This window comes from Ruditapes philippinarum, unplaced genomic scaffold (assembly GCF_026571515.1).
Source record: "Ruditapes philippinarum isolate M1 unplaced genomic scaffold, ASM2657151v2 ctg6443_1_1_1_1, whole genome shotgun sequence".
NCBI classification, from domain to species: domain Eukaryota; kingdom Metazoa; phylum Mollusca; class Bivalvia; order Venerida; family Veneridae; genus Ruditapes; species Ruditapes philippinarum.
Window position 1 is genome coordinate 1,668 of NW_026863992.1, and position 72,089 is coordinate 73,756.

The 72,089-nt window shown below is 31.4% G+C and overlaps 2 protein-coding genes and 1 long non-coding RNA gene across 3 annotated transcripts; all 3 read right to left on the bottom strand.

The window, feature by feature from the left end:
* Positions 1–952: 952 nt before the first annotated feature.
* LOC132724032 (uncharacterized) lies at positions 953–33,328 on the bottom strand. The gene is made up of 6 exons (XM_060708842.1): positions 33,324–33,328; positions 32,737–32,840; positions 32,082–32,198; positions 30,832–31,002; positions 2,887–3,405; positions 953–2,034 (listed from the first exon to the last, which is right to left on the bottom strand). Exons 1-6 carry the CDS (start codon positions 33,326–33,328, stop codon positions 953–955), a joined length of 1,998 nt encoding a protein of 665 aa, XP_060564825.1.
* Positions 33,329–46,015: 12,687 nt separating this feature from the next.
* Positions 46,016–60,582, bottom strand: LOC132724033 (uncharacterized). Its single transcript, XR_009624837.1, has 5 exons — positions 60,531–60,582; positions 52,230–52,404; positions 47,735–50,067; positions 47,178–47,399; positions 46,016–46,098 (listed from the first exon to the last, which is right to left on the bottom strand). It is a non-coding gene; the product is annotated as an uncharacterized LOC132724033 (long non-coding RNA).
* A 61-nt stretch (positions 60,583–60,643) lies between these two features.
* Positions 60,644–70,500, bottom strand: LOC132724031 (uncharacterized). Its single transcript, XM_060708841.1, has 10 exons — positions 70,424–70,500; positions 69,989–70,030; positions 69,647–69,726; positions 67,823–67,929; positions 64,697–64,788; positions 63,814–63,977; positions 62,700–62,777; positions 61,895–62,057; positions 61,446–61,763; positions 60,644–60,750 (listed from the first exon to the last, which is right to left on the bottom strand). Exons 1-10 carry the CDS (start codon positions 70,431–70,433, stop codon positions 60,644–60,646), a joined length of 1,161 nt encoding a protein of 386 aa, XP_060564824.1. The 5' UTR covers positions 70,434–70,500.
* Between the last annotated feature and the right edge of the window lie 1,589 nt (positions 70,501–72,089).

Genomic DNA, 72,089 nt, shown 5'->3' on the forward strand with positions numbered 1-72,089 from the left:
TACATGTACCATATCTTCTTTTGTTTGGTATAATTAATTTTCGTTATTTGTAGAAATTGTATTTAATCTAAATGATGATTAATAACTGTTTCACTGCAACATATCGGCAGTTTTTGTTAATATTAATTTAGACTTGATACCTGTTTGCTATAAGAGAAATTAATTTGACCCTGTTTTTAAAATTTAACAGTAAAAATGTTATTTCTGAACGGAGAAACAGTCAGTATCTGAAGGGTCTTTACCAACTGCTGTTACAGGCCACAATATCTTGCTCGAGTCTCTGTCGAATTTCCACCGAGAACTAGATATTCCCGTTTGTAACGACAGTCGGTGTTTGATTCATTTTCTTGCATATTGCAAATCAATGATATTTCGAAAAGAAATTGTGAAAACTAATATTTCCATTTAGCACTTTTTTTTTCTAACTTTGTGTGTTTGTTTGATTGGGTTTTACGTCACACCGATACCGTATAGGTCATATGGCGACTGGTGGATTAAAACATCAGTGTATTATTTCAGGCACAAACGGGCACCTAAGTTGATAAACCGACGTTCCGTAAGCTAGCTTCCTCCCATGAAAGAATCCAAAGTCCCTCTCGGGATCGCCCTACAGCAGTAGGGGGCAAGTGGTTTAAGTCAACCCTTTAACCCACTAATCCACTTTTTTTTTTTATGTAGCAAAGTATGAATTTAAAATTTAATATCAGCACAATCACGTAATTTGCTAAGAATACAATTATTGAAAAAGGGCTTGGAAAATTACTTTTCATAAAAACACGCGGGTTTGTTTACATGGGGTGATGAAGTTTTTTCTAGCCCCTTTGTAAACAAAAATTTTAAATTTTTTTATATCAGCAAATGCTTTATGCTAAAAAGCAATTGTTTGATAAAGGGCCGGGGAAAATGACTTCATATAAAAACGCAGGGGGGTACAGGGGTTTATGCAGTTTTTCTAGCACCGTGTAAAAAATAAAATTTTTCTATTGTAAAGAGATGTTAAAAAAAAATCAGCAACTGCTATCATGATGAGGTAAACACCCATCAGGAAATCTGCAACTGCTAGGTTGGTTACAAATATGCCATATCCTATTTTTAGCCTTTCACGATCGTACACGAGACGGTAGATAATTGACGATAAGTTCCCTAGCAACGAAGCTACCCCAACTATCCAAAGGACAGCTTGAAGTACACAGTTTTTCATAAGGTCTTCACATGAAGAAAATTCATTCTTTAATGGTTTGCAATCTTCTTCACGAACATAATAAGGCCGGATACAGCAGAATTTAAATGCAGGTGTATGAAGCTCCCGAAGTGATCTTACGCCGTTAAACATATATTCTCCAAATTTTATAACTTTATTGCCTTCAAAGTTAATTTTATGAACTTGCGTATTGTTGAAGACATAATTTTCAATTTCCTCAATTTTGTTGTAAGAAATATCGATACTGTCCAACTGCAACCCAGAGAATGTAAGTGAACTAATCCTTTTCAGGTTTGTGCCGGAAATTTTTAAGCTTCTTACTGCTTTCAAACCTTTAAAAGCAGTCGATGAAATCATTGTTAATTCTTTATTTCTATCCAGATTCATATAGGTTAGAAAGCCAAGCTTGCTAAATACCATATCAGGTAATCGCTCTATTCTATTGTTGCTAAGATCTAACGATAACAAATTGTTTAAGTCAAAGAAAGCCCTTTCATCAATATAATGAATACTACATGATGACATATTAAGTCGTAACATGTAAGGAAAATTTAAATTTTGTTTATGTATTTTGTTAACTTGTGGATTTATACTTAGATCAAGACTTCTAGCCTGTACAGTCAATGATGAAATATCAGATATTGATATATTGACTGCCTTACAATTAATAACATCACCCGTACAATTACATTTCTCTGGACATATAGAATTACAAAGTCGTTCATCATCGCCATTTCTGCAATGTATGAAATCATCACATACTTGTTCAAATGGTATACATTGCTTACTAGACAAACATCTGTACTTCCCAGCGCATGGTACAATTGTAGCCTCTGAAACAGACATATTAAGAAAGTATACTTTTACACATGAGTTTTAAAACAAATCGTCATCAAAGGCTACATTATTGCTGATAGAATGATTATATAAAAGATTATTGGTTTTCCTTAGTTGCTAAATTTATGATATGGCCAGGTATCCCGATGTAATCATTTGATAAAGCTAAATATGAAATATAAAATGAAAGTGGGCGGAGTCAAAACTCATCGTACTTCTTTGGTCATTTTGTTTGAAAAATCTGATTGATAAAATAACTTTTTTTTGTTGAATTTTGTTTCGAAAACTATCTAGAATGATAGAAAATGGTTTTAAAAATAGATAAAATTTGAAAAAATTAAATTAATTCTGTCTAAACCCTGTACAAAGGTTTTTTTGTGACGTCACAAATATAAAACCCCAAAAAGCCATGCACAAAAAGCCAAACAAGACCCCTATTTCAAAACCGAAATTATAAAATTATATTTTTTTCCCTAAATATTTATTTTTTTTTGCAAAATAAAATGAAAAAAAAAACACACCATTTTTTTGTGTACTGAAAAGCGCACGTTATGAATACCTTAATCAATATATTACTGCGCGCTGTACAATTGCAGTTGCGTAGCAAGCAAGGGGATTCGTAACCATTTTTCATTGATAATGACATTAAATAAAATGTGGTATATGTATATATTTTCACTCATGCTCGACTCGTGAAAGTATATTCCATATTTCACTCCAACGATAAAATAACCTCTTAATCTTTAAAATCAACGGAAAAAACACCTTTCAAAATCTAAAAAGTTGTAATATTTATATGATTTAACTAATATATTTAGGCAAACGAGTCAATCTGACAATGCTGTTACCTGTACATATTTCTGGAAATCGTCTGAATCCAATCGAAAATAGAGAACTCCATTTACTGATGTGTATATCCTTTACAAATTTGTATCTGTTATCTTTATAAAGTGAAGAACTGAAATCTTTTATCAACCGATAGATTGAAAACGATGGCTCTGAAATATTGGACAATGCTAAGCTAGCGACAACTGATGATTCAATACTGTTTTCCAGTACAATAACCGCTCTTTTTTCTGGCTTGGAAAACTGCAGTGTTTTAAGAAAGTCTCTTGCCATTGTTTTAAACTTGCATCCAGTTTCCTTAGTTTTCTGTTCTCTGGTAACACGTTCTATGTTTATTTCCAATAACCTGTAATCTATGTCAAACTTCATTTCTCTATGCAGAATCTTAAAATAAAACAATCTTACGATGTTATTGCCACTGCTTGTGAAAAATTGTTTAGCTAAATGCGTTGCTGCTTCACTGATCTCAGAGTCATCATTTTCCACAAATAAGATTACTTCTCTATCCGAGTCTCCACAAGCTGAAATTAAAATTAAAATCAAAATACAGAATACACTGTATTTAGGTCAAACAAAATATTTTTACAGTTTTTCCCCTCAGTCTGTTTAAATATCAACAAAAACTCTGAGATAGTTACCAATACACTTGAACTAAATAATTTGCTAATTTTTTCCTATACTGTGTACGACGAATTTGAGAACAGAGTCAGATCTATTTTTTTACAATCAGTATTAATATCTAAGCCACAACTGATCGATTAATGCACAATGTTTAAATTGATCATAAAATTGAAGGACCTTTAATTCTATCTAATTCAACTCCGATATTAACTTGTCCACAGTAGATTTCATTAAACAGAAATTAAAATTAAACCAAAAACTTTAAAATGTTTAAAATTTGATATGCATATAGTAAACAATATTATTTTATGCTTTTCAGTGGATTACTGATTTATCCGTGAAAATTAAATTTGATAATTTCACAGTGAAAATTATCAAAATATAATTTCACTTTTTTCAATGACGAAACTACTTTTTTAAGATTTTCCCTATGAAGTACCTCAATTTTATTTTTGCTGACAATTCTGACAATGTTCGGCTGTTTAAAGAAAAAGCAAAGCTGAAATTGATACATAACTTAAATGTTAGAAGTAATAAAAAGAAGAAAACTTACTTCTACTCATTCAAATTCCAATCACCAAATTTCGTCTCTAATTTTTTTTATTTCATTTTTACAGTCTGAAAAATACATTCCTTCCCCATGAAAAACTGCTCTTGATGACATTTGGGCATATTAAAGTATCCTACGAGCAATAACTGCCATATGCTTTATGAAAAATTAAAAAGCATTGACAGCCTTCACTCGAAGAATAAGTAAAACATCCCAGCGTTCTTGAGCAAGCTTCCAAGTTTTCCATTTTCCTAGCTCCTTTTCTGAATGTTTTCACATCTGTAAACACTTATTTTTTGTCTGTTACAATCCTCAATCAAGTTTTCTTTCTTTTAAAAAGGTGTATGACTAACAAATCCAAATTATATCCCTCTGAATCTTACACAATTATTTTCCTCCCATGAAATACACAACTTTAAAAAAATGGCTGCCGTTTACATTTTACAAAGCCAGGTCTAATATAAATTCGCAGTAAGTAACAGAAATATAGATGGATGGTTCGACTTTTCTCCTACAAGAATTGTTTGTTTTTATTATTAAAACAAGCGATCATTCATATTTTTTTTAATAAAACGAATAAATATCACCGTCATTTAACGTTGACTGGCGGACTTATTTTTCAGCTCAAGACTTTTTGTTTTTAATGAGAAATTCCGACTAAATGGGGCTCTCAATGGGGGAAACAGATGTTAATAATAACGTTAAAATCATGGAAATTTCGTTTTAACTTGTTTTTAAGCATAAAATAAAAAGAAAATTTGTCTATTTGTTGTGTAAGATGTAATTTTATTTCATCTCGTGAACTTTAAAAACAGTATTCTCACTCGTGGCTACGCCACTCGTGAGAATACTGTTTTTAAAGCCCACTTGATGAAATAAAATTTCATCTTACACACAAACAAACAAATATCCTCTATATATTGATACTAGATTACATATTCTATTTATTTCTGAAGGCATTTGAAATAAACACAGATTCACGAAAAATCGTGTCAATTGTTACACCCCGGCCGGACGATTCATTACAAACTTCACTTTTTGTACTTCTGACCTATTTTTGCTGCCAAAATACGACCCTTACTACAAGCTTTGAAATTTTCTATTTCTTGTTTTAATAGATCCAAGTGTTTTAATGCGTAAATATACCGTGTCAACATTATATAACATACGTGTACATGATGTATGCAGTTGTGTGTAGTAAATCGTGCGATTTGTCCTGACTTAATTATTTATTAAGTTGTTGCCCTCTGCATATATATCAATACAATCAAAACAAGCCAAAAAATTGGTTTTAATCACTTCATATTGTAGACCTGAAAATTTAGGTTTGTTGTTTTCTCTCTTTTCGCAAATATAATGAATCCTTTAACAATCTCTGAGAAGGGAAGGCAAAATGGCTGCTAATTGCGAAACGACTTAGCATATTAAATATAGAGCAGAAGTAAAAAATTTTGGTTTTTTTTAAAGTAAATAGTCAGAAGAATGATTTGCTGATTGTTGAGGTTATTGGTCGGAAACTGTTATGATATCAAAAGTCCTTGTTTTACATACAAGATGAATAAGATCTTGACCTTTGGATGCCATGACCCTAATCAATTAGGTTAATGAACTAGCCAGAACAATGCACCTGTACAATTTGAGGACGAAAGGTCCACCGGTTGTTGAGTTATCGACCGATAACCGTACTTATAGACTAGATGAATGTGATCGCGATCTTTGATCAATTGAATCTAAAATAACAAGTTCTTCTGACTTCAAAGACCAATGTGCCTTAGAAAATTGAGATAAAATGATCCAAAAGCTCTGTGGCTATTGGGTGGAAAATGGATGAGAGTTGAAAAAGGATAGCCAAAGCTTGACCAGAACGCCCCGTACCCAATAATCAAAAACGGATCAGAAATCTGCTGCCAAAATCATAGTATATCTTAACTTCAAAGACCATCATTAATATTAATAGCATTAACGATACAATTAAAACAAATATCAAATAAAATATATTAACTCAACAAGTACATTTTCATTTTTAAATAGACAACAGAAAGAAAACACCTAGCTCACAAAACAATCGGGGCTTACAGTTGATTCGGATATAATGTTGGCTTCAAAACTATAAATTATTATAAATCTGAAGATGTTTGAAAATCACAGAAATTATGTCATAGGAATGTTTGATGGAAAGACCTAGCATCAACAGTTAGATCCTTTCAGAGATATCCATTGGTACTTTATCAAACAGGGCATTTAGTGAATATAGCGGTTTGTCTGACTTCTTTGATGGCACTTTCTGTGCTGTGGTATTTCTCACTTAATTGTGAAGGAGCCTAAGCGTCTTCAGTTAGGGTAAAAATTATTGATAAAATTGCAAAGTTGGTAAGTAAAAAGGCTTGTATAAGATATGATCTTTAGGAAAACTATATGATTTTAAAAATAATTTCGACTGGGAAAAGACCTTTTTACATACATCTGTTGAATAAAGTAAAAATTAAGGCTGTGAAAGATAAAACGTTCCATTTGAAGACAAAAAAGCCTAAAATATGTAAATGGTTAAATAATATTCAATCTGTAAGTATTATAGAATCAATGTGTTTTCCTTTAACCTTATTTTGACAAGCATAACAAGTGTTTTTTATAAAACATAATACACTAGTGGTGTTGTAGTTTGTTCATCAAATGCTGTAAACCATTTGCAAAAAACAATAGGAATGTCTGTGATTCGTCGGCAGTAAATCTATCTATAGTGTCTGCCTGATTACGCATAGCATAAAGAAACAAACAAAAAAACCCCAAGAAATTATAGAGATGATAATGGCTCTCCCTGCTTCATACTAAATGATGTCGAAATAATAAGATAAACAGCCACTTTCTTTGACACATGAGTTTACTTGCTCATACAAGACCCTAAGAAAATATTTTTTTGATGATGCACCATAAGCCATACACTTTTTCTTTATACGGGTTCAAACGCCTTTTAAAATTGTCAATAACCATTTACCTATTTACATTTTATCTATTCACAACCAACATAATATCCACTTAGACGTTAAAACAAATACCTACCAAAACGTGGGCATTTCTAAAACAAATGGCATTCGTGAACGTGTACATGCTAGCGAAAGTTTATCTAAAAGATTAAAACCATTATTTAAAAGAACATGTGTGTTGAAGTAAAACCTCTATAGAAATACCTCTCTAAATAAACAACATAATTAGGTCATGTATAGATGTATCAACAATACTTTAAGTCACATCCTGATAAATCGTTAAACACAGTTGTTAAAGCACTTAATAGGATGAAAAATTCCCCAAACATTTTTGCTGTCTTAACTCAGTCGAGAAAAAAGCACTTCAACTTCTTCAATTTCAAAAATGATTAAAAAATGCATTTATATAAATTTTGACAACACTGGAGCTACTAAGTAGTTCGGATCATTCGACGTTTTCGTCATGTGTCTAATAAAACAAAACAGAAATCAGAAAGATGAAAATGAAGTACTTAAAAGCACGTTACGGTTGAAATTTCTATACTTGATCTATTGCCAAATAATGAAAGAATAAAATGGAATTTTGTCCGACCCTTTCACATAAGCTAAAATATGGGCTGATATTATTTCTGCGTCCTGACCTAAACGATCGATTGCTTGGGTCTCATGTTTTGCCCACCACCACATGTATTACCCGCCAAGCAAAAAAAATCTAGAACTAGCATGTTAAAATAGCTATAGAAAACACACCTTTTTAAGCGGGTACGCGGGGTGGAATTAAATAACGGGGGACGCGGGGCAAAATTGAATAGATAACTTAAATAAATAAAACTTTGTCCAGTGATCCCGTTAATTAACGTGTTTTTTGCTACGCACCCCAACAATGACAAATAGCTAATTTTCTCGACTGTTCGCGTGGCGGGTCGCGCGGGCGAAGTTTTATTTACATGTTATAATTATGAATACATGTTTACTAACACTATCGCTACGGTAAATAGAGGTGTATTCCAACGTAATTGAAAAATATCTGAATTTTTAAAATGATATAATTGAATGATATAATTAACTTAACTACTTTTTAACTCAATGTTTCACAATTTAGAATACAAAGTACTTTAGATCCAAACATAATAAAGTACATTGTCAGCATTTACCTGCAACGTAGGAGTTTAATAAAGTCATGTAGTAATAAAAACGATATAACTCTTGTGTAACACTTATATTATGTGATGTAATTTGGGTTGTATACATACGGAATATTATGTTGTACTAGCTTTCTGGGGCTTTGTATTTTGCTACAAGCAGCGATGGAAAATTGATATCTCGCAAGACCGACGTGCGAGTAGAAATACAAACATAAATGGCCGGATGCACAACGTGCAAACCCTGAATTAAGATGTGATGGGGCGGCGGCGGTCGGTTAAGGCCGCGGAGGTCGGGGACAAAACTTCGAACATGTCATCAGCACTTCTTATCAGAGCTCTGATTTGTATACAGTACATACCACAGGTCGTCAATCGTGCGAGTCCCATTTGGTTGTCGCTCAATTGGTTCCGTTTTATTCGACTAGTTAAATTTGTTCAACAATAAATGGCAAGTGTAGGAAAAATTTTTGTAAATATTTCCCGGGAGCAACTATTCATCACAGCTTGATATTTAGTAAACAGGCATTCCCATTAGTCCCATATACATAATACGGAAATTTGATTTCAGTCCTTGCAAGCCACACTCCTGTTGCCGACTTAAGTGAAATTAGACACAATGTTAATGGTAGGAGATTTTCGTAACAATTTTCATAGTAACTACGTATCAAAGCCTTTTGATATTTGGTATACAGCATCAACACAAGATCCAATACAATAGGATTCGATTTCAGGTCTGTCGCTTATCCACTTCCTGTTTGCCGACTTAGTTAAATGTTTGACATAAATGGTTAATGGTTGGAAATGTTCATAATAGTTTTCTCAGCAACTAGTTATCACAGCCTTTTGATATTTGGTATACAGCATCAACCTATAGTCCCATAGCGTGGGATAAGATTTCAGGTCTGCAGCTCATCCACTAGTTGTTTGCCGACTAAGTTAAATTTATGGCTTTAATGGTCAATGGTAGGACATTTTCGTAACAGTTTACGCAGCAACTACTAACTACAGTCTTTTGATATTTGGTATACACCATAAACACATGGTCCCATACTGTGGGATTTTAGTTCAGGTCTGTATCTCATTCACTTCCTTATTGCCGACTTAATTAAATTTTGACATAATTAATGATCAATAGTAGTAACTGTTTTCTCAGCAACATCTTACCACAGCGTCTTGCTATGTGGTTCACAGCATTGACATGTGGTCCCATATTGTATGATTTTATTTCAGGTCGGATGCTCATTCACTTCCGGTTTACCGACTTAGTTAAATTTCAACATGTATGGTCAGTGGTAGAAACATTTAAATAGCCCATGGTATTTGTGTATACCATATGCAACCACGGGCCGCCGGCCTTCTGTCGGAACCCATATACTTTTATTATAACCTTTCGTTTATCAGAAAATGAAATTCAATACAATGAACTGACAGATGAATACGTAATTCTGCGAAAAACGACCCACACATCAAATTTGGCCCTCAAAAATGCAAAGAACAAAGCACGAGATCGGAAAACCAACGTCAAAAATAGTCCGTCACTTTCATAATATCATATGGTACCGTATTTGTCACTAACATAATACGGAAACTTCCATCCGTTGAATCGTATTTGCGCTTCAATTATGGTTTGTATTTTACGGAAAAAAATTATAGGTATGTAATAAAAACATAGAGTTAGTGAGCGTTACATTTTAGGCACGTACATGAAAAATTACACATTATAACTGCAAACCAATCTTATTATGGTTATGTGATAAATAGAATATTAATTGTAAAAAATTTATTGAACTACTTGAATAAAAATTTCTTTTCTCGCCAGAGGCTCGCATATGTAGATTTTATTTAACAAGTTCAATGAATTTAGTATTAAATCTACACTCTTTCAATATCCTCTGTGTATTAATTTATCATATCAATGAAATAATTTAAAAATTACGATTCAGATTTGATCTACATTTTATGTCCTCTAAAATTAAAAAAAAAACAAACGAAAATATCATCAGACAAAGTCTAAACGAAATTATTTATATCATTGCAAAACAATGATGTTTCAGTAGGTACGACAATGGGCTAGTGTGTAGGTGAACAATTGACAATCTATGTAGACAAAGGGCTAGATAATGTGTAGATATCGGAACTAAATACTGTAAGGTATAAATGGATAACTGTAGATATCGACAAGGGATAATAGTAGATATGACAAAATTGATGATATGTGGGTCTCACAATGATAGTCTATTGTGACAATTGCTTACTTTAAGGTTGGCATGAACTAATGAGATATAAAAATTGGGATAATCTGTAGGGGGTATGGGCAAGGGGATAATCCATAGGTATTGCAATAGCCTAATATGTAGGGGATGGCAATGGCTGCAACAGTACTGTAGCTGATATTTGTATTCAACATAGGGATATAAAGAATTATAAGGATATAAAGAGAGTAATAGGGGAGGCTATAGAGGGATAATATTAGCGCATATAGGGAGGCGAGATATGCATGATTAACTCAGAGTATAGAACGTCCGGAGAGTAGCGTTATTAGAAGGGCAACTAGGAGGCAGTATAGGGGGGGCATGTAGGGGAAAAGGGGAGAAGGAAAAGTAAATCAAGCACAATAAGGGAAAGGGGACTCTAAATAGTATGAGAGGAGAGAGACCAGCATGTCCAGCAGGATAGGAAAAGGTAAAAAAGAAAAGGGAAGTAAGTAAAAAAAGTAAATCAAATATAGCTAGGGAGGGAGTGGATAATCAAGAGGGGGTATAGAATAGGAGAATAATAAGTAGGGGGGAAGAGAGGGGGTGGATAAATGAAGGTAAGAGGAATAGGGAGTAAACACTAGAGGGGGATAAATCTAGTTTAATATATAGGTTAAAAATATATATAAAAGGAAAGGTCGAATCTAAGCAAGGATAAATATAGGGGTAGGGAGAGAGGGAAATAGGGATAAGGGATAGAAGAAAAGAGAGGAATATAGGGGGGGTATATTAATAAAAATAAGGAGATTAAGGCGTAAGGTATAAAATAGAAATAAGGGGAAATAAGATAAAACAGAAATAAGAAGGGTATAGGGAGGGGGGGGAAAATAGAAGGGGAGGAAAGGGGGCGATAGGATACAAATAAAGGAAATACAAAACATAGAGGGAGAAATATATTATAGGGAAGAAAAAGAGAATATAAAGAAGAGAGAGAATAGGGGTTAATATATAGACAATTCAATATAATAAATATTATTTATATAAATAAAAAAAAAAGGGGTCTAGGAGAGGTATAGGAAATTATAACTAAGAAAAAGGAATGGGAAGGGAAGAAATATGAAAGAGAAGAAATAAAAAGAGGGGGGGCAAATGGGGGAGGAAAATATTAAGAAGGTAAAAAGGCACATTAGTTAATAACTGAATTATACTAAATATAAAGTAAAGGGTAAGGAAAATAAAAAATAGGGAAAATATAGAGAGGGGAGGGAGAATAAAGGATCATAGGGCATAATGTAGAAGGGGGGGCTAAGATAAAAGGATAGGAGAGGGGGGGAAGGAAGGGGGAGTAATAGGGTAGAACAATTCATAGGGGGTAGAAGGGTGGGATAAAAAATAGAGGGGGAAATTAATTATAAAATAAGGAAATTAGACAGTAGGGCATAAGGAGGGGTAAGAAAGGGTTATATTTAAAGACAATATAGGACGGTAAGAACTAACATAATAATAAAGAAGGGGGCATAGATTAGAAACCATAAGGAAGAGGTTAATTAGAAAACAAAAAATAGGGGAAGTATCATTAGGAACGAGGGGTAATTTAATAGAGACATAAAGTATAAATAAAGGTAGGGGGGAGGAAAGGGGTATTACATACATAATAAGAGGGGGAGGGAAGAGGGGATAAAATGATAGGAAAAAAAAAAAGAAAAACATTAACTATAAATAATAAGGTAAGGAACATAGTATAAAACAATAGGGTGGTAGAGGGACAGTATTGTAATAGGGGGGAAGGAAAAAAATAGAAACATAGATAAATAGTAAGGAATATAGAAGGGAAAGATAGGGAAAGGGGAAATAAGGGAGAAAAGGAAAGCATAAAAAAAGAAGGTAAAATAGAAAAGGGTAATAAGTAGGGGAAGGGATATAAGGGGATCTAAGGAGAATAAAAAAATTACATAAGGGGATAACAATAAAGAAGTAATTAAGGGAGGAATAGAGAAGAGGAGGGGAGAATAAGGGATAAAAAAAGAGGGGGAAGTTATTTAGAGGGGAAAGGGAAGTAGGAAGAAGGGGGTGGAAAAAGGAGAAGGAAAGAGGGGGGAGGAAGGGGGAATAGGATATAACTATAGGGGGGGGTTATATAAACTAGGGCAAGGATTAAAATACTGAATACTAACATAGAAAGAAGGAAAATATTAAGCTAGAAAAAAATAGTATAGATAAAAAATTGGGGATATTAAGGAGAAAAATAAAGAGGGCACCATAATAGGTAGGAAATAGAGTAAGGGGAGGTAGTATAGAACTGATAGAATAGAGGGTAGGAGGGAGGGGGGGAGAATATAGAATTAGGAATAGGGAGGGGGGCAATAGGAAAAGGAAGAGGGGGGAAAAAAGATAGAGTAGGAAGGCATATATATAATAGGGGAGTATAATTTAGATAGAATATAAGGAGAAAGGAAAGTAGATAAAAGAATAGGGAGCGTAATATTATCCGTAGAAGGCCCGGGCGGTCATTGTAAGCGACATTCTAACTGATAGAATGAAAAAATAATCTATATATAATTACCCGATTATTAACATAGCAATCCACGACTGAATACTGTAAAATGACATGGTTAATACGGAAAAAAAATCAAAAAAATGAGTAAATCAATATAGATTAATAACTTACTAAGTCGTGTTCATCTTCTCCTCCAGACATTCATTTTGTCCGTCACAAAGAAGTTGTGCAACTACAATAACTCCTGGACATTGACGTAGTGATGACAAAGTAAATTTCGAAAATCAAATGCTTTTTTCAATGACCGGACAATAATAGACGTTCATTAAAAACATCAATCTTCAGGAAGACTGAGAAGATTGAGCATCTTTACTTTTAAGTAGAAAAATAATAAAGAATCGAAACATAAGACATTAGCACAACAGCATATGTTTCACGTAGAGCATAGCTCTCAGTTTACGTATTTTATACATGAGTTATTTCAAAATGAATATCCAATATATTCTGGTTGAACAAAACAGAATCGTTTGTCAATTTCTTATTAGAGAACGGCAAAAGAGATAGAACTTAATGAATATTAAAGAAATAAATAACCGCCAAAGAACACACTCTGCAGTTGAAAATTATTAATTATTACCAAGTCATAAAAAATTCGAACCCTTAATTCCTGATAGGGGCGGACGTAAATCAATGGACAGAACCGCCATGGGAGACCAGGCTAACAAAACGAGCGGCAAAACAGCATTGCGTGGGATTCTTAGGATCCATTTCCATGTATCAATACACCGTCGTTTTTATTCCAGCAAAGGAAAGCGACATCAGCAACCAAAAAGTGATAAAGTATTCATATTAATGTTAGATAACATATATATCAAATATAAATTAAAAAAACAAAAATTAAAAACATAGATTTTTTTCAAAGTAACATTGACAGCTATATAAAACCGGTCAAATATGTTTTCTTTCCAAATGAGATTATACAACGGTTAAATGATTTGATTACATAACGCAATTGTTGTAATGTTTGTGTTTTCCATTCAATTTAAAAGCAACTCTTTATCCAGCACGCTCCCACCAGATGTTAGAAGTAAAAAATATAAATAAAATATCTTAATACAGTATCAGTGTATAAAAGAGAAATCCATCGTTACGAACCTAAATCAGTAATTCAAGAGAAAATAACCAAAATCTCATGAAACGCGATCTTGCCAACACTGGGGGGGCGTTACTTACATAACGCCGAAAAGTACGTAATCTTTGATGAGTAAAAAAAATATGTTATTAGTTCTTTAGATAATTAATTGATTTACATGCGAATATCGGGAGTATAGTTATAGACTTATCTGTAAAAGAACGTAAGAATCGATACGTATAAACGAACGCTATAAATGGAAGCGTTAGTGTAATCTTCAAGGGCTTTAAGTTTTATACCTGGATTATGCATTAGGTCATCTTTAATAATTTGCTTAAAACATTAATACATAGACAGATACTTATAAGAAATGTATAAGCCTATTTATCACCAAAGGATAATAACGAAGTAGTTTGCTAGAAAAGAAAACAACACAGCGTATAAGAAGAATCATAGCATTGCATGCGTGGTGCAGTAGTCTAAGGTCACTGACAGGTGTCTAGGACAAGCCATAAAGCGATTAGAAAATGTGATTCGGTGAGGGTTGTAATGGCTATGGAATAGAAATTCGCTCGTAATATCAGAGAAACTTCCTAAAGGCGTTTCTCTGGCAAGACAATATAAATTAAATTGAAACAAGATGAGTAAATCTGTAATTAGTCTTTAGAGTTTAGATATTATAAGAGTCTATAACAGTCCAGAAAAAAGCTATTCAATCTAAAAGTTAATGCATTAACAATGTAAAATGAAATATGTGTTAAGTATAGAGAAGAGTTTTAATTGTCACACAAGTGATGGAAAAATACCGGGTTCCGGAACGCCTGGAATCAGAGATAGTAATGGGAAGCTGTTTATCCTGATCAGTTCGCTAACTAAATCAATATATTATGAGAAATAAAAATCTCACGTAACACACTAAAAGTAACCAATAAACTTCAGCTTTGCACCATAGTCTAAATAAATCTTTCTTTATCAATCAACAACTGAACTCATTTTAATTTCAAGACCAAACAGACGTAAAAAATCAAATGCATACAACTCTGAGCCCTAAACTAGAGTTCAAAACAGACCTCACTAGCAAAAATAGCATTAGAGTGAACAAATCATAATAAAACCTATGCAGTTGAAAAACGAATGTAAAAACTAAAAAATGATGTGATAAAGATAATATATGATATGAGAGATCAATATGCAGTGGACTTTACTGCAAAACATATATCACCCTAGTGCCCGTACAATTAATCCAAAGCTGTGTCTACGTCCAATAGAACAAAATGTATAACAAATCATTAAATTAAACAATTGACCAGTATCGATGAATAAGGATTTGAATACCAGCAATGACAATTGACGGGGCGATAGCCCAATAATAACTCTCTGTCGTAAAATACATCAACAATGCTCACTAGCAAAATGTTATTATAGAATAGCTATAAAACAAGAATTCACAAAAAGAACACTTGAAACATACACAATTACCTCGTGAAAGCGCGGAAAAGACCAACGTGTAGGCGTGCAGCGACTACCCGAACGCCTGCACATACAAAATAATTCAATTTAACTCACATGCCGTGAGCCTTAAGTATAATAAAAAAGTATGAAATTTAATACGAAAATCTTGTCATAAAGAAAAAAACGCAACTATACTTTCAATTGAGACGCGTAATTGACACCATCGGTGTATGCATGGTCAAAATATACTTAAAACAGGAAAAATCCCAATCAGCCAGTTGAATATATACTACATTCCCAATGAATAGTTTAAGAAGACTTTGTTGACTACGTGGACCAAGAACTGCAGCTATATAGATCATAAATAAATATGGTATGCCCAAAAAACGACATTAAAAAAACATTTGTTTCTCAATTACACACTGTACAGTATACATGCCTAAGATAAGATTCGCAGTATTTCTAAATGTATCATTGCAAAAGCAAAAAAATAAAGATATAATATCATGCTTTAAGAAAATAATAAAAATATAAAGAATCATAAAGTGACAAAGTAATGTGAGTTATATGCTAAAATTCTATGTCTGAATGCATGCAAAATTGAACAAAAATGCCTTGTTATGAGTTAGAAACATAATGAACAAAAACTTGCATCGTGGAAGCGGCTCTTTTGCAGAAATGAGAAACTCAAATAATCTAAAAAAATACATGAAGAAATATGTCCGATGCTTATGTAAGACAAGTAATACAAGCAGATACAAAGACATGAGCAAAAATTATCAAAACAAAAAGTTGGAAAAAAAAAACGACACACCCATTTAGCATTATGACCATCTATAAAAGCAATCAAATCCTTAAAATTACCCCACAAGGGGCCATCTTATAAAATTTGCCTTCAATCTTTTTAAACGTTTTATGTTGATGCAAAATATGTAAAATACTTTTACGTGTAGTTTCATTTTTTCAAATTTTATAACTTAAAAAATATCGTTGAACACAATGCCATATATTTTGGCATATTGACAAATAAATACCTACAATAATTATATAATTAAAATCAAGCACCTTTCCTTTCCATAAGGAATCTGAGAGATACATATTGTTAAAAGGAAAAAAAAGAAAGAATGAAAAAATCCCTTTCTGGGCTTCGAAATCTGAATTTTCAATATAGTGACAGTGTTTCTAGCCTATTTGAAATACTTTCAAAAGTGGAGGTTATGCATTTAGGGGTGGTCTCCCCCTAAAAAAGGCCGAAAAAAATCTAAGTCGATTTTCTCAACTGTTCTTTGTTTATTTAAACAGCGAATTTAAATATGAGAAAACTTCTATGATCTCTTGTTAGCACGTCTCCGTAAACTATAAACAATACCTAACTGACGACCATTATGAAAATGTCTGGCTTAAAACTGCACGCTACACCTCCACTTCTTATTGTGAAGCGCTAAATATAGTTAGTTCAGGACTAAAAATAAGGTAAATGTCTCAAAATAAAAGAAGTGACAAACACATGCCTAGAACTATATACCGAGAGAAAGGCCGAAATAAAACACTTGTGCGATATGCCAGGTTGTGAAACGAAAGATATAACAAAAATTTTTTTCTCGAATTAAAAGTGAAAAAAGAAGAACAATAAGAAAACATACACACAATTGCATGTGAATTTCAAAAAGCGGGTCGGTGATTATGGCAGGTAAGTTATGGAGAGAAATGGCAGAATTTTCTGCCAATATCATTAATTTACACAGGAACAAAATACTAAGACTAGCAATAAACACACTAAAATATCCGGAAAGTAAAGGCGCGCACAACACTATCCCAATCATCCAACAAATTAAAAAATAAAACAGAACTTTATCAACAAATTCTTCAAAACGAACTTTTTCTAACTTCTAAAAAGTATCTGGGATGGATAGATAGAAAAAAGGATGTTTTTTTATGACAAACATAGCTCTGACAATCGATGCGTTTTGTCACAATACAAAAAAGTGCCCCTTTTAAATGAAAACAAAATGTTGATGCAGAATTAAAAAGTTTAACCCAGTTTTTTGTGAACTACCCTCATTACATGAAAATAAGGACAGTTTGCACTGTTCATTATTTGCAAGATGGAGATAATAAAATATTGCTTTTTTCACAAATAAAAAAAAAAGTTTTACAAACAAAGCAAGAAAATCAACTTGGAAGTGTTAAGACTGGTGATGCACAAAAATCATTCATTCTTGTTTGTTATCTATTATTCATTTTCAACATGTGCAAATGAAATTATACTTTCGCAACTCATGCATTTATGACTCACTAAGGAAAGTATTTCTTTGACAAAGAAAATCCTTCAAAATATAGTAAATCCCTGAAAGAACAAAAAACAATAAAAATCAAGCTATATTATCTAAGAAATAATGAAAGGAATAATTCAAATATCAATGAGAATACTGCAAATAAGAAAGAAATCGATAAACGCTGTAAATATTAACAGTAACATTCAAGTTACATAAAAAAAGAAATAACTAGACAATCAATCGTACCGCAATGTTTAAATGATCTCCCAGACTGGCATCCATCATGAAAACGCGCATCTACGGCAATATAACACACACGACGTCGTTATGCTTGTCGTCTCTTTACAATGAAAGAATCACCATATGCGGTCGCATTGTATCTAAAAATCACTTAACAACTTTATAACAATTAACAAGTAATTAAAAAAAAAAACACAAAATCTAAAACAATGACACAGTTGTTTAAAGCATTTATTGCATATATAGAAAAAATATAATACGATAACTCAAAAGGCATTAACAATGAACGAAACGACAAAAAGCGAAGAAGGACTATAAACTTTGTATTGTAAATGGAATATTCGATAACGAAATATAATAGTTATAGATGCTAAATAATCGGAATATAAAGTCGAACACTCTACTGATATTACTTCCATAGCCGAAGTGCAATAAAAGAAGATTGTGGACATCATTAAGTCTTCTTGAATGACGCAATGCAAATTCCCTATAAAGTCGAAATGGGTATGTAACAACGTTTTGTGCAAATATGGGCTTAGCCAGTCAATTTCAGTATCCGCATATTGTCCCCGTCATAAATCTATATAGGAATTTTGATGTACAATATCATTCTCAGAATCATTACGTTTTATAGCGTGGATTTGTTGGCCAAGAAATTTCTTACAAATTGAGTCTAAGACTCATAAAACTTTAGAATTGCATTCGATTATCAGTTGGAGATACGTATCTTTTCGTTCAATGCCGAGATATTTGTGGATATCTGTTTCACTGGTGGATGAAATAATGAAGTACGATGCTTCATCAGCTAATACCATGTCGTGTCGTGCATTGGGCACAAAAAGAAAATATTGAAAAAAATAGAACACCATTATACATAAAAGACTAAAAGCAAATTACACAATGTAGTTAAAATAGCGAATTTCAGAAAATACTATAAACAAAAAGAACATAAACATTATGTATTTGAATAAAGGAATCCTATACATACCTTTCACACGCATTGAATTGGATATCGAACACTATAGGTAAACATAACAGAAGGTGACGCATCCTGTAAATAGGAGTTACCGAGAATAAACTGATCAGATCAAGAAATATTTTAACATAGATAAAGATTTTAATCCAATTACACTCATTAAATGTGAAGGTCCTACATTTCAATAAATTTATACAATTACAGTTAACAATGAGCTTTGCATATCTTTACTTTCTTACCATATTTTTTAAATATCAAAGTGACATATTTGTCAATTTAAAGCAAATAAACAGTATTTTCTGCTTCTTGACCAAAAATGTAGATACTGTCAACTAAAGAGATGATACATATTATAAAAACCAATCTTGGATGTAATATTAATACAAATTTTTTTGGGAAAATTCATTTAACACTACCCGATTTTTTTTCTGTGCATTACAAAAACGGATATGCAAAGTTATCATTAAAATTGTCAACAAACAGCTGCGTTTACGGAACTTTTAAGTTGACAATACGTTTTTCTCCTGAAACAAACATAACTTTAATTCATCATTTCAACTATTTCTTACATGTTTTTTTTTTTTTTCATCAATTCAGTGTGATAGGAATTGGCATTCATTAGTCTAAGAATAAGTACGCAATGCACAAACCGAAGTTTTATTACATCTTATAAATAGTTGTTGGAGAAAAAAAGAGAGAATCAAATATATATATATATAAAAACAACATCAATAGCCATTCTTAAAACAAGTGTTATCGCTTATAAAACATATACCACGCCACATATAATGCATCTGCTCATAAAACATCACTATATACACATATTGAATCATAAAGCCAATAAAGTGAAAACCAAATGCTTCGAGAGATAAAAGAACACAAACGTGACTATTGAACAAAGAAATCATTGTCAAGGTCACCTGATTTATACAAAAAGCTGAGCAATGTTGTCTTTATGTAAATAACTAAAATACTAAAAAAATCAAAACACTAACATAATATTAATCCAAACATGTCTATAAATATTGATTTAATAATTGTGCAACGATTTCCTATTCCTAGGGCCAAACCTAAAACAAAAGTCATGTATTCCAAATTGCTTTAGAAAATTTAAGTGTTTAACAAAATTTAACACAACCAAATTCATAAAGTAACAACTGTGGAACAAAATGCATTCTTAACTATTCTTATCCTTCAAAAAAAACATTTTTTTTCTATTTAAGGTAGCGCGATATTTGAATACCCTTGGTAACAAAAGCAAATCAAGCCGGATTTCTTCATATAAAATGCTTTTTTTTACCAAGTTTGTTTGCAATTACTCATCTTAAAAACTGTAGTTACTGTTCAGAGAGAGAGAAACTATTTACTAGATTTAATAACGGTGACCTACACCAAAAAGGCGGTCCAAAAAAGAAACATAGATAAAAACACGGGTCTTCATAAAGCCCTGTGCTACCGAGTAATTACAATTATCTCCATTCATAACTATAACTCTTGTCTTAAATTGCAATACCAAGCCAGCCTTTATTACGCTGCAAATACAAAGTTATGATTACAATATAACATTCCTTATATCAGTTATTGTTCCAGAAACTATTTCCCTTATTCGCAGCTACAGTCATCTTGACCTTGCCCCAGAAGGATTCAAATGCAAATACCAACCTAGGTGCTAAATGCCAAGTTTTGATTACAAGATTTCCATGCTTAAATCCTAGCTATAGCCCGGAAACCATTTTTTCTTTCAGAAACGGCGATCTTGACCTACACCGCACAATTGTCCAAAGGCAAAACCAAACTCAGGCCTTGATTTGAACTTAATTAATACCAAGTTTGATTAAAAAATCTCATTTTTGAATCTAGCTATTTCCGGCAACCAGTTGTTTTACCTCAGAAATGGTAACCTTGATCTTGATCCCTCGGAACAAAATACAATACCAACGTATATCTAGATAAAAGATTACTAAATACTTAATTTGGTTACAATATCTAATTCCTAACTATAGTCATTGACCCGGAAAACCATTTTTCTATTTTTGAGTAACACTGACCTTGACCTTATACTCAGGGGAACCAAAAACAATACAAACCGGGTTTCTACACAAGGTTGCTATACAGACGGTTGATAACAATGTCACATTCCAAATTTAATTATCGTCCGAAAACAATAAAGGAGATCGATCTACCGACGAATGGACCCACCAACAAGTTGATTCCTATATAGCACCCTTAGTTTTGTTTGTGGGATATAAATATGCAAACAGCTTAACTGTCCCATTGTTACGTAGTTATAAAAGAACACATTTTCTTTAAATATTTTTACAATATACACCCTAGCTAGCCCGATCCTTTGACCTGAACTTAGACACCGGGAGCCATAGATGTCACAGTTTTGAAAAAGGAACTCTTCCTCATACAACTAATTGCTCATATTCAGAAGCAGAGGAGAAAATTTTATGTATTTTTACTACAGAATCATTAGGTTTCCCAGCAAACAAACAAACAACAATAAACAAACAAACAAAAAATTCAACAACAACAGACTTCAGAACCTCGAAAACCTGGGGCCGTGGAAGTCACAATTTTGGTAAAATCACCCTATCTCATAATTAAATATGCATTTACTGTGTTTCCTAAAATAACACGGAGCAGAGAAGGCGATTTTTTATTCACTTTTAAAGAAATAATGTACTTTCACTGTATATTCAAGAGGGCCCCGCCCTAGCACAAGGGACCGTCTGCCCGAGGATGAATGTCTAGAAGACTCAAGATTATACAACCAATCAAACATTGATTGAAAATTTAAAAAAGAACTGCATATTTTTATACTAAGCGTCAAACGCAGAGCCACAGGACAAGACTCTTGAATCAACAATTTGTTCAGCCTTATCCAAATGCTTTTGCCAAAGTTTCAAGACAGTGGCCAGAAGCCGAAGGAATGAAAATGTAACAGCATAACCAGCGCAACGACGCCGACAAAAAACGGATAGCATAGGTCACCTGAGAAAATCGAGTTCGCTTTTAAAATATAGTTTGGTTAAATTATATCAACATAACCATAAAACAAACTAATAACAGAGATATCAACCTTATTGGCTCTTATTAACAAATATTTGCGTACTTATATGAGTAATAAAGATATATTACAATAGATAAAATCTATCAGATGCGAATAAACGGTGGTCAGAACTTGAAGAAACAAAGTTAAAGAACAACTTCCAATTGATAACATCTCCAATAAATGTTGCAGAAACGGTGGAGAATGATGTTATATTAGACAAACAAATTACAATCCAAGCTAGTCAAATAATAATCAAGTCTTTGTATATATATTTTGATTGTTTGCAGTTAGACATATGTCCTTATGTCAAATACGATATTATTTAATTCGGGAGTGTGATTAGAGACTCAGATGCTGATTTTAATTCTGACGCATTGTCTGATACTATTTTTCTATAACGTTGACATTTGGTATTAGTGTAAGCAAACGATATATACAGTTTCGAGTGCATAGACGAGGATCAGACCTTAACAGTAATCAAATCATTAATGTCTTCCTGCAAAATTGAATTGTTTCGTCCTGTTGAAAGTCATATCACTTATGCAAGTGTTCTTTTTCAAAACCACAGATCCGGGATAACATGAAGATTGATAGCTCATGCCAACTTCAACTTACCCGAAAAAAACAAGAATAACCCTTCTTATGAAAGTCAATCATCACATGTGTAAACATATCTGAAACAATTATTCTTTGCGATTCCTTTCCTATTGGTTGAATGTCAAAACTGAGTTCAATGGCTGAAAAAATAAATTATATTTTGAATATTATTTTCTTTTCGGGTATGTTTTCTCCTTAGTTAAAACTGATGAAAATATTTTACTTCATTTCAACTATTAACCAACCCAAGAAGTGTGTTTCTGTCAGTTGTGATACGCCGAACTCCTATGTATAGCACATGTTCTGTCTATGTACATTTTCGTGTTATAACGTCTGCAGTGTGCTGAGGAACGGTTGTTGCCAGAGCCCGGTAGGGCGAGGGCTCCAACAGTACCTAGGGACTAGCAGACTTTATAACACGAAATAAACGTGCGTTGACGCTATTATTTAAAAAAAAAATATTCAAGATGTATATTTAATACAAAACACAAACGCTTGGACGGTATGTATCCATTCGACATGTTCTACGTATGCGTTTTATTTCGGGCCCAACTAGCGGGAAATCAAGAGGCCTGAACCTTCGAAATATAATACCAGCTATCCGGAGAATATTATTACCAGAAAATTAACAAAAAACCATTTATCCTCCCAACAAATCAGAAACCGCAGAAATTCAGAATGATTTCAGATTGACGGTAGGACATCAGAATCGTTTTTATTTTAAGCTCATAAGTTTATTGAAGAATATCAGACACAAAACATTATTCTCTCAAAGAAATATAAATAACATCAATATAAACATCAATAAAACAACATTTTCTCATATTCATTTTGTGTTATCTTGTTTTGTAAGTCAATTTGAGGGTTAAACAGAATGACATTTATTTGTTTACATTGACAACTGTCAGTTTCCTAGAAAGGGCGACAACCAAGATTAGCCGCGATGTCTATATCCCGTATTTCCGGCAGAGTTACTTGAATGCTGCTCGTCGTTATGCGATGGAGGCCCTCGAATCAATAATTTAAATATAACGCTTTGGCAAACAGGCCAAATCGTCATTTTTTGTTTGTTTACTTGGCCCTGTATGTATTGCGCATAGGTAAAACCAGGCTATAACAAGAGCGCGTGACTATGTTAACACATGATTTAGGTCCCGTTATAACATGGGCAAAATAGGGAAAAATAGCCGATTTTATGCTATAATATCAATAAATATACATGCTTTATCTATTGATGAAGTAAAGCGAGGTAATACGTGTGCTTTTTGTTTTGGTTAAATTTCGTCATGATTTTGATCCCTTCAATACCTTATCAAGACAAGGCAGACTGAAGGACAGCTTAATTCCCTTCCGGAGCGCAAATGAATGTTTATTTCTATATCTTTAACCAACCATGGCTTGATGAAATGCCATGCATATATTAAGCACATTAACTCATGGTAGTAAGTATTTGTGCTTAGTTATTTCAAATCTTCCATAAAATTAGAAAATTATGAAAGACATTAAACCTTGACCTTTTGGGGTACCAACCTGTATGTTGGGTTCTTAACATCGTGAAATAATGGTGATCAGAGTTACTGCGCTCTGCACATCGTCTCAAACTGGTGATCGCCAAGATATTTCAAATATTTTTTGACACGAAATGTAGACTTTTGAACATTTGACCTTTTAGTGCTACCTTGACTTTTAGAGTAGCAACCAAATTAATGCACTCTGCACATTGTCGCATAATGGTGATCATTTGTTGTGCCAAGTCATTTAAAGAAAAAATCAGCTGCTTCAGAGTTATGCAGAGGACACGTAAATGTTTCAGACTGATGGAACGTCGTACAGAAGGACTGACAGACGGAGGTCATTCCTATAATTCCCTGTCCGCTTTACAGAAAGGGATGCATTTAATTTTTTTTGAATTGTTTATAAATTTAAGAGGGGACATGAAAAATAGATGTTTTATCACTGAACCTTTAACTGAGACCTTGACCTTGAGGGGAGTAACATGATATCATAAAGGTGAATTTTTCTGCCTTTTTTCCGAGCTTTGAAACATTGCAGCCGTTTGCTGAACGAAATGTAGATATTTTAACACTTCGTTTAAGTGTGATCTTCACCTAAGGTGTAGTAATCGTATTAATGCGCTCAGCACATAATTCCATAATTGTTCTCACGTGTGCATGATTTTTTCATTTTTTTTCAGCGGTCTAAAATTTATGGAGCGAAAAAGAAAAGTAGACGTTTGTGCACTTAACCTTAAAGTGTGTCTTTGACCTTGGGTGTAGCAGCATACTTACTGTAACCCAATTTATATTCGCGAATACAAATGTTCGCGTTTGATTTCCGAAAAAAATATTCGCGGATTGGAAAGTCCGATCGGGCCGGAAAATCAATTAGCCGACTATATATCTTCAATAATTGAGGTCATTATTGGTGTCTTAAAAATACCTTCTCGAACAAGGGATCGAACCCTCGCCGAAAATGATATATGAGTCCGCAATCTAACCAACTGAGCTATACAGGCTGTTAAGTTTGACGGGTAAAAATCGATACTAGTATGAAACCATCTTATATTTCACTGTTTGTGATTATGTACACCCAATATTCTTTTGTGATGCTTGATAGGTTTCTTACCATTTCACTCAAACAATTACATTATAGGATCAAAAAAAACAAACAAAAAACAATAGCCTTTTGTGATGCTCGATGGTTTCCCCACTTTGTCAAACGATTTATTCAAACATTTATTTTATAGGGTCCAAACAGGTCGAGGTCACTGGACTTGAGAAGCTGGACTTTTAAAATAAGTGCAAGTACTTTGTATGCATATAATTAGTATAGAAATGTTAATATGAAGAAACTTAAACTGACACATGCTCCGTAAAGTACCCTATACGGAACGTGATTGGCAAAAGGCCTACTAGTATTTCATAAACTGTATTTAAATGTGGACGTTTATTTTGATTGCTATATTGATATTTTGATATCTTTTGATATTTATACAATAGTAGTGGTTTACTAAGTTTGTGTTTTATTGCCTTATGGCAATATTCATAACAATTCATTACTCCCTAACAAGTGGCAGAAAAATTCGAATATATCCGGTCAAGTAGCTTTGCATGAACAACATCTAAAATTAAAATTCCTCTCCAATTTATTCGCGAAATCTTGCAGATTTATTCGCGCAATCAAATATTTTCGCTTCGTGGCCATCCGCGAATAAAGCGAATATTAATTGGTCGCGAATATTCGTTTGGTTACAGTATTGCACCCTGCTCATCGTCTCATTATGGTTCTCACTTATGCCAAGGTATTTTAATAATTTTATTCAGCGGTTTAACAGTTATAAAGCGGACAGAAAATGAAGACTTTTAACACTTGACCTTTACATGTGATATTAAGCTTGTGAAAAATAACCTAATTATAATTGCGCTTTGCACATCGTCGTCTCATAATGGTTCTTACTTTCAAGCTATTTAAAAGATAACGTTCGTGCCTGAAATAATGCACGGAAGGGCACCTGAGGTCTTCCTCCACCAGTAAAGCTTGAACGTCGCGATATGACCTATACTGTGTCGATGTGACGTAAAACCCAAAACAAACAAACAAAAATTTAAAAGATAAAATCAGCGGTTTAAATGTTATGAAGTTGACACGAAATATAGACTTTAAACACTTGACCTTAAAGTGTGACCGTGACCTTAGGGGTAGCAACCACATCATTACGCTCTTCACATCGTCACATAATGGTGCTTACTTTTGTCAACTTTTTTGCAGTTTTAAAGTTATGGAGGAGCCGACACGAGATGTTTAACATTTGAACTTTAAATGTGACCTTGACCTATAGGGTAGCAACCCCATTTTTGCGCTCTGTACATCGTTTTATAATAGTGATCACTTGTGCCAACTTATTTTTTTTAAGACGGAGGTCATTCAAAATCCCGATTAAAATATTAAAACGGCTAATTAAGAAACTTAAAAAAAAAGATTAAAAATGAACATTTTTTCTAGATCCTATAGTAAATAAATGGGTAAAATTTTATAACAATGCACTGATGCGCTATGTTCAATGCAAAACAGTGCCCCTATAGATGGAGACCCGTGTTTATTATAGTCTGGTTCCATGTTTTTGTCCCAGTTAACAGACAATTGTATAGTACATTATTTGTATATAAAAAAAACATTGTATTTCCATTAAACAAATAAAAAAAAGATATTTTGAACAAAACAGAAATTCAAAATGGGTCACGTAGTGTTAAGCTGATTTGCGTGCATGTTTTTATTTACTTGTTTTTTGTTATTCAGGACTAAAGCTTACAAAATAAATTGCGTCATTCTTAAGTAAATTATGCGTATAATTTGAAATCATATAAGAATTGATTGCTTCACAACGAAATAAAAATTTTCAGTTTGAAAAATATTAGAAAGATGAGCAATCCATAGAATTGCCAGTTACAATTACTAAGGCATACAATGCGTACGAATAGGATTATTAAACACATGTCGTAAGGTTCTTTTCAAATGTAGGAATGGTCGTTTATGCCTGTAAGGACATAAAACATACGCCTTGATAAATAAACAAACAAGATAAACAATTTCTGGCGCAAACCAAGAGAAATATTTATATCAAAGTGCATAATTACAGTTCCGAAATACATAAACGATCACAGTGTTAAACATGTCAGTCAAATTTAAATAAACCAAGACCGCGCTTTAATTTGAATATGAGTGAATAGCTTTTTATACCTTGGCTGACATTTGTGATCCGTTCGTAAATTGGGACTATTTACTTGTTGCAATAGACGTATGTTAAAGATATCCGATAGTAGGAAAAATTAAAATTATTCCAACAAACATATTTATACCGGTGTTCGACAAGATTTTGTCAATGTTTGTCTTACCAAAGGAGATTAAACTTGCAATAACCCCATTTACAACGCAAAGTATTTGCTAACATGAAATTCTACAGGATATTACATCCACAATTATTACAATGATATGATGCAAGAGCAAACGCTATGTAGAGTGCTTAATAAAACAATTGATAAATAATCTTTATTACTATCGGCGCAAAGCACCAAATAAAGCCTCATGACTTCTGACGTTAATACAGAGCGGCATCACTGGTATTTATAATACATTCCAGTCAGTTCTGGAAAAACATCCGACGACCTGAAGCCCAGACATCGGTCATGATAAAAGTAGATTTTCTCGAGCAAGAGAAATAACGCAACAAAACGACGCCTAGTACTTTTAGAGAAGAAGACCTTTTAAGCTTTAACTAAATGTTCATAGAAATAATCAATGACTAGCTGTACGGGCATTTTTACTCTAGGACTATAATTTGAATAATATGATAGCGACCTATAACACAACGTTTCATGCAAAATATCTAACCTCTAGCCTTTGACAATTCAAAGAACATGATTTTTAAGCAATTACAATATATATTTAAGGAAAATCTTTGACCGCCAAGACACATTTGACCATAGGGCTAAAAGTTCAACAATTTTTGTAGAGTTTTATTTCGAGAATGTTGCACACACAAAAAATCTACCGTCTATGCCTAGCAAAAATATCTAATGTCTATGCTTAGCACTTAGAGAAGGGGACTTGAAACGTTTTACTATAATATGTAAATAATGATTTACAATTACCCTCGGGAAGTGGTCAATTTTGACCCAGGGGTTAAATTTGAACAATCGTGGTAGTGGTTCACAACGCAATGTTTCATGCCAAGTTTCTAACCTCTAGCCCCTTTTTCAATTCAGATAAGATGAATTTAAAGTTTTTACTTTATACATATTACGAAAATCAATGACACCTGGAGCCGGGCAAATTTCAATGCCAGAGATATGATTAGTATTTTTTTCTTTTGTACAATTTCATTACATTATGCTACATACGATATACATGTATCTAAGCTCTTAGCCTTGCACTCTCAGAGAAAAGATTTTTAAAGAATTTATTCACAAATTAAATTTTAAACCTTCTGTCCAGCAAAACCATTTGAACAATATAAGTAGAGATTTATGCTAAAAACATCCCAGCAGTTTTAATGCCCCCTTCGAAGAAAAGGGGGTATATTGTTTTGTGAATGTTGATTTGTCGGTCTGTCTGTCGGTCTGTTCGTCAGTAGACCACATGGTTTCCGCTGATTATCTTAAAAAAATATTCATCACAAAGTCGTTATATTTCACATGGTAAATTGGCCATAGATAGTAGATGACCCCTATTGATTTTTGGGTCACTATGTCAAAGGTTAAAGTCACAGTAGCTTTGAATGTAAGTATGGTTTCCGCTAATTATCTTGAAAACTATCTATCACAAAGTCTTCATATTTCTTATACTGATTGGTCATAACTTTTAGATGACCTCTATTGATTTTGGGTCACTAGTTCAAAGGTCTAGGTCTCAGGGGCTTAGAAAGGGGGCATATGTGTCATTCCACATTTCTTTTTTTATAGATTTGGACCATTGGTTTCTGTATATATGTATTGACATTTTTAGTGTGTGGGTAGAAATAATATTAATCAGAACGTTTTTCACTAAAATTACTTTATAGTCTCCTATGTGAACGCAAGGAAAAACATTGGAATGAAATAGACTAAACAGGAAATGTTAGAAATATGAAACCGCTCATTAATTAATGGCAACAATCATACTATCTTTTTAATTAGATAGAAATGAAAATAAATTGAACTGACATGTTTCGAAAGAACAAAATTAAGCGACAAAGAGCTAGTAAGGAATACGCAATGACGAGATTGCAGAAAAGGAATGGTGAAACACAATAACATATCTGTGTAATTCATATCTTGATAAGGGCCGAATAAAAAATGATTATTTCACGATTTCCCGCGTTAAAAGGGAAACGCAACGTCAAGAAAATTCCATTACGATCAGACTAACACTAGTAGTGCTTAAGTCATTGTCGAAGGGACAATTACTGAAAATTTTGCAAGGAATCTGAGGCATAAAGTCTCAGTTTTAGTTATTTCTTTTTTTATTTAAAAAAAAACAGGAAGCATACTTTAAAAAGTCAAAAGTTTGCATGTATAATTTCATATGCGGTTTGCAAACTCTCTTAAAATTTCTACGTGTTGTGTGGTCAAAATGTGGTTTTATGCCTTCTGCCGGAAAATAGACAAAGTAGTTGCTTTTATTTTCATTTTAATAATAATGAAAAAAAAATTATACATAAATATACATGATGGTGAAATATAGCGAGTTTACACCTGTGCTTTTTCTTTTGGTCAAATATGTTACTGGTTGGTCGACTTTCATGCCTTATCAACAATATATAAAAGTTGCTATTAAAGAAACTTAAAAAAAATGATTAAGATGTCGTTCTTTTTCCAGAATGATATATTTTCTAGTTTCTTAAGTAGATAATTAATTTCAATGGAAGCGTTTTATGACAATGTAGTGCAAGAACACTTACATCGTTGCTCTTTGTTGAAATTCATACAAGGCAGTGTCCCTTTATAGAGACCCATGCTGATTTAAACCTGGTTCCGTGATTTTTTTTTGTCCCGGTAAACTACCCTATCACATGACATTAGACAATTATGTAGGTCCTTATTTGTATACAGAGATGAGATAACATTGTTTTACCATTCAAAGTAAATGTAAATGAGGATATTAAACATCAAAGCAAGAAATTGGAAAAAGCGTTACAAGTGTTAAGCCTATGTATGTGCATGGTATCATTTAGTTTTGTTTTTATTCTGGACTAAAAATTAAAACTATTAAACTAAAAATATTGACAAATCTACAATTACGATATAACATTTTGTAAGACTTTTGGAGAAAAATATGTAATATCCAGTTTGTTCAGTCCTTAGATCATCAGTATGAGTTTGAGTCATTGACAGTCTCCATTGTTCATAATACTGTTACATTTCGCGCCCGGCATGGGTCAGTGTTTATGTTTTTCTAAAGATTAATTGCGAAATATTATTTACAGGAAAAAAAATCAAATCAAATTTTCATTTAAAAGTGGTTATGTTTGATCAAAACATTCATCTAAAAGATATGAATTGAATACATTGACAGAATTGACATGTTTGTAGAGAAAGGAATAAAAAGAAGTTAAGTTATCAAAATTACATTTGAAAAGATGAGTTTTGCTCGTAAAGTTCACTCATGCTATTGTCATCTTTGCTTTAAACAGTTTCTGAAAAGAACTCAAAATTTTTAGAATGCAATTAATTAACATAGGAATTTTGCTCACCTTTCCAATGTGGCAGAGAAAGATATTCATCGCTAAAATCAGCAGATGTGGGAATGTTGAAATCGCAACGTTCATCACTGTTGTCCGCACAGTCAGAGTATTGATCACACATCCGACGAAGAGGAATACATTTGTTATCACCAGAACACAAAAACGAATCCGTGCAAGACTCTTTAATGGTAAGATAACATGTGTTTATGAATCTTGATTTGATAAAATATTCACATGTTTGTAATAATCGTATTCCGTAACGTATAATATAAAACATTATTTAAATGAAGAATTTCAATGCATTTTGACTATGAACAAACTTTTAGTAACTATAACATTATGATTACTGCTTCTTCATATTTTCATTTGCAACAACTGTTTTTTGCCCCGTACCTCTATGGGTTCGAATTATGCCGACAAGGATTTTGGATTATTTCATGTGAGTTAGCTTTCCAGCTAGCTCACGGAACGTCGGTGGTCCTACTCAGGTGCCCGTTCGTGTCAAAAATAATGCAATGACGGGCACCTGAACTCTTCCACCACAAGAACGGATCATATAAATTTAAACAACCATTACCTTGTTTTATTTACAAACTAGTACAAACAGTGTAACATACGTATGATTTACAGGAGTGATCAATTAGAATAATGGTTTTGTAAATATTTAAAAAAATTGAATTTATCTTATATTGTGCTGGTGTTATCTTTTTCCATTTTTCTCTTTCCACATCCTGAACATGATGTTACATGCGATATTTCTTCACAAAATAATTTTGAATTTTTTTAATCTGATTAATTTCAATAAAGTCAGGTAATTTGTTTTTAATTATCCGCTGTCATTTGTTATTGATGTTGGTATACATTATAAATTTAACATCGTATTTCAATGAAAATACTATGCTCAAATTGATAATTGGAAATATTGGTTACTTTGGCGCGATAATAAAACAAAACCTGTTTTGACTTCACACAAAGAAGATATTTTACGGTGTTAGTCCTACACACTGTAAGTGGACACACTAGAACAATATAGTGTCATTTAAAATCTGGCTTTGTTTATTATCAAAGAACTAGCTTTATTCGTAATAACAAATGCAGATTCCAAACACAAATGATACATTCTTTTATTTTAAAAAGACAGCTTATGTAGGAATTTTAGAGATTTCAATAAATCTCTGCAATAAAAAAGATTCTATTCAAAGATGAGTATAATAAATCTTTAAGTTAATTAGTATAGTTATATAATATCGTATACCAACCACAGTTTTCTTCGTCGCTATTATCAAAACAGTCAGGTATAGCATTACAGTGTTTTTCTGATGGAATGCACTGTTTATTATCACAAGGAAATTCATTTTCATCACAGTTTTGGTATTCTACAAATGTTTATAAAACGATCAATATGCAGTAAAAGTAAAACATGAAAAAATCAAATAAAGTTTGGAATTCTGAATTTGACATGTACTCGAAAGTAAGTTACAAAAATAAATTTTGGTTTTTAACCTTTACATGAAATAACATTTCACAACGTTTTTCTTGAAAAGTTTATGCTTTCAAAATTTTGTTTCATAAAATTATCATTATTGACGTACCCGTGTAGGAAATGTAAGTTTTCGACGTATCCAAAATTACATTATTATTGATAGCACTTATCGGCACTTTGTTCATTTTTATAACGTAAGTTATCATGATGTTCATCATATAGCATTTGTATTTAAAACAATTATATCAATTACCTTAACAATGTACATTATATCCATACGTATATATTAACCCATTTTCCGTGTCTCTAGAAATTTGTTAAAGGCTTGTTAGAATTTAAAAAAAGTAAAATGAAAGTCTTTAAGATCGGACGTCAAGTCAAAAAAAATATATTAAAATATTATTTTTCTGAATTCTAATTTTACTATTTACCACATTTTTCATCTGTACCATCCACACAGTCTGATATAAAATCGCACACGTGACTTAATTTAATACAATGCCCGCCATCACAAGAGAATTCTTGTTTTTCACTTCTAAAAAAGATATTTTTAGTTTTAATTGTTTAATATAGTAATGGTAAAAAAATGTTTTCATAGGGCAGAAAAAATAATTGTTCCCTTTAAACATTTTCTTTCCTTTTTGATAGCAGTCATGTTTTTTTTGAATAGCGGACATTTTTTTTATTTCAAAATTTTTTTTTTATATTTTTTAAACAAAACAGGGGTAGTTTTAAAAAAAGGGAAAAAAAATCCCAAAGGGTCAGTTTTTAAATTCGGGAAAGGGGAAAATTTCCTTTTAAAGTAAACAAATTTAAACAATTATATTTATAAATGAAGTTTTTTAAAGAAATTTAATCATTAACTCTGTTTAATAGATAGCATTCAACATTACAGCTAAACTACAAAGCACCGATCTACCAATTATTTGTTTTAAAACATATTCATTAATTTCAAGTCTGTGCGTAAAAGTAACATCGCATAAACAAACTATTCGTTTGTTTGTTTGTTTCATTTTACGCCATTTCCCAACAGTATCTCAGTCATATAGGCGGGTAGTATCCTTACCATCGTTCCTGGAAAGTTACACCAGTATTAGACTACATCCCTCCGTGCTAAACCTATTCTTTTGAAAAATTCAGAATGTAAATGGGAAATTTTATGGAAATGTGTAAATTCAAAAGACCAAATACCAATTTTATCTTGAGAACAATTGACTTCGTCTGAAGCATCGAGACAATCTATGACGTTATCACATTTAGCTAATGTAGATATCCACTCTTTGCTATGTTCACAGGTGAAATATGCCTCGCGAATTAGTCGTTCAGGCAAATTAGATTGCATCATTTGTTTGCCAATAATCGTGAGATTGTGATCTTTAAACACAAATTCATGAAAATCAATTACCGATTCATGATTACCCAAATATCCCTCACCTGACTTTTTCGGCTCTAAATACATGTAATGTATGAAAACTGGTTTTAAAAAAGCAATTGTTGGTACTGAATTTGAAATGACAATTGTTACTACTATTATTGGGTTTAGAGGTGAAGATTATCATGTTTTCACTACATGATATAGTCAATGTTTATGGATAACAAATGAATCTCCTGACGCAGAGTCAAATGTTACAAAACCGCTATGGAGTGAGCACACTTTGTAAAGGTCTACAGAAATTGGTTCATGCTAAATATCAAAGCTCTACCTTTAGCGGGATCAGAGCGGATATTTGTAAAACACTTTATTTATTTTTTCAGGAAAACCCATGACGCTGGAAGGGGGTCAATTTTACAAAAATCCTATATTTTGAGTAACTGTTGTGGCAGTCAATCCTATGTTTCATGCAAAATATCTTTGCAGGTTCAGGGTTGAGAAAAACTTTAAAAAAATAAACATTAAGTTATAACAATTACACCCGGGTGTGTTTTGACCAATTGTAACCTTTAGCTTGAATAGGTACATATTTGGTTGAGCTCAAACTGATTATGTTTGATGCATAATATACATTTATCTAGCTTCTGTGGTTGTAGAGGATATAAGTAAAGAACGCGCCAATTTCAAACTTGGGGGCAACAGTTTTGAAGGTCGGTTAAGACGACGTTTTCTTAGTAGTTTCTAAAAGAGCTATATTAAATTGCTGTGTTTTGGAGAAGATTATTATTTAAAGAATTAAAAACATTTTTTAAGCTCTAACTTTTTTCATTTTCGTTTTCTTGGCATCAGGCAAATGCACCATTTACACAAAATTTCTTGGAAAAGGGTCACCTACGGATAATTATCCAACTCGTAAAGGAGGAGATAGTGTTTCAATTTAAATTGTGAATAACCATGGACAAGTAAACTTCGTAATCAGTTCATTATTTTTTTCTGGGGCATTTTTTTTTCATTAAAAAATTTATTTTTTAAAAAGGGGATTTATTTTCCCATTTTATTTTTTCTTTTTAATTTAAAACCCAAAAATTGGATTGAAACAGTTATTTTGTTTAACATACAGAATATTCAGAAGATGAATGTTTTAAAAAAATAAGGTGAACAATGTTTGTCACTTTTTCTTTATATATCAAACAATAAAATATAATACTTAGAAAATGGCTAAAATTGTCAATATATTGTGATAGAAAAGCAAGTGTTAATCCAATTTTGCCAATGTGTTAAACGTGCTAATATTTGAGTTTTGAAAATGTTTATTAAAGTATTTTTTAGCTCTTTTATCTTCATACAAATTATTGTATTATATAGTTGTTGTTTCAAACAAACGCATTTCTCTAGGCTCTATAAGATTTATTTGCTGCCAAATAGGGTTACAACACAGTGTGACTTCGTCAACTATCAGAGGGTATATTCAGGCAACTACAATTGACGTTATATGGAAGATTTATCGCCAAGGTGAACTAGCCTATTGAAAACAAATAGTTTCAAAATGTGGGTTGTTGAAGGGAACTAAATATAACATTATCTGAAAATATAAAAAAATCTGAAAGCAAAATTACGAAATAACTGTCAAGTACATTAGCTTATGAAATTAACAAGAAGCGCCACAATGCGACGAAAAGCAGGTTTTGAACCACGAAGTATCGATTTGACAGGAATTAGGAATAAAATATGGCAGTGAAGAAAAAATGATGCTGTTTTTGCACCAACACAGAAAATTGGTTTCTCTAGTTTAATATAAAAATAAAACAGATACCTGAGCATCAATGCCAAGCGGTATTTTCACGTAAGCTACACACATGCCAAGTTAGGTATCAAAGGTCAAAGTGTACGGAAATTATTGAGAAGAAGCTGTAAAATATATTGTAAACAAGTACCTTTTCTTTGCTCTCATATACCTAAGTAGAAATCCCAAGCTGCATCTTAATATAAGCTGCCGACACAGCAAGTTTGGTGTCAATAGGTCACAGCTAATGGAAGTTATTACGTGGAAACATATTTCCGTTGTTAAGGAACAGTGACCTTGACCCTTTTCATAAAAACCTTGCTAGCAATCCCAAGTTGCCTTTTATATTAGTTACACGCATACTATATTTGGTGTCAATAGGTCTCAGCAAACTCAAGTTATTATGCGGAGACCTTATATCTATTTTAAGCAACAGTTGACGCCCGCCGCCAAAGAAGTGTCTTGATACAAGCTACACACATACTTAGTTGTGTGGTCGCAGCAGACTGATAATATTGAGCGAGAACTTAATCTATAATTTTAGCAACAGTTACCTTGACGTTGATCAAACACATCTGGGTGGCAGTCCCAAGCTGCCTCTTGATATAAGCTACCCATACACCAAGTTTGGTGTCAACAGACGTTAGTAAACTTAAGTTATTAAGCGCAAAGCTTATTTCTATTTTTAGAAACAGTGACATTAACCTTGGTCAGAGACACATTGTTAGCAAACCCTAGCTGCCTTTTGATATAAGCTACCCCGGATACACCATGTTTGGTGTCAATAGGCTCCTAACAACTCAAAATATATTGAGCGAAACTGAATTTCTATTTTTAGCAAACATTAACCATTTGACCTTAGTCACGGATATCTAGGTTGCATTCCCAAGCTGCCTCTTGATATAAAGCTACCAGATACCAAGTTTGCGTGTCATGAAGGCCTAAACAAACTAAAGATATTGCGCAAAACACATTTTTAGCAAAAGTGACCTGAACCTTAATCACAGACATCTGGATAGCATGCACAAGCTGCAACATGATATAAGCTACCCATACACCAAGTTTGGTTTCAATAGGCTTAAGCAAACTAAAGTTATTCAGCGGAAACTGGATTTCGTTTTTTAATAACAGTGGCCTTGACTTAAATCACAGACAACTGGATAGCAATCCAAAGCTGCCTCTTGATATAAGATACCTACAATCCGAGTTTGCTGTCAATAGGCCAAAGCAAACTCAAGTTACCGTATAAGTGTTTTTTTCTGCGGTTACTTTATTTCTGCGTTTTCTGTGGTCAGTTTCGGAACCGCAGAAATAAAAACAGCAGAATGTTTCTCTTACCTGCAACGATATGTATCCTACATTATGACATGTTTCGTCTTAAGTAATAACGACTAACAGATTATAAAGGTTAGCGATACGTAAGTATGTTATCTGCGTTTCTAAAGATGTACTTATTGTTAATGATGCTAATTTAAGAATAAAGATATTTCAAGCCATCCCAACTCTTATACTGCTAAATACTCGTTATATACTTTAATTGTCATCTGATTTACGGTAAACCTATATCAATTTTATCAAATTAAATATACAACCGGGGTATATTTTTCACACGACACTTGGGTACCTTTCTATTGTTGCGCATTATATTTCCCTGCAAGCAAACAATATTATTGCTTGTAATTACTTTACAGTTTTGCCCTGACGACGATAAAGAAACGCGAACGTGTACATGCAAATATAATAGATAGTGGTAATGTGACTTAGACTTTGATAAGACGATTCGCAGAATTTAAATCACGTTTAGTCCAAAGAATGTGCCGCAGAAATAAAGTTCACAGAAAAAAAAACACTTTTACGATATTGAGCGGAAACCAAAGTTGACGAAAGCCAACTTCGGCATTACTATAACCCTGTTTTCGTTGCAAACCTGATGAAAAAGCGCAAAGGAATATGCTGGAAACTTTATCTATTACATGAAATGCTTACAGTTAAAATAAAAATTATCACTTCTGGTGAGGCTATCTTTTATTTTGACGGAAGTTATTGACGTGGTAATTCGAGATTCGAAATATCGATGTATGTAAAAATAATGATGAACTCTCAGAAAAATTTCAACCAAATGTTAAAAAAGGCCTTTTTGAGAAAGAAAGACAAATGTTCCCAAGCGTGTCTCCCGAGGAAGAAAAGCCATGACATTCCATCAGAACACCGAATCTAGCCACTCATCTGAAATAAAACTTTTTTTCAAGACAAGCGATGTCGAATCAACTTTAAATCGTCTGAGGTGTGGATGCCAATGTAACCTTATAGTATTTTGGCTTTTTAAAGAAGCGCAAAAACACGCTTGTCAGTCTCAGAAAAAAAGTGTCATGGATCTAATATTGAACATTGAACAATAATATCGTGTTTAATGTAATGGAAACGAAATGCTAACCTTTAAATTTGCTCTGACATGACAGTTCATCCGTAAAGTCTAAGCAGTCAAATGTCCTATCACACCAATTCACTTTCGGTATTAAAGAACCAACGACGCAATTCATCTCGGGTACCTTTTTTTCATGCCGTCTATAGGGGTTACCTTCAACTGACGTTTAAATGAAAATTAAAATCATTTAAACAAATGTTTGCATATCATTAAAATAATAATATGAAAAATAAACAGAAATGTTGCTGTTGTTGCTGTTTGACTTTATATAGTTATTATTTAACATCAACGCAATACTTGTCCTGTGTAGTTTAAAAATTGATGTTACACACATATTTTTTTTATTGAAACGTGCATTCAATTTCCTTAAAATGACGATTAATCGAATAGAAATTTCGACATGGAAAAGAAAACAGCATCTTCAAGGAGTAATAAATTTAATAGTTTTATTATAAGTTTTGACAGACAAATATCAAAATAATGTAAACAAGATGGCCCTTTTATCGCTCAACTGATTAGGAAGGCCCAATTACGTTTTATTTGTGTTGTGTGACCTATGTTTTGACCGCAGATGACCAAAGCAACCTTTCTGACTAAGTTACAGGTTGATACAATATTGATAAATCTTCATTTAAGCATTTTATTTGTGATATAAAACCATAAGATATTGAGTTACAGGATTTTTAAATAAATGGCTGCTATGAAGTGACTCACTGGATGCAATGGAAACTAAGCTCTAGCTTCTGTAGATTTAGGAAAAAAAACTAGATATACCATACTGTATACATAAATGGAAAATCAATGTTCCCCGGGGCAGGGCCAATTTTGACATGATGGCATGAATTGAAAAAATAATGATAAGTTCCAAGACCATCAGATCTATGGTATAACACCATAAATAATGTTGGGTTACAGGGTCTTAACATAGGGCATGACAGTTAAATTGCATTTACAATAATTATAACAGGACAATTGCAACTTACACCAATAGCTTGAACCATAATGTAATCAAGAGGTCTATCATCATTTTGGTAAGTTATAGTTTTACAACTATAGCAAACAGATACACTATCCAGTGTCATATCACCTATGTGTGCGTGCGTGCGTGCGTGCGTGTGTGTGTGTGTTGGTAGATTGACACTCAAGATCACGGCAGAAAGCCACATTGAATTCATCAGAGCACAGTTCAACCACCGCATCGTTCCTAGGCAGGCTGTCAACCAATTTACCAGTACTAGATGACATCACTTTTGCAAGGAACTGAAACGTCTGTACATACCATAGCAGCGGTACAGTGCAAATGATCGAAGACAGGATTTCAAGATCAATCACAACAAACCAACGCCCTACCTATTGAGCTAACCGGATGGCTACTAATCAATCACCTATTAGTCAACTCTTGCTATATATACTGCATTTATTTGAAACATGATTGGGTTAAGGAGGATTTATCAATTTATTTTTAATTACATAAATATTTTCTTCATATCTTAGTTGACCATAAAAATAATCATTAAAAAATCTCAATTATTTTCTTGTTATAAACGCAAAACTTTATTTATTCTAATTAAATTTGTATAACCGTATTCAATCTCTCCTTGGGCAGGGTCGATGTTTACCCTTGGGCTTTTGTTTGAATGACCTTGGTAGACATCAACTATACATCCACTAGAATATACTTCATGCCAAATATCTAAGTTCTACTGATATGGGATTTTCACAAAAATATTTTTTTTAGTTCTACTTTATACATTTATGGAAAATCAATGATGGGTGGTGTCAATTTCGACGCTAGGGCTTCTATTTGACCAAACTTGGTAGACACTTTCTTGAAAATGTTTCATGCCAAATATCTAAGCTCTAGCTCTTACCTTTTTACAGGAAGATAGTTTTTAGGTTTTAGTATATGTATATAATGAAAATCAAAGACCCCCGGGCGGACCAATTTTGAACAGTTTTTGTAGAGTTGCCGTAGATGATGTGACGTACACAATATCTAAGCTCTAGGCCTGACACTTTCAGAGGAGAATTTTTATAAAGATTTCATTTCAAAAATCTACGCTCGGACGCACTGATGCACAGACGTACTTACGGACTATACACGCCGGACAAATTGTGATCACAAAAGCTCACCTTGAGCACTTTCTGCTCAGGTGAGCTAAAATATATTAAGTATATGAATATAACTTGCGTTGCAAAAAGCATGGCTCCCGCATTAATTTCTCAGAGTAACCGACATAACACCATGGAATATCGTGTGCAGAGGGATCCTTACACACAGTTGAATTTTCCAAAGTGCCCCATAAGGCGGAAAAGTTGGTATCAAAATCACGTTTAGCATTGTCAGATAGATTAAACCAATTCTGACAATTTCTACCAGAGTATGGTGATGTCATCAGGTCTTTCATTACATGATTGTTACACTCATCTTTCTCCGTGAAATTACCTAGAAAGCATATTGATTTCCAAATAGATTTATTTTCAATACGAAATATGATTTTAATTTGTCTATGAATTCTAGTTGAGTTTTCAAAGTAGACAAATCAATCATGTTGCTATTAAAGTATTGCAAGACAGACAAACATATTTGCAAAAATTACAACAATGGCGTAGACTAGACAACTAGGCATTGTTTTCGTTTTAACTATCAATAATAAATTTATTTTTGGAATCCCTTTAAACGAATGAATGGAATAATTGAAAGAAATATATGCCACATACTGTCATATAGCTTGGTATCCAATGAAAACGGTTTTTCACAGATGAAAAACCTGACATAGTTATTATAACAATCTTCAGTCTCCCAAAGCTCTTCGGTGTTAAAGTACATGAATGAGGTACGTGAACAATCCCCAGCTGATGGTTGAATTCTTTTCCTGTCATAGCAGTTAACTAATCATTACAAATAATCATATATATTATACTGACATAAATAAGGTTGCGTTTGTAAAATGTTTTTATAGTATCAAAATAGTTCGCATTAAGAATTTGATGTGCAGTCTATTACTGGCGAAATATACCGTTTAAGTTTCAAACTTTCGTTCTTTTCATCATCTTATAGCTTTATCTAATAGTATATGAGTTGAAGGTTTTATAAATCGTAATATTGCACAGAAATGAATAGAAAAACAGAATTTAGCTTTCAATTATTTATTCAGTACATAGGTTTGGGTAAAATTGCACCATCTGCTTTATCTATAAACCAACCAAATTATTTTTATTTTGACAATTCATCGATTACAAATTTAATATAACTTTATACTGATTAGCACTTGAAATAAGTTACATTGTTCTCTGTCTTTGACATTGGCCGAAGTAAACCGATGTTTAGGAGATAGTTTCTTAAAATTATAAACATCAGGGGCCGTATTCACAACTTATCTTAAGTTTTTGTTTGACTTAAATATAAGGTTTTTTTATATTTTGAGATTTTTTCTTAGATTTAAGATAAGAATCTGCAATTTACTTAAGTTGTATTCACAACTATTTTTATCTTAAGTTTTGTCTTAAAATTGACATAATTATAAGTCAGCTACTACCCTATCCTAAAGTTAAGAAATTTCTTAACTTGGCAGTAGATTATCTTAAAAATCGTCGATTACATTGAAAACTTTTTTTTTAACTGCCATAAGATTAATTTTCAAAAATGTACGGCTAGCCTCAACAGTGGGTATAGGCTAGTCGTTAGTGGCTCACATGCGGCTACAACATTTGGCTAGCAGTACGGGTCAATCCGGCTAACCACTGCCTTGTATCTAACTCTAAGAACAGAAATTGATCATTTTAATTGTTAAGGTATCAATATTACAACTGATAACGATCTGCATCACTTCAATTATCATCAGTTTACGATGTTCTGAATTATTTCCATTATAAAAGGTGTATAAAAATACAAGAAAGTACAATTGTAAGCCATGTATAACAATCAATCTGCTTTAAGTAGCAAAAAATTATGTGTAAATTAAACAATTACCATTTATCAATAACAATTATTTAATTCATTAATTTTAACTCTGAAAGTAAAAAAATATAGAAATAATATTAGTAATTGCAAGTTCTATCAATGAAACTGATATTTTGTCATTCTATCTTCAAATAAAATGTAGTCTATAAAAAGTATGCTAAATCAATGCAGAAAATACCCAAACCTTTTTTTCTATCAAAATGAATTTAAGCATGTTTATGAAAATTGAAATATAAGCTGGGACGAATCGTCACAAAAGTGGGGCAATTCATTTTTACCAAACTACTCAGGCACTCTTCGGGATTTGAACACGAAACTTCTTGATAACAAGGGGATAAAGGGTTAATATAATATTATACACCTACATTCACAACACATTGTTGATTTTTTTTATAAATCATTATAGCCCAACATATTGTGCACCATGGTTCGTTTTGTAAACGATGATCACCGACATCTATGAAATACAAGTTTGTAAAATCTGTCCGAGTGTCTTGTCATCAAAATAGTGAGATTACAAAATTAACTTTTTATTATTTAGTGACCAAAAAATAATTTTATCGAGATGAATAATAATGTTGAACGACCTTAGTATTTTTACTTCAAATACTATTAAGGTTACTGTACCTTTTGATAAAAAGAAATAAAATATTCAAAATTAATTTCTATGTTAAAAAAATTAGAATATATTTTATAAGTGGGAGTAATAAGAAAAAAACCCTAAACAAAAGGGTTCTTTTAATTTCAAAGAAAATGATATGCACACTTATACACTTTGACTTAGTGTTTCATAATACATGTAATATTTTCTTCAAAGTCGCTTCTATAAATTATATAAACAATCCTATTTAGATATAAAGTTTAAATTATTGCATTGTAAAGTAGCTGTTATTTTTAAAAGGCGTCCCAATCTAACACAAAGAATTCAAAGAAAAATAGAATTATGATGGGATGAAAAAGCTCAATGAGTATTTCTATGTTGGTTAAATCTCAATAGTCTATCTAAGAAAGGTTTTTAAAAACTCAGACATTGAAAGTTTACAATTACTGACTCTGAGGCATCAGCTTAACAGTTTGGTTTAAGTTTTCCATGGACCATCAACATTACAAACTACTTGAGGTATTCAATTGAAACTTAATACACATTTTGGATCATAATTGGTGGATATTATCCAAGGCTCATAACTCTGGCATTAATTTGGCCAGGATTATAGCCCTTTATGAACTAGGAATTCCTGGTTTAAGTTTTTCATGCTACATCAATCTTCAACACTACTGCAGGTATTCACTTATATTCAGGATTATAATTGGAGATCACTATCAAAAGCCCATAACTCTAGCATGGCATTTTACCGAATAAGCCCCAATTTTCTTAAAGTGGATAGTTCGAACCTAGGAATATTTCATACATGAAGTTCAAAATATTGCCAAATATAGATACATACCATTATTATCATATTGTCTGTTCAAGGTTATAAATTGAACACAAACTTGTGTTGTTCAGTGTTGTTCATGGTTAGACACTTAACCAACCATAACAATATCCTTCTGTAATATGATATTTAGTTACGGTGAACTTTCACATTTGTTGTGCGAATTCCCATTTAAAAATGGGGTTTGTTGTTATGGTGTGAATAAATTAATACCATTGAAACACATTTTTTTATATTTTATATTTACCTCACTAAGTGACAACATAATTATGCTCAATTTGTTTGTTTGAATGATAATTAGACTGATATTGAGTTAAAACTTAAAACTAAAACGGCATTTTTTATTTTTGTACCTATAATTTTTTAACATTTTGTTTTTATTTTCAGATGATATCACACTATTCGTGAACCTCGGATGTTGTAGTCATCCAGACTGACAGTAGTATGGAGAAAAAAGATATCAACATAGTAGCAACATGTTACATGATTTATGCTGCTGAACATAACACTGATTCATTCAATAAATACATGGAGAATGAATCGGAATTAAGGTGTAGTTACAATATACTACCATAAGGTATTCGATTTTCTATCTGACAGCTCTTGGCATCTAACATCAAATATCACCTGTTGCAACTTAAAATCATGGACAATAAATACATGTAAAACACAAAGGAAAGATGAAGACCTTATGTGTTTATTAACACTTGAACACATCAGTTGAATCTCACTCTAGAGACCACAAGTAATCCGAATGTTTCATAGAAGAGTACAACATCATGGAGCCTTATTGATACCAATGTTTATGCAGGGCATTTCATTATCCAGTTTCATGTGTGATAAAATGTTAATTAAAATCTATCACTGCCAATTGTGTTTTTAATGAGCAAAAAGAATGTGCCCGATGTTTTCATCTGAAAACACATGAACATTCTAACTTGTGAGAAACTTGAAGACCACCAAAAGGAACACATTGAAAGGAAATTTTAGTTATTGAGAAAGAACTGTTTGAATTAAGATCAGAATGGTCACTATTTTTTCTGTAATTAACCTAGTGATTTCTTTCAGTATGATTATCAGCTCCACTTTTTATAGAAGAAAAAAGGAATGTTAGTCTCTCATAACTGACCTGTTGGCGTTGTTAATTTTAATTATAGACATACACTTCCAATACTTACAAATATATTACATTGAAACTTTATATGTAGAGGAACCTTGATGAGTTAAACCTGCTCCCCTCCCCCAATTTGCATGTCAAATGGTCAAAGTCACTGGGAATTGTGATAACCAAACATAAAACTAGCCAGCATTTACTGAGGAACTTTATACTTTGACAAATTGTATGTACCAGATTTAATCATGATAAGTACTGATTTTGGATCAAAAGGTCAAGGTGATGGGTCACAATGATCTTTGTTAATATTTTTATTGAAATTTATAATGTCAAAAAATGCAGTTATGAAATCTGGGCACAGCCTGCTAAGTCAAAGGTCAAGGTCTATATGACTTTTATTCAAATTATATATTTTTGTAGAAAATATGTGGTTTACTATCTAGATAAGTACTGAGAAAAGTGGAGTGCACTGCTCCTCTGACAGCTCGATCTTACTTTTTTTGCTATCTTTTAACCATTAATAAAAATTGTTTAGAATTTGTGATCATTTGAATGATATATTCTGTATAAATAAAAAACAAAACAAAAAACTTATGACTTGTTTACACACTAAAGGATTTATAAGGACAAAAGCTGAAAAGCATGAAATGTTATTTAAATGCCTTCTTTTTGAATTATTTTAAAATAAATTTAATTGCAACATTTCAATAAAAATAATGAAATTTTAGCCATATGTCTGTACTAGGTTCAACTTTTTATTCATTTACAAGTTCTACCTATACCGTTGGCTTCAGACACTCATTTATACTAATTCAAAACCGTGATCTTTACAAGTCACTTTACTGATGCCTCATCGTACCCTATCCCTCTCCATCTTTTGATTTTTTTATCTATTAAAATTCAAGTGATGTTATGGCTAGCATACTCCCTCAAGTTTAATAATTAAATTGTGTATTGGTTTTCCCAAATACATTGGGCCAGACCTTGCAAGAAAACAAAAATTAAAAACCCCTTTTTCCATTTTTAGAAAATAAAGCCTAAATAGTTTTTTTTAGATATAGTTTTTCCCATTTTATAAATCAGTTGCCCCCTTTTTCCACATTATCAATATCTTTTAGTTTTATATGGTTTTTGGGGAAAAGTTTTCCATTTGTTTTTGCCACGTATAAACCCGGTTTTTAATTTTCAAACATTGAAGAGCATTTTCCGTTACTATTTTTAGTAAGGGAAAAGACATTTTTCTTTTCCAAACCGTTTTAAATTTTTTTTAAAGTTAAATATCACTGCTTGGGGAATTTTTTAAAACCGTAAAAAATTTCTTGGCAAAAGTTTTTTTATTTCCAGTTTCCGAACATAAATTAACTTAAAAAAAAAAATTTAGCTAAGATTGTATTCAACTTATGTTTTAACTTATAAGATAAAACATCAGATTAGTTGTGAATACGGCCCAAGACCAATTCTTATTTTGTTTCCATGCATATATGCAAACAGTGTTCATATAACAAGTACGTAAATGAAGTTGCAGGAATTGTCAGTTATTAACTTCTAATGTTCAGAGTATAAACTGTTGGAGACATAAAAGTATTGGGTTCAAAACTTGTTTTAACTTTGACAAAATATTACCAAGCACTGTAAGTTACGTTGTTGTTATTTATCCATATGAAATTCGTTCTCCTTTTTCTGTCCTCTACACGCCGTAAACCTTAAAAAAGGCAAACAAGTATTTTAAAGATATGAAAAGACCATATCTGTGGTTTAAAGCCAATAAACGTTTTTATAAAGTTTTTTTTCCTTCTATATCGAAAGGTTATTGTGAAAATGGACATAACAGGGAAAACCCCCATGTTGATTAATTAGCTTTCCCGATTTTTAAATAGGGAAATTTTTTTGCCCCTTTTCAATTTTATGATTTTTAAATTTGAAAGCGAACCCCGGTTTTTAAAGTGTTGAGGGCTTAAATAGAGGGTAAGACTTTATTTTATTTTTGAAATGAAGAGTTGCAGGAAAGTTTATTTTTCCCTTTCCCCTAAATTGGGGTCTATTTTGGAATGCCCAGGGAAATTTTTTAATGAATTTTTTATTTTTTAAAAATGAAATACAAAGGGTTTTTTTCTTTTTTGTTTTTAAATATCCGGTTTTTTTTTGGTATTTTTTTTGGGGGGGTTAAATTTTTTTCCCTTAAAATTTTTCTTTTAAAGGGAAAAGTGGGGAAAAAAGGGTAAAAAAGGGTTTTAATTATTAACCCCCAAAAAATTTAATTTCCCAAAATTTAGAATTTTAAAATTTCATTATGTATTTGTTTTTGTGACACATGTAGTCATAATACATGATATAAAGTTAGGACCCAGTGGAGATTAACAAAATCTGCAGATTCCATTTTTACCATAAGAACATAAACTAAATGACGGCTGCTTTTAAAATTGGAAAAATAGATCAATTTTTACGTTTCACCCAAATTCATTTTAAGTTTTTCATTGCAACAATAGTAAATGTTTTTGAAAACTTAGACAAAGGGAAATTAGATGATATTTAAATTTATGCATTTTTAAAGTACAGTCCAAACAAATACCTGACATACATGATGAAGGGAAAGCTACAAATGTTTGGCTCCATTCATATTGGTAAAATGATTCATAGAATATAACTCACCGCACGCGCCAAACACCACGCGCACGCATACACACAATTCGATCCGCACACACACTTATAGTTTTAAAAGGGAAAACAAATAGATTTAATAACATTGGGTTTAACAGCAACGTTTTTAAGTGAAAAAGTTACCAATATGTGCTCCATTCCAATATGGTTCATTAGCGTCGCTTATATATATGTAGTGTATCCGAAACGCTAAACTTCGAAGTAAGTATTGGACATAATTCATTTCTTTTCTTGATGCAATTGTCACAAGATGTTCATTGCCATTATGGCAATGACGGTTTGCACCATCCCAGGTTTCCTCGTCATAGAATACCGTGTAGCATTTTCGGAAAACCATTGAACAAGCTTAAATTTGAAAAAAAAAATCATGTTCAACTAAACAATAATTTAATTGAACTTTTATGCAATATTTAATAGCAGATTTTTCTCTTCATTGTTATACGGATGACATCGTTTTGTAAAGAAATAAATGTTTTAATCATTTTGATCAATTTTAAATTTTAACTATTCTTTTAACCGCGAAAAAATGAAATTCCTTCACATCAGATATTTGCCATGTACATAACTATCTGTCGTCAAAAAAGTAAGAAGATTTCGGTTAAAAACCGATAAATAAGCATGTTTTGTATAGATAAAAACAAATCATCTATAAACAAGTATATTTAATTTATCTTACATACCTGATAAGTTTTTCTCATCCACTAAAGTATATGTAGAATATCTTTGAAGAGAATGGTTCGACATTTTATAATGTATCCTAAATCCGTAAGGGAGGCTGTTATTTTGTATTTGAATATCAATCTCAGTCCATTTTGATTTGTATTTCTTGTAATACTCTACGTTTTCACAGTTTAATTTGATCTTACGATCAACATCCGTGATGACGAGGTCTAATGGATAATCTGCAAGAATGTAATAACAGATGCTTTGTTGTACGGGACAGATTACTCAGAAAATTATCACGAATAATGAGAAAAATGACTAGTGCTGCAAATGGCAAAAATATTTTGCAAGTATGCTAATGAAATTACGGTGAGTGTTGGCTTGAATTGAAAACAATATAAAGGTTCTTAGCTTGCAGTTTATTGTGTTATTTTAATAACTATGGCAGAATTTCTTTAATCTGCGAATGACGAAATAACGACAAATAACTATTGTATTCGAAATACCAGTGATCATACATATCAACCTCACGAGTTTCCGATTACATCTTCGTGATTTCACAATTCTTACTTTTACGATTTCACAATTTCAACTTCACAGATTGGTTTATACGTCACAGATTCATGATTTAAATTTCATCAATTTATATTTAGACATCACGATTCCACTTTTATTAATTTCTCTTATTTGGCTTATCATTTTAAAATATTATAAAGATGAAAAATACGAAATTACATGATTCACCGTAAACGGAAAATAGGAGAGAGTACATGTACTATCTCATCGTCAACCGCAAATGTTAATTTATCGCTGTATAGCCAAAATTATGATAGAATTTACTTCGAACAGTAGAGTACTAAAATATGACAAACAAGATCTACATGGAAAGGTGGCGTTCAATGAATGCAACTAAAGACATGATATATGATTGTAATTGTAAATACATGAGTGTAAAACATATCGAATATGTGCTAAATGCAAACCGAGCGGTATAAAAGAATAAAGTTCAATATACATTTTCGGTTTGTGTCTATATGCTACAGACTATGTGGATATATGGATGTTTTACATGCTTTCTGCACTGACAATCAATTTGCAATTTACGTGTTAATACATCCCTGAAATATTACATTGAGTTAAAGCTTTCCTTTCTTTATGTCATTTTGTAAAATGTCTGACTTATGTTAGATTATACTTTTTCTTTCCTTTTATAGCAAATAGGCAATTGAAAAGTAAATATTCATTTGTTATTTAAATACATGTGTATACTGAATTCGTATTTGAAAGAATACGGAATTTCGAATTTTAGATATATACGGACTTGTTATAAAAATTCCGTATAGATGTAAAATACGGACTTCGTACATCAAAGTCCCCGTTTATTACGAGTGAACGGATTACCGTATACGGAATTTCGTACACTTCCCTATATCCATATATTTTTCGCAGTGTTAATTGCCATAAAAATACCAAAATCCACCTAGCCTATATTGTCAAGAATTGCCTCTGACTTAGGCATAATTAGACGTTTGCACACTGAATTATAAATCTTCGAATCATTCCCTTTTTACTTGTAAAATTTAAGTTGATACTTATCATATTTATTTTTGTACATTGCAGATGTTCTTTCTAAAATGACTTTTAAATATGAGTGGGCAACAGTCGACTGAAAAATGCATTACGGTAATAAAAGAAATTGCGAATAATTAAACCCTTAGCTTTTGTTCCCTGTCCAAATTTGGTTTCCGACATTAGAATAAGTCTGGGTAATTGACATGTAATTCATCACGTTAATAAAAAACGATAAAAATATAAAAGAATATAGTATTCAAATATAGCTGTATCAGTTAAATTAAACGTTATTTCAATTCTTAAAAGTTCAATGACATATTTAACATCAGAAAAGCTATTTTATAGAAGAATCTGTAAACATTGCAATTTTGTTACAAAAAAAAAAAAAAAATAACCAAAGTAAGAATAAAATTTTCCCCATTGCTGAATAGACGAAATCGTTTCTACGTGCACGTGGCGGGTATACCTCAAGGAATCCGTCAAATGACATTATATAAGCTCGAGTTTATTTTTTCTAGAATTAAAAGTTATCAGAAGTTGTTAAAGATTTGAATATACTTACCTTCATAATCTGCACAATTTGGTTCGAAAGATATGACGGTTAGATCAATGCTTTGATGTTCCCCGGCTAGAATTGTGAATACTTCTTCACAATGCTGACAAAGATTCAAAGCCGAAAGAAACGTAAGGATCATGGTTGGCTCAGTGCAAGTTTCCTTTCGTATTTTAGTTCTTCTAGATTGTCTTAGTGAATCGATTGAAAGACAGGCTGGGGTTTCTTAAGGAAATATGTATGCTATGTAGTCTTAATGACAATATAAATAATAAAACTATGACATCGGCATGATAAACTGTGTATAATTAAATTGATTATAATAGTACACAACACTAGTTAGAATTGTATCTTGAGCACAACTAGTTATAAGAAAGGTTATCGTCAGAGCTGCATCAGTACTAAGGGTGTAGTACTTAAGTACCAGTACCAGTATTTGGCAAATTATGCAGTACCATTACCAGTACCAGTACTAGATTTTAGCTCGGTACTGCAGTACCAGTACTTTTTTTGGTGAAGTAATTAAGTATCAGTACCATTACTTTTATATATTCATCAAAGTTTGAATAAATACAGTGTCAAACAAATAATTGCAAATATTATTCAGCAAAGAAATAAAATCATAATTTACTTTAAAGCTGCATGCATCCAGATGACCAAAAATATTTCAAGAAAATTAAACTTGGAAAAAAATTACTAAAACTTTGAGAAAAGTAAACAAATTAAAGATTCAAGTGATAATTTATATCTTGTGTGCAATTAATGACTGTATTTTGTAGTATTTATCACCATATTTCTACTGTGTTACTAACGCAGTAGGGGCTATTTATGCATGTTTTGACCTCTTTTTGGTAATTTACGTGGATTTTAAGTGCCGATTGTAATGTGTCAAGTACTTTCTTTGTTCATTTAACAATATTTTACCTTTAAATACATTTTCAAAATTTTCATGAAAATTAGGATGAATCTGGAGGCGTGCTGCTTTAAAGTTAACATAACATATTTACAACTTTATAGTTTGAACATACTTTTTACAAACAATATTTACAACATATATTCATGTCATATCTAATTGCTTAGTAACCAGTCAACTGTATAAATACAATGAAAACATCTTTCATTTAAAACACAACAGTCTTTTGTTGCCTTTCACACCTTCACACCTCTGTTAAATTTATACCAAAGTAAATAACAACTTTTTATGGTGCTAACAATATCACTTTTTTCACTAGAAATGGGATTTTTTAGAATAGAAGAAATTAATTAGTGTTTATTTTGCTCTTTTACTAGTAAATACAAAGTAATAAAATATTTTAATAAGGATATTTTACTGGGTAAAGAGTTATTGAGTCTGTTTATCTTAATTTAATTTTTACTTAAAGTCTTTGGTGCTTTTTATGATGAATACTATGTTAACATTTGAAGAAATATTGCAGCAAATTATCTTTAGATTTGATAACTTACTTTTTCACAAAAATAAAATATAGTTAATGTAATTTACAGCTTTATTTTATGAGAAAAATTGATGTTATTTTTAATTTTTATCAAAACCAAAAGTACTGGGTAATGCAGTAGCAGTACCACTTTTTAAGACAGTAATGCAGTACCAGTACCAGTAGTAGCAAAATTTTGTAAGAGTAATTCAGTATCAGTACCAGTACTTGCAAAATCGCTGCAGTACGTACTGCAGTACCAGTACCAGTACCAGTAATGCAGCTCTGGTTATCGTCAGTAATAGATTAAACACAAGAAAATCGGTAAACATGTAATATTTATAAGGTTTTCGTTTTTGTACAATATGTACAAATATTTTGAAAAACAACAACTAACATCTATGATTAAATGACTTGAAAACGGGCAAACCCGCCATATTTTATTTGGTAGATACACAAATAGGAAACAAACATTATAGTTCGAAAAGACGTAACAAACATTAAATTATTTATGGAACACCTTTTTCTTATAGAAGCATACATATGGTGTTCAACTGTGTTCATAACGGCTTAATGAAGCCATGCTTTGCCCGAAACGCATTCAATAAGATGTAGCAAATCAAACAAACTAAACGCAATTTACAAAAGGTGTAGAAATGACGTTTTTTTTAAGAATCTATTCTAACTCTAGAAATGCAAGATGGTACTTGAAAAGGCCCAATCGGTAGCATGCCTAACATTTTACACCTTATTTCTAGATTTAAAAAATATGCCATAATACTTGTTGTACTTTGTGCTGTATAAACGAGATAAAAAATTGAAATATAAAAATTTGAAAAATAAACCTTGCAAAAAGTGTTAAAAGATAACAAAACTGCAAGGTTGCCATGTTGAATTACAATAAAAAATGAAATCAAAATATTTAATGTTATATACAATAATATTAATGTATACCTTCAGCAGTAATGATTGCCCGGAATTTTATTACTGGCGGCCATACTGTTTTCAGAATGGTTGTTAAAAACAGCAAGCTTGTGTTTGTTTCTATTACGAATATTTCGTCGTTGAAATCGTCATCAATGATAAATTCTTTGTTGTCTATGTGCGATGTTTTAACAACGAGTGCACACTGCGAGAATATACAATGTCATATAAAAATAAAAATTCTGAAACAAAGTGACCTATCAACTATCTGTTGGAACTTGGTATGGTAAACATTTTTGACGAAAGTGAAGATTAGAAAAACGTGTCAATGTTTTTAATTTCAAAGGTAATCATGGTAAGATATGGTAACGGATAAAAGTTTAATCTTATGAAGGCTAAAAATAAAATCATAAAATATCATTTGAAAAAAAAACGAAGTGAAATTTTTTTTAGAAATTATAAGAAATTAGTTATACTGTATTTCACAATTAAACACATGCTCTTCCGTCCGTATAGATTCTTGCTCTTCATCTCTGAATTCGTCAATCAACAGTTTATAATTGAACCTCTTGACTATTTGAGGCAATTTTTCCTTCTCCTTTGAACAAGGAAACTCGTAACAGCAGGATCTTATTGACTTTAATATTTTCGTATGCATCAAAAAAAAAAAACCAAAAAAAAAACAATTATTAAATTAAGAAAGCTCCTCTAGGTTTGTGTAGTTAGATTACTGATGAATACACCAGTCCGTAAAATAAAATATTCTCAGCAAATGTTGAACAATTCTGTGAAATAAATGTCTATAAATAAGAAGTATGATCTATGTGTCAACCTAATACGGAATGGACTTAAAATTCAGTGGAGGAAAAGACTAAAATATAATGTCTATCGCAAAAGATACAGGCAAACAATAGAAAGCTGTAAATGACCTACGTACATAAATCATGAACTAAAACCAACTTATGAAAAAAGATTTACAAATGTCAACTTCATTCAACCCTATAATTAAACTATTTGTAGTTCAAATTAAACAAAATATTTGAAAGCACTAGAGTAATTTGAGTTATTGAAAAAATATTATTATGTTTTCCAGAGATCACATTCATTCAGTACAAATATGACAGTTTGATTCATCAACAAATACAATGGAAATAATTGTATCTATCCATATGTTAGCAAAATAACCATAACAGTGTTCAAATTCATCATCACGCACAACCTACTCCAAACCCATGGCTATGAAAAACAAATAAAACTATAACAAATACAAGTATCAAAAACATATAAATCTACTAAGAGGCGTCCTTAATACCTCCTTAGTAGCATAACCTGCAAGACAGGTCAGTATCAGCTTGCAAGAATGAGTCTTTCGTGTAAAACTGTGTGTCTCAGGCAAAAATCTTAAGCATATAAATCATTTAATACGTCTGCCATGTAAACATAAAAATACAATAAAACAGCTGTAAAGCAACTTAACAACTGTAGCACGAATAAATACAATAGAACAATCCCATTAACAGGCTTCTTTATAACCTCCGGAGCAAATCACTTTTAATACTGGCCATTACCAACTTGCAAGATTAAGCCTTTCCTGAGAAACCAAATATCTAAAGGAAAGACATAATGACAGTCACCAAATTTCAACAGAAACACGAACAATTTGACGATTCTAATAATAAAGATTTCAACTTACATGCAAACTAAAGATTTCAATATACATGAAATTTCTAGCTTCTAGACAATATGCATCGTTCCCACACTAATTACTTTAAGTGTGCAATAGTGTTTATGATAAAATGCTTTCTTCAAGATTAAGCTGTAAACCACCATCCTTTTTGCACAATACTCACGATGTGGAATGCCAGAACTAAGAAAAGACTTGGAAGTTCTAATAAAATATTTATTTCTAGATTTTCATAATAGTATTTATTAATTGTTTAACTAATTAATTTCTTAACTCTGTTGTCGGTTGAATCAAAATCTATAGGAGACGGAATAATAGCAGACAAAATTATGCTAGCAGAAGATTGGTACTGATCATTTGAAGTTATTATCAGCCGGAATATTGTCATCCATTAAACGACGCCAAGGTACATCATTGTTACACAAACATGTTATATGATAGAAACAGATCTAAGATCCACTTGAACTTGAGAAATTTTAGACCTAAGCCTTAAAATATTATTTTCTGGAGAGGCTGTAATTTGAGTACTCCATATCCCTGAAACAGTTTGGCTATAAATGTACACTTTCCTTCCTCAAGTGTAGAAGAAACCACATTTAATTTGCGTGCTAGTAGAAAACAAAAGCAAGAGCATTTGCCTGACTGGGGCAATGGTCAATATTTTGTTTACTTTTTCTAAAAGCAAACAAATAAACGTTTGTACAAATCTTTCAAAAAATAAAAAAAAAATGTTTTTTGTACACAGTTTAAACTTAATAAAAAATAAGTTGAGTTCAATAACTTCTTAAGACCACTTAGTTTTCAAAAGGTCAAGTTGCTGGTGGAAATATTAATCACCTTTTGTGATTTAGATCTAGTTATCATAATAAATGTTGCAGTTCTTGTTCTAGTAAGTATATCGTTACATGTACTCGTTTTCTTCAAGTGCAGAACATATTCCCAGAGTTCAAAATCCCGATCATTTACTTTCAGTCTAAGATTTAATAAGCTCATATATTAAGATTGGATTTTATTAAGGAGATCTATTTCTCTCTATTTTATCAATTTTCACAAATTTTGTTTCAGTAGTAATAATAAATTGTATTAGCTAGTTACATATAAAAATAAATAAAAATCAATAAATTTTATTCAAGGCAAGGCCATTAATGAGTGACGGTCATGGTCTGTCTGATTAACTTAAAGGCCTAAATGATTATCATATTCAAATGTGAAGAAATCCAATTAAATAACATGAGCAATTCATAGGCGTGGCAATATATGCCCGAATGCAAATTTGTTTAACATTGAGAATACTCATTTATAACATTTGTTCAGAACATGTTTTATTTCAATTATTACTAATAAGATCTATATTGATACATGCCAAAGAGCTATGCTCTTGTCACATGAATACTTAGTGACAATTATATATGTCACAGCTTTCCGTTGTGGAGTACAGACTCCAGACATGCCACCAGTTATGCCCTTAGAAAGCTTATTTTGAGGCAGAGTGGTGATTATTTATCTCCATGCAATTGTCAAGGAGTATATATACTGACTGAAAACAACAATATTGTTGGTTTTTAAATGATAAAAATTCAAAATAACATATGAAAAGTATTATACCAGTAATTCAATGGCACAAACAATTATGCCCTTAAAATCATAAAAATAAAAATGCTATGCTTACAAATAGGTTTGTCTTCTTCTTTTTTTACCTCCCTTTACATTTATAACAACGATTCACAAACATCTATCACAAAACTGATAATAACTACTTTTACAAAGTGATGATACATGCTAAAAATGTATGCTCTGCATGTTGTATGTTGGAGAAAAAGACTTTTAAAACATGTAAACTATATAATTCTGTGTACATATAAACTGTGTCAGATCTACCCATCCCCCACCTACCCACTGGGCACAGCCAATTTGTAATGTCAGTGAACTGATTTTTAGAAAAATATCAGGGTTCTTATGCAAAATAACTGAGATCTGGGATTTGTACCTTTAAATAAAAATACATAATATATAAATAAGTTTTTCTAAAAGCGTGACCCCTCGGGCAGGACCAATATTGACCCCAGGAGCATGATTTATATAAATTTTGTAGAAGTCAACATGGGATGCGTCATGCAAAATATCTAAGCGTAACATAAATATAATATTTGGGCATATGAAAATGGATTGTTATGACCTTCTTTGAATTAAAGCTTTTAAAATTCAGGAATTTTCAAAAATGCAGTGGGCTAAACTTATTAATTTGGTTTTTCTTGCTATGAACATATATCAGTCTTTCAATTAGAGATAGACTGCCCACAATATAGCAAAACAGTATTCATGTCCAAAGTTTTGATAAAATAACTAAACAAATTGACATTTTATATGCTTCATATACAGCTTATTGTTATTTAGTCAATTTAAATATCTTAAGTAACATCAGTTTCAATTAATAAGATTGTCTCATTTACAAATAATTAAATCATATAAACCTATAAAATCTCCAATTTATTATAGTCTTAACAGGAAAAAATATTAATACAAAAACAACAACAAAACAAATATATAAAGTAATAGATTTTGGTAATTAAAGGAAGGTTAAATAATATATATATATCAAAATCTAAAAATACAACGTTTGATAAAAAAACATTATAAAGCAATAGATTTTTGAAAATAAAGGAAGGTAAATATATATTGGTAGGAAACATATTAATAAATTCATACATTGTAATCTCAAAAATTGGCATTATCATTTGGTGATGATACAAATATAATATTTAACTGTATACCAAAGCAACATGTTTAATAACTTAAGAATCTAAATTATTTCCATATTGATTTTGTCTTTAATCTTAAAGAAATAGATCCACACACATTTTTAAATTTCATTTTAGTTGATAATATCTATCCTCAAGTCAATTCAGGATTACTGACAAGAGTTTGAACACTCTGGATGTTGTTTTATAACCAACATGTTGCACAGATACGCTGTGATAATCTAGCAATATTCTTAATAACTTATATATAAGGAGATTTCTGCTGAGATTTATTTCTTAGAAATTAACTACAGAACCACATTCTTTCTTCAGTATCAGAATCCTTTAATCTTTTTTTTTTGTCAAACAGTTATATTACATTTTGGTTTACATGACTAGCATGGCTAGATAAAACTACTGTTTCAGCATATTGATATGAATCTCCCAATTAGAGATGATCTAATTCAATCTCCCCTTTGCACAGCTACATAAAAAACTCTTAAAACAATAAAGTACATTTAGTAAGCAAACAATTATACATTAATTGTTTTATTGATTCAAGTCTAGCCGTACGTTCAGAAGCATGGATGGAGGGGGGCGAAATAATTTCTAATTTTCTCGCAGCAAATAAAGTTCATTCTTATTTGTCAAATGTAACTGAACCAAATAAATATCATACTCAGAATCGCCTGACGAAATAGAACAACCAAGACACCTTATTAAAACATTTTTGGTACATTTATCAAGCGATTTCTTATTGAAGGAGTATGAATAAGACAAGGAAAAAATACCTTAACCAATTTTAATTACACCTAGCTTAACTGATTTGTCTTTAAGCTTTACTTCAATTCCTTTTTAATTACAGACAAGCAGGATCTTTTGATTATAGTCAATAGTATATAAAACAATATATTATTTCTACTACACTCAGAGGCACTTAAAACCATAACCCAACAATTTCTTTTTTTCGGTATAAATTAATTATTTGTGCACGGATTTTGTTCAACTTTGGACCAAAAACTATTCAACATAGTATACGTATTACTTAGAATTTTATTTTCAACTCATTGACAAAAGTAGAAAAAATAACAGAACAAACAGGCTACTGTAAAATGAAAAATCACAAAATGACTGAAAATATTAATGAGTTGTAAACATAATTCTAAGTAGTAAATATGATTTATTGAAATGTGTATAGTCCAAATTTAAAAAGCATCTGTCCACAAATAATGTATTTAAACTGAAAAATGTAAGTGTCGGGTTATAAGTGCTTCTGAGTGAATACATTCGGACGTAGCCTCCATAGTCCTATATTTTGTGTTGAATAGTACACTAAAGAAAGTCATTACTTCTGAAGCAGGTCAAGATTTATCAACAGGTTTATTATAGCAACAATCATTTAAGACTCAATCTAAATAATTATATATGCAAAATGAGTATTAAGGTTTATTTCTGCCTCTGCTAAATCATCAAGATAATTGAGTAAAATAAACAACAATTTAAAACTTAATAAAAATATACTGCATTTGTAACTCTTTGACATATCTATGAGACTGACCTACGCCCCGTACTTAAAATAATATCTAAAAAAAATTTTTCCAACAAAATAGCACATATTGTAATTGATTATAATTCACTAAGTGAACACAATCCTGAATTCGAGGAAAAACTAAATCATCAGGTTCAATTAAATAAAAATCGTAAGCAAAATAGATCATTCACTGCGTGACCTTTGGGCATACTCAAATCTAGAATTATCCTTCTTACATCAGTATCTTTTTATGAAAATAGAATATTGACTCGGAAGTAAAGGGATTTTTTCAAAAGGACCTAGAATACAAAAAGCAGCATTTTTTTTACAAAATATCTATAAAACTCATTTGGATAATCATAAGCTCCAGAATGATTATTATATTTCCAAAAATATAGGTGAACAGAATGAAAACCTTTACAACAATACCAATAGGTAAACCTTTTTTTCAGAAGATCACAAGCTATCAAAGCCTTTTAGTCTGAACCTAACATGCGTCTCAAAACATTATTAAAGTATTATCATTAGCCTGTACTCCAGAATGATTATTATATTTCCAAAAATCAAGGGTGAACAGAATGAAAATTGTTACAACAATACCAATAGGAAAACTATTTTTCAAAAGATCACTAGCTATCAAATCCCTATATAATAAACCTAACATGCGTCTCAAAACATCAGTTTTTTCTGCAACCTTGATAATTTTAAAGACAGGATTGACATACCTTTTCATGATAAACTTCATCAAAAATAGACGTTATATTTTTTTTGAAGTTACAAATGTTACATTAAACTGAATGCCTACAAACAACATGTTCAATAACTGAATAATCAAAAGCATTAACATACTGATTTTTCTTTTGTTCTAATGATCCACAATATTTTAATCAATGTTAACATTTTTTTTATTTAATCCATCATAAAGTGAAGTGAGGAATACGGACATGAGCTTGGACACTCAGGACTATAATACACCATGTTGCACAGATATGCTATGATAATCAAGCAATGTCCTTAATAACATAAATATAAGGGGATTATGCTGATATTTATTTATAAAAAATGACTAGAGAATCAAATTATTTTGATTTCAGTATCTGATCTTCTCTTTTCAGCTTTAGATTTTTTGCCCAACATTTATTCCTTTTTTGTTAACATGACTAGATAAATATTGCTGTTTCAACATATTTATATGAATCTCCAAATTTGAGATGACCTACTTAAATCTCAAGTAATGCAGCTGCATACAAACTAAATAACAACAAAGTCAAAGAATTATTCATTAATTTCTTTATTATTTAAGTCTAAACGAACAATTAGAAGCATGAATGGGTGGGGGAGCGAAATAATTTCCAATTTCCCAGCTACATATAAATCATATTCTAATTTGCCAAATGTAACCGAACCAGTAAGGTAACGTACTGAGAAACGTCTAAAGAACAAGAATTAACAAACACCTTTTTTTAAAAAAAACATTTTTGGTACATGTATCAAGTATTCGTTACCACAGGAGACTGCATCAGACCAGGAAAACTATTTAAACCAATTTTGATAAATTATCTAGTTGACGTCAACTTCATTCAACCTTGTAAATGAGCTATTTTCATTTGGAAATAACATAATAAATCAATAAAATTGACCAGTCTTAAGAATTTCAGTTACATATTACAACAAACGAATTTTTCCATTCAAATCATTAACTTTAAAACAGAAACGTGTTAGTGTTTCCATTTTGCACTTAATTTTAGGGTTAAGTTATAGTGATTATACGCGAAAAGACAGGAGAGCTGTAGTGCTCTTACGTGCCTTAGTTTAATTGAAATAAAAAAATCAATAACAAATATATGTCTAAGGCTAACATGTATAAGAATATTCATAATGTAGTTTGCGCCGCCATTTTGAAAATCTTAGACTGGTTTTATATTTGAGCAATATTAGATTTTATTAGGTTTTGAAGGAATCATTTAAAAAAGGCGACTGCTGATAGCAAACGCAACGGTTTATTGTCCTAGATAAAAAACTCAAGTATGATGCAGTAAATATATATGATAACCTTTGGTAAGAACTGAGGAAACGATTATTAACATTAAAAGATACTTATTAATATTCAGTTTGATAAAGACCATTAAAAAACGTAAAAACATTACCTCTGATTTGAGATTAACAAAGTGGCTGACGAGATATTTGGAAACACTCAAATACTTTGATGATAGGCTGAACACCATTTATTCATTCGTGCCTTATTAACTGTAAAAAATAGCTACATGTACTCATCTTTTACAAAGTCTAGGGATCTTGCTTATTAATAAAAAAATTGCTTGCGAGGGCTTACTGTGTCAAAGATAGCACCTTATTTTGTATAATGAATGCATGCATACCTCTGATAAAGAGACGTTTGTGAAAAAACCAATTGGCATATTGATTTGGGTTTTAAGTTTACAATCCAAATTAGATGACTGTTTCCAAAAAAGGGGCCCCCTGAATGGGTAACTTAGGGACGTAATTGAATGGAGTCTATTTTCTTACGTATTGTATGACCCCCAAAGGGAACAATTTCCATCTTTGCGTTTAGCTCTCGGGAATGACATTTCATTATTCCTTGTGTAAAATATAAAAACATAGCCTTAAAAATAAGTTTATATGGAGGGGTCATATGCCTGATTGAAAGTAGGATTTTCTTTTCAATTTTTGACTTGCATTAATAAAAGAACAATCTTTAAGACAAGTTTTAAGCAAAGCATAAAGGTCCAATGGGGTATTACATTTAAAAAAGTTGAATTAAGTTTTATTATTTGTCTTTATAACCTATAATGGAAAGAAGCCGGAATCAAGCAATCGAAGGAAAAGTAAAAATTGCCCACAACTTGAACAAAATTTCTTACATTGTGAACTATTTTAATCCAGAATTTCATACAGTATATTCTGATCAATCCAAATAGTTATACAGTATATTTTTAAAATAAATAAAACGTAGATTACATTTATACTAAACTTACTTCAATAATGGGAAGAAGTTGTTAGGAAACATTTATTCAAATTGTGTTCACAACTTTTTCATTTATAAGGCTCATGTTGAAATCATTAATTAAGATCTAAAATATGCAAAAATCAATTCTGATACCACTGTAGCTGTCATACAGTTCTGGTACTTATAACACTGATATTTCATGCTGAATTACCTAGGTCACACCTGTATTTTACAAGAAGCTATGCTCTTATACTTATATCTCACAAGCGTATGAAAAAATACCTGTACTGTTGAAAAAAGACTTTATTACGAAATGTTAACATACCAATGTTTTGTAGTTTGGCGAAACATTGTCCATCATCAATAATCTTCTTACTTTTCCATAATCCAAAAGGACTATACATGTAGTGATTACACATTCCGACTAGTTTGATTGATCCATTTGGTCCATGATGTTCGTTATCCTCTTCCATAGTTTTGTTAGACAAAGTTTTAAAACTGGCAACACTACAACTTTTCTGAATACTACAAAGTTCGATACATCTTGTAAGATTCGTATTCAAGACAGTTGAATCTCCAGATAACAATTCATATTCGAGAGGTAGCATTTCAGATGATTCGATGCTGCTGATGTCAGTTATACCTGTTGAATGAGAGATAATATATATCATAACAAATATATTAATAATTCAAAGAATTTCTTTACTCGCACTTTGTTACAATCTATCAATGGTTAATACGAAACAAACATACATTCCTTAATTGTTAACTTACGTGTCAGTTTACAGCCAAACAACTTGAAATTTAAACATCTTGATTTGCTTGTTGGCTTTTCAAATGAATGTTTGAACTTTGCGTATCTTCCATTGATTGGTCTCGGCAGAATGAACACTTGATTTCTTTTCCAAAAGCTTTCAGGTGGGAATATTCTAAATTCCTGAAATAATGAATCACCAATACACGTGTTTCTACATTTATTTTGTTTCATTCTTTGAGTTAATTGTACGTATCAACGTCCTTTTTGAAACGGCTTGGTTTTAATAATGCAATATTTCTGATTCATTAAGTTTAAAACCAGTCTATAAATATATATACCAAGATAAACCATCAGAACTGCAATAAGAATTTCTTTAACTTTATAAGTAGGGTAAAATAAATAAAGGGTGTGTTGTAATGTACACATGTATTACATCCAAACAAAAGAACAAAGGACACAATCGCTTGAATTGAAGTAACCTTACTATTGTTATCTAACAATGCAAACGTCAAGCAATTGATGTAACATTACATACTACATAATACTGCAAATAAGTGCAAGTTATCTTTCCTGTGTTGTATCCAGTAAGGACTATTTCTGCATATTCTGATCTAATTCTTGGAATTTTTCGTAGATTTTAAGTGCTGTTTTCTATGTGTAAAATGCTTCCTTTGTACATTTGACATTAAGTTTCTTAAAAAAAAAACATTTTTAGCTTCATGAAAGTTACTATGAATCGGGTGGCATGCTGCTTTAAAATGTATACTTATGTTTTGTTGTTTTGTTTTTGTTTTTTAGATATTTTTACACAAACGAGTATACCATGTCTTTGTATGCCTGTAATGTATCCTTATTGTTGCCGAAATAAAAACTGGGAAAGTGGTCCACATGTTCACAGGTCTTTCGAAACGTTTAAATTACCAACTCCTTCTTATTGTTTGTAACATCAATTAAATCCACCTAAATTGAAAAAATTTCATTTGTACTTAAATTGTTGAAAAGCTTGTCTGAATTACTCTTTAATTTACAAATACGGTATCTTGAAACAATACGGATTGTACTCACATTTTTTTTGCAGAAGAATGGATGCAAATACATCAGAAAAATACCAAATTGTTCAAAACACATTACCCTTCGTGCTTAACACACTTTAGACCAACTGAACCAAAAAGCGACCAACCCTTTATTGTACTTCGAGCTATGAAGAGTGTGCATTCAACCGTTTAACAATGTTTATTTAAATTATTGTCTTACCGTTGGTATAAAATGATACTGCGATGAACAAATGTTAAAAATGTTTTCCAAGTTTGTTTAAATAGTTTTGTGACGGGTTTTTAAATGCTCATACACGCTTCATTATGAAATAGAATCAATTTAAAATTATTAAAAATTTTAGAAATTTTTTAACACTGGAACAGATTCTTAAATTTTTCTAAAAAAAGAGACATTTGCATATTTCCTCCCAAATCATTCCTTTATCATTCAAAACCCGGAATGATATTTTATTTATATAGTTAATTAAGTTTTGTAAATAGTTTTAAAGTAAAACCCAAAATTATTCAATTTAAAAAGAAAGAATACCAAAAATGCCAAGCCCAATTCTTGGATTAACCTATTATTCATATGGTTCAAAATAAAATAAAGAAATACTCAGAAAAAGTTAAGAAAAAACTTGACAAAACAAACTTTTGGGCTTTTTAATTTTTACTTTTAAAGTTAAAAAACAAAAATAAAGAAAAATCTTTTTTTTTTTTATTCAAGGGGGAAAGTTGGGGAAAAAGGTTTTTTTTCAATGGCTTCCAAATTGAAAATTTGAAAATGTGTTTATACTTACATGCAAAAAAAATACTCTTTGAAAATACTCGTTAAAGTATTGATCAATGTATTATCGTTTTTCTTTTATGAGAGAATACATCTTTACATTAATTATACAAACCAAAATCCAAGGTTTAAGATCTGTAGCATCATGAATCCAACCAGTAAAAATAGTGTTTGTATTTGTAGGTATTTGGTCTGTGGTTCCAGAAGAAACAGTGATCTGAGTGTTTGGTACCTGTTTGTCGTCTATTTCAATACTTTCAAAACATGGCTCACCATTTTCTACACACAAAGCATCAGAAGTCTTACACAAACAAATGCAAATTCAAACATACCGTAAAAAGGTTTGCAACGGGTAAAATAATGATTTGTAATGTATAATTAATGAACGATCATTAAAAATCGAGTATTGATTGCAAAATGACATTCAAGTGATATATTCAGATTCCATAATAACGCCGGAGTTCCATATTATACTAGAAGTAAACAGTATTCTTTGAGGTTTCTAAGTCTTAGAATATCATATTGCCAAAAGGCTTTTCAATCAGTAATTGGAAGATGTAAAAGAAAACAAATAACTCATCGGCGGCTTTGCCACACCAGACTGGCAATGTAAGAAATGCTGACTACACGGGTCAAATGTCGCAAGTGGCAAGTCGTTGTGGCTGTTAGCAAGAAACTTAACACTCATTGTTAAGTACTGGTTTGTTCCAGGAACGGATTCCAGATTGTTTCAATACGATTATAGCTTCCAAAATGATCGAACTAAACTAGACTGAATTTCGTAAAACTAAAATAAACTTAATAATAGTTTATTCCCATATAAGAATATTCAAATATTAGAAATAATCTCAACAAGTCACCAAGTTTATGGATATTTTGCTATTTTTTAGTTAACATGTTAAAATACTAATTTCTATCGAATTTGTAGAAATTATAATTGGTGAATTATTTTGTATTTTTCAGAGTTTATTCTTTTAAGCTTCGTGGAGTTTACTTACGTGCTTCTATACTCGATACGTACACCTGAAATGACATGTTTCCTGTTATGTCTGCCTTCAATCCAAATGTAAAAAAGCGACCTCGTGTTCTCCTGCAATTTAATAGTTCTATTTACATTTACGTTCATTATCCAAAGAATACAAAGATAAAATAGAAGAATATAGTTAAGAAGCGTATTTTAAATATATTTAAGAGAGATTACGATCCCTAAATAAAAAAAGAACAAAACACTTTGTCAGGTAAATCAAAATAGTTAAAAAGTGTATTTTAAAGATATTTAAAGGGGTCTTACTATTTCTTATTCAAAGATATGTAAACAATAGAGAATTTGTTGACTCTTACATCCGTTCATACCTAGGCTACAATTGCTTCATATATATTGCGAGACTGCTCTGTGGTTTTAATATATGGAGCTGTGGTTTAAAAGTTGATGATGTCATTTTAGTTAATGGGGTTGTCATTTTGATATATGTCATATCTTAAGTATATCTGATAACATGCCAACACACTACTATGGAAAATATGCCATCTTCCTTTATCAAGTATATGAACACTTTGATTTATTTCACAAGGAAAAGCATCGCACAATGAAGTTTTTATACAGCAGCAATTAGGCTTGCGACGAAAAACATGCGTATGAAACTTGTCATATTTGAACTGTGATTTCTCAAATATCAGTTGGCGGAAACCACAATTTCAACATGACTCCTGACTTTGTCCTTTAACACAAAGAAAACGTTACCAGTGTTGAGCTGCCAAATAGAATAGATTGTGGATTACATGTTAATAGGGCTGTTCTTTTATGCCAATAGGACGGTTAGACGGAGCATTGATAATTTCTGTTCTTATAATGACGCCAAAACTACACCAAACATACAATAAAGCGACAGGTTTTATCCATATCAGCTGAATTATTTGATATTAGAAAAATCTATGGCAATTCACAAGCTGAGAATTGATGTCAGTCTAAGTATACAACTCATTTATAACGGTGCCATAATGACGTATTTTCAAGTGACATGGGTGGAGAATTAATAGAAATTTATCGTTCACCTAATACAAATCAAAACAATCAGGTATGATACGTATGTTTGAATTGTTGAAATTAGTACAGCACAATTCGAATATCGGCAGCGGAAATAATATCCGCTTAAAATATTGTAAATGATATCGCTCTTATCGAAATTATTTCGTCTGACCGGTTAACACCTAAATGTTGTTTTGATGCATTCAGCCTTCGCGGTTAATTCAAACGCATCAATACTCTAAAAATTGAAACAATATTGTTTCTTAGATGAAACATTTGATACTATTATAGTCATTATACTATTATAGTCATAATATCAAATACATCATTAATTACACTATGGTAATCATGCATGCTGTATTCATTACTGTAATACAGTAGATATATCAGAGACAAAACATTGACATTTTCCACACTTTTTCCCGGGACATTATTCTTTTTAACGAAATATTAATTCGTAATTACGATACATAAATTCATTTTTAAGAAATATTTATTCGTTATTACGAAATATTAATTCGTTATTATGAAATATTAATTTGTCTTAACGTAATATTAATTCTTTTTAAATTCACGAAATTATCATTTGTTTTTACGAAACTTTTGACAAATTTAAAAATTTACAAAAACCTTTTATTTGTTTTAAAAATTTTATTGAAGGTCAAAAGAAATTTGTGGGGCTTTTTCCCCAAAACAAAATTTTAAAATAAATAAAATGGAATATAAGGTTTAAAGGGCCTAAGGGTTTCTCTTTTTTAAATTTAAAAGAAAACCCTTTCTGTTTTTCCCTTTTTTCAAATGCATATTTCCAACAGCTGCCAAAAAATTTATTATAGATACATTTCATCTTTTCTTTTAGAAACGAAACAGGCTAGATTATTACTTTCTTTTATCATACACATTAGTTAAAGTGCCTCCAGATTTTCACAAAAATATATTTCTATTTTAAATTTTTAGAAAAATCTTTATTTAACTCAGTGTTTTTGAGGTTTTTCATTGACAGTAAGTATTTTCTCAGTTCCCCCCTCATCCATTTTTAACCCCCCGCCCCGCCTTTTCACCCTTACAGACCTTATCCCCGCAATTCCCTTATCGGCCCGTTTTAATTGATATTATTTCACATTACATGTCCCACTCCTTTCACCATTATGTGAGTGTGTCGGGGGGCCGCGTCCTGTGAACGTTGCGTTTGCCTGGTTGATCTTTATTCTTGTTTTTTTTAAATAAACTTAAAAGCTTATTTCATTTTTATTGGCAAATACATATATATTGTAACTTATTCTTTGTATTGGTTGTATTATATGAGTTTCTGTGGAAATGAGTATTGCATCCGTTTGTTTTGTTTTTCCTCTGCATGTTTAGGATGTTTGTTTTTGCAAATTGTGTGTACATGAAATAGAAATGGTATATTTCAGGTGAAATAAACTAAGTACGGATTTAGAGTTTATTTCTTTTCTGCATTAAATTTCTATCTTTAACTTGTAGACTTAACAGTACACGTTGGGGAGATAAAACATATAATGTAGTGGATTGTGATTAGCACCATATGCTGGCGGTTTTACATGTTGTGGTCTTATTTGGTCTATGTTTATAATGATTTCGGGTTTGACATGTAAATTGAATGTAATATTTACAAGCATGCACTTGGTATTAAGACCACAAGATACTTGAAGAACTAGGCGTGCTTATTATATATTGATTATGCTGTTACTACGCCTATTTAATATATACTTGTGAATAATTGATTTGATTATTTAGTAATCAGTTGATGTAATGTATGTTTAGGTCACGTGTATCCTTCCAGGTTACATTGCAAGTGCTTTTGACGACATGATGTAAAAAGGATTGATTGTTTGCAAGAGTGCCAGCCATCTTGACTGTCCTAGTTACATTTTGGGAACTGCCAAAGAGTATCATCATATCGTAAGATCACGCTCTGTTTAAATGAATCAAATGAAATCGTTTTAAAATTTGCCTGTAAGTCTTAAAACTGTAAGTTAAATATCTAATGTTCATATATGATAAAGATAAAACGTGCCTATGATGTATAAAAGCATGTAATGAATCATTTTTACTAATAAAGTAAGATAGAAATTACCTTAGATATACTTTTCCAGGAAGAGTGGTAGTTTCCGTGTTACAAACCGAAGAGTCCTCTAAATTCCCAAGCACATCATTGACAAAGCATATGAAAGAGGTATTTCCCTGAAGAAAAACATTCCTGTTTCATATCTGATTGAAAAAACTTTAAAAATCATGCAATCAACAGACCAATAAATGTTTAATTCATTTAGGTACTATGAATTTAAAAATATTGATCTTTAATTTTTTTTTTAAATTGTTTTTTTTCTTGCGTTAACCTTCTTGTTTCGTTGTTATTTCATTTAAGAATTCACCGGATGTCAGAGCAAGTTTGAAAAATCAAATATCAAAAGGAGAGAGTTGTTTTTATTTGTATTGATAAAATCTATGTTTAACGGTTCTATAGAACAAAACCACATATATAGTCTTTATAAATAATGAAAAATCGCACAGTTTTCACACAATATATATAAAGAAAAGTCTATCTATATAATTATTTTACCATTAACTAACTTCAACATAGGATTTGATACACAATTCTTAAAAATATCATAATATAAACGTGCATGTGAACATTTCCAGAGCACGTGCATGTTATACCTCTTTAATTATTTTATATCTGATGTTATGTTTGTTGAATATCTCGTGAGCGTCGTCTGGTCTGCTGACGTCATTTAATTTGACCAAATTCACACGTTAACAAAATTGTGATTTGCGCAGCGAACAATTACACAGTTTTGTGCGAATCTCTATTGACGAAATTGACCATACAGAGAAATTAAGTAATGTATCGCCAGCACTTGTTTACAAGTGGCATGGTCATAAATAAGACAGTGGTAAAAAGCCAGAGGGAAAAAATATATGGGAAATCAGTTTGTATTTATTTTAGTAAAAATCTTACGATATGCTGAAGGAGTGAATAGACGCTAATCACAGCCTCAAATTTTGTGATTTTTTCGTCATCATTGGCCGTTTTTTTTGTTCACAGAATTAATTAATAGAAAAAATTAAACATTACACGCGCGGTACATGCCTCGTATGTTGTTTTTATCTTTAAAAAAAATATAAATTAACAAGTGAAGATAACTGAATTGTTTTAATACTTGAGGAGGTCACCTAGTAAGAACTTATCGAACAGTTCGACACTAAGGTCAGTGTCCCCGATGCTCAACATATCTTTAATACGTTTGCTTATTAAAATCAGCCTTTATTAATTGACTGGTGTGTTACTTATTCAGTAGATACATTTTTTGTCTGGTGTCTATCCCCGATTCACCTCTGGATTTTGCTTTTTTACAGCTAAAATAGGAAATATAAGGACGACAGGCTAAGTCAAATAAAATAATGATGCCCGCCACCATTGAATTCAAAAGGGAACTGGCGGTGTAATATTCCAATATAACAATTTTCGGTAAGTCTTTGGATAACACCACTTTCAGCGTTTTGATTGTCGTGGAGAGTTCATCAAAATACTTTGACGTCGATAAAGCCGCTTGACATAGGTCGCTTCCCCATCGTTGTTATGGCATGATATAGTTTAATGCCATTTTTGCACTTTTTAATGAAGTTTGGAATATCTGTTTAAATGGTATGTATGACTATATACGTGACAATATATTTGTAGCTATGCATCTTAATGGTTATAAAACTTGTCACGGAAAATTTGGCACATTAACTCACGAATTTGTCTAATATTATTTTAATTAACTTATCTTTAATATAAGGGGTAAAACTTATCTTGAAGTTGGTCATCTAACAAAAAGGTTTGGGCCTTGTCAGAAAAAACAGGTATTCAAACATATTGCATTGGCTATAGTTAGTATATATAAAACATACTCACCAAATTTGTAGACTTGATGTCAATCATAACTACCTCAAGTGAACGCATACAGTCAATGTAATACCATTCAAAATCTATATCTGAAATAAATCAAACAACACTTTCAGTTTTCTATCTGAGATTATTATGTTGAATATGCCTATAAAAGGAAACAAACTTCTATAAGAAGTACATGCGTAATTTTACTGTCTGTGATTATTTCATTATTTCGTGAATATTCTAGAACAAAGATTGGAATTAGATTAAAGTTCAGCAATACATACATATAAGGATCGTTACTCATGTAATAACATATGCAAATGTACATCATGTACGTCGGCAAGACATTAAGTTAAATCATACCTTGATGCAGTTTGTAGAGGGTTCGTTGATTTAGAATCAACTCTGAAATTAAAAATAAAGCTATACTAAGCAAATAAGATTTAAAATGGAATTCATAAATGATTTGAATTCTGTATCTTAATAGTGTCGATATTTTTGTTAACAATAACCATTACACTATCTGCAGTATATCATTTTGTCCACTCTATTGTACAGATTCGATTTTGAATATCTGAATAATGTTCTTTTAAAATGTCGTTTATCAAAATACATTACATACGAATTTGATGAAATGAATTATTGCAAAGTTAAACTTTTAATACTCTGAAAATAATTGTTCAAAAAGAGAACTAACTGATATTCAACATTTAATAATGGTGCTTTATATCTGGATGACAATATTAAATATCATGTTTTACTGAAAATACTTTAAAGAAGATGTATAAGAATACATACCTGTTGCCATTTCATAGTCAATGCTTTGGACTGGAAACAATAAATAAAGAGAGGAAAAACATTTGAACCGTAAGTACGGAAATTGCGAATATGTTTTCTTTACATATTATGGTAAATGGTTCAAATAATGGTTATAAATCGTCTCACATACGATTGTATTCATATCCGCTAATATAATTAATATTTAAAGAATCTTAGACTATTCGTTAGTAGATATGTAGAATCCGGCCTGAATAGAGGTATGCGACTCATGATCCATTGTGGGATTAAGCACTAATGTAAAAACAATACTACCCAGTCGGTTGAAAAGTTGATTTGTTTAAAATAATTCTATATTTTTTTATACTTGAGCGACAATAGAGAGCGTACAAGAACAGTCAAATAGTAAAATCGGCAGTATAAATAATTTCCGCTTGAAAAAAGCGTGAATGACCTTTCTTTTTTTCCTGTTTGAATCGAAAAAATATTGGTCTAAGCCATGTTTATCGGCTATTAGACACTAATTTGACGTTTTTATTGACCACTCGGGACTGTGGCCTTCGTGGTCCCTTCCTAATGACAAATGCAAAAATATGTAAGATCTGTCATAGCAATCAAACAAGTCGAGATATGAACGATAACTATTTTGGAAACAAATGTGTCAAAACAGTAGAACCTATGTTAATTTAACCTGAACAAAAATCTAAATTATATTCAATTTGTATCTCGCAATGTAATTGTGATATATGTTACAAGTAGTAGTTTTCCAAATAATTCAATAAGATACTTCTTCACTTCTTGTATACTTATATGATCAAAATGTACGATCTCTTGTACAGAATTGCGATATGAGACAATATATATAGCATTTATACGTGTGTATATCCATTTAAATATAACAGCAATTAAACAATATCAATAATTATGCGAATTTAATTTCCGTTCGAAGTCGCCATTTACGATCTATAAATTTCATAATTGTCTCAAAAATTTTGAACAATACATTAAAAGTAAGAAAATTAAAACAGTTTTTCAAACAGGAATAACTTTTCTCCAAAGTAATGATCTATATCGATGAAGCGTGACATGAATGTTACTGATATAATAAGGTAACGTCAGATTTTAAAATAAATGAACATTTGTACTTTGACCTTTCTTTTTATTAAGTACGTTTGTGTGAGTTTTCATAAAGACATATGTGTAAAGTTAAAACAGTTTGATAGATTTTCTTAATCTTAACATTATGTAAGAATATGATAACAGAAACATTTTAAGCGGAATAAAATGGAGACAAATCCAACCCAAGATAATGAGTTATTGAAATAAAAATGTATTGAATCAACCTACTATACTGATCATTCGAATAAACTTAAAGAATCAATTAGTTATTATCACTTTGGACACCATATCAAATAATTTTAAATTAAGTTTATTCGAATGATCAGTATAGTAGGTGCCCTTTGATTGGTCTCATGTGTCGTGATTGATCCGTTTACTTTCGGATTTTGAGCTTAAACTCATCGGACATGACATTTGATTTAATATGATGAAATGATTAAGTTTTATCTACTTTCCGAAATAAAAGGTAAGTTAAATGTGAATGATAAAAATTGATAAAATACTTATTTATTTAAAGCTGCATTTTATCAATTTTATTAAAACAGAAATAGCTAAAATTGTTTAAAGA

What these genes read in the sequence shown, in the direction of transcription:
- LOC132724032 (XM_060708842.1), bottom strand. An exon ending in TAGCGACGAAGAAAACTGTG is followed by an intron (nt 31,003 to 32,081) that starts GTTGGTATACGA and finishes TTACCATTAAAG; the next exon opens with AGTCTTGCACGGATTCGTTT. An exon ending in ATTTCCAGAAATATGTACAG is followed by an intron (nt 2,035 to 2,886) that starts GTAACAGCATTG and finishes TGTCTGTTTCAG; the next exon opens with AGGCTACAATTGTACCATGC.
- LOC132724031 (XM_060708841.1), bottom strand. An exon ending in ATCTTAAACCTTGGATTTTG is followed by an intron (nt 62,778 to 63,813) that starts GTTTGTATAATT and finishes ACGTTTCGAAAG; the next exon opens with ACCTGTGAACATGTGGACCA. An exon ending in GTTTGGCTGTAAACTGACAC is followed by an intron (nt 61,764 to 61,894) that starts GTAAGTTAACAA and finishes CTCATTCAACAG; the next exon opens with GTATAACTGACATCAGCAGC.